The sequence below is a fragment of the Sceloporus occidentalis genome, unplaced genomic scaffold, assembly GCF_023333645.1.
Source record: "Sceloporus occidentalis isolate IW3139 unplaced genomic scaffold, rSceOcc1.0.p SCAF_165, whole genome shotgun sequence".
Lineage (NCBI taxonomy): Eukaryota > Metazoa > Chordata > Lepidosauria > Squamata > Phrynosomatidae > Sceloporus > Sceloporus occidentalis.
Genome location: NW_028317145.1, coordinates 1,026,357 through 1,093,212, shown reverse-complemented (window position 1 = coordinate 1,093,212; position 66,856 = coordinate 1,026,357). Strand labels below are relative to the sequence as shown.

Genomic DNA, 66,856 nt, shown 5'->3' with positions numbered 1-66,856 from the left:
ATCACATCACATAGTGTCGAGTGTCACCCACAGGTCAGGTGTTACCTTTCCTCATGATTCCTTTTGGAATCAAAAACAGGAAGGAAATTTGTGACCTGTGGCCACCGCAGCCCTGGGACCGACCATCCTGTCAACTAGAAGTAACTCAATTACGGAGCTTTCCTTCCTGTCCAGAAATAACCTAGTGTGGCTGGATATTTTACCTTTTCAAAGAACAGCTATTGTATTTGCCGGGTCTAATGTATTTGAAAACACAATACGGAAATGCAAACCAGTAACCTTGAAAAGTTTTTGTCCCTTGACCCCTTAAGGACAGAGGTATTTTTTTGTACCCTTAATGACAAGGATTTGTGTGAAGATAAAGTGCTAATTTTAGGACTTGCACATAAAATTAAAGAGGGACACAGAAATGCAGCAGGGTCATGTTACGTCACGTGACCCCGTGGTAAAACAGTGTATGAGCAGTGGAGGGAAAGTTACAGAAGAGGCTGCGGCGGGAAGGAGGAGATATGTATATTTCTATGTATGAGTGCATTAATGTGTATGTGAGCATGAATGTCTAAGTGTGTGTGAGCACAAATGTCTATGAATAAGTGTATGTGAGCATGAATGGGTATGTATAAGAGTATTGTATAAGTGTATGTGAGCATGAATGTCTATGTATAAGTGTATGTGAGCATGAATGGGTATGTATAAGAGTATTGTATAAGTGTATGTATGTTTGGGGGTTAGGATGGCACTCATAAGCTGTTTAAGGGCAAGGGTGGCACTGTGGGACATATTGCTTGGCAAAGTTGGGGAGCCCCGGGGCAGTTTTTCTAGTTGCGCCCCTGCCCATCATGCAGTTATTAAACTACAATTCCAAACATATTATGCACAATAGAGGTATTCTCTCCATCGGGAGATAAAGCAATCTGTCAGGATACATTCCTAAAGCAACTTGTTTAAATAAAACATCAAGGATGTGTCTTAACAGCTGCTGGGTGCAGGGCCAGTATACAAACAGGACAACTTCTTCTATCCAAAAGTCTCTCTTTGTCAGAGATTACATTTGGTGTTGTGTTGCTTACCCTCAGGGGTCCAGGACAACAGATAAGGGTCCACTAATTAACTCTTTACTTCTTTTGCTAAACAGTGGCTTCTGTCTGCCGGAATGCAACAAGGCTAGAAGTGGGTGCCACTATTATCGGTCAGGGGTGGTTAATACCCAGGCACATTAGTTGTAACCATTACACTTTCCATTACTATGCTTTGGTGAAATGTTACTTTGGTGTTACTTAGATTAACAAAATGCATAAAGCCATATCAGTTCAAGCAAAAGCAAAAAGCCTTTAGTTCAAGTCGATTCAATTTATTGGGCAGACACAGAAAAATATGTAATGTTACATATACTTTTGGAACCTCAGAAATCTCTTAAGATGGAATACAATACCTAAAGTCATTTTTTGTTAGTTTGCGTTTACAATATTCTGTAGGTTGGAAGGTGGCAGAAGGATCTTCATCGCAGAAGGAGGCAACATAGCTTAGGTAACACATATCTCTGGTAAGATATTAGCACTGAGCTTCCTTCAGATGGGCATAGCTGAAAAAAAGTTTGGATTCTGAGCAATTGCCCCCCAATTCTATTAGATAAAGCTGCCCACTTCACACTATGGATGGGGATAGCCTACATCTCCCCTGGGTGGAAGGAAGCAGCATGCAGGTTTTGGAAAGTGGGATACATTCACATTGCAAGCCTATACTTTAGCGATGGGGTAGCACCTCTGCTAGAGTCATTTATACATTGAAACATGTACCCCAGTAATGCCGAGGCTGGCATGTGGCTGGCTGAGAATTATAGGAATTGTATTTTTTTAAAAAAACAACAAAACAGCTGCCCTTCCAAAAATACCTTTTACAGTGGTGCAGCGTGGTACAGAAACATTTTATATTAATATTAATGTGACGGAAAAGTTTTTTTTTCTGGCCGGTGACAGATGAGGGCACATTTGCTGTAAAACCTATAAATATTTCTCCCTTTGTAATCTTTATCTTGTAATAAAATAAACAAAGGGCACTTCACACTTCACTAAGATAACCGACAGCTGTAAGGGATTTCGTCACAGCCAGGGGATGAGTGGGGGATGTCTATAGAGCAGGCACGTTACTGATAGCACTTTGAATAACACACATACTGCCCCCTGAGTTGCCCAGCTGTGGGGTGTACATGTACAAAGCACTCATTACACAGGAATGTGTGATGTAATGTTAATTATTTTTAGTTGAAAGTCTGTGTGGTTTTTTTTTTGTTTTTTTTTTATCGAGTCATTCATCAAAATGCTGGTTACTGTGACTCGGTTAAGCAGGGCCCTCCTTACCTTTTCTCTGTGGGAAAATCATTATGTTATGTCTACCCATTGAACAAAGCTGCGAAATATGATGGTGATTTATTAGTCAATAAATAACAACAATCAAGGTCATAGTGTTTAAAGGAATAGTGATACACTAGGTCAGCATAAAAACGTAATGGGCGGCCATCAGCCAGTTCTGCGTTCAACCCTATTATAATTGTTAACATAATCTCATTCGAAGAATAAAGTAACAAACCTATGACAGAAGAGCCCTCAATTTTTCCAACAGACTTGAACATTTTATTTTTAGTCATTGGACTGGGGGATTTTGAGCTGCGGGTCTTGGGAGTCAGGATTTTTTAATATCCAAGCAAGCCAAGATGGCCAGCATTGGTTTAATCACTTGTTTTCAAGTAGAGATATACAGTTTGTGCCCCTCAAAGTCTAACGACCCTCTGGGGTGACTAGACACGTGACGTATGAAACACCCCTCACAAGAAAACAAACAAACACATATACACACTCACCCTCACTCCAACTTCTGTTGGATAGACTTGCAATGACATCAAGTACTCATATGTTGTATCCAGTGGCAAGACCATACAATATGGATTTGGCAGCATTCATATATAAAAGAACCCTGCTTAAATTTGCAAAACCCATGCCAGTGGCATCTGGATATCTTAACCTGATGCTCTTAATGAAGCATCATTACATTGTACAGCATGTCAGGATATCTTGGGTTTTGGTTTTAATACGGCTAGACCCATTTCCCATTCATCCTGCCTCTACTCCACTGCCATGATCCTGTAGAAAATGATTTAACATATCAGATCTTCAAAGTGCTTTAATAAATGGACCTCTACAACTAAATGTACAAATATGTCATAATTCCCAATTTGTATTGTAAGATATGACTTATATAAATCAGACATAGCTTTGAGAGGCTACTTCTTTCCACAAGAATTCCATAAGTAAATCATAATATATATAAAAAAATTTGCTTGCAAGGCTACAGTTTAACATCAATCTGCTAATGCCCAGATATTGCTTCCATTAGCATTCTGGAGTATGGAGAGAATCCACGGTTATGTCATAAGGGGGGACAGCTGCCTCAATCCTACTGGAATTTAAATTCTTCAGCCAACATTCCAGTGCCGCCCCTCCTTGTTTTATTAGCAAATGTATTGGAAACCTTACAAAAAAAAGTGCCGTGCATTTAACAAATGCCACATTTTATCTGGAACAGCAGAAGCTATTGTTACTGCGCAGGGGCATCATATCAACATGTAGCAGCAGGGTCCAACCGTCTGCTTGGCAATACTAATGCCAAGATCACTCATTCACGTTAATATCAATATTATGGAAACTCAGTCCTTGGCAATTGTTTCCATGTAAGTATACATGACAAGAAGCATATGTTTCACTTATATATTGAAACAAAATGTTCTCACGGTTAAATGAACTAAACTTTGGAAAGTATCAAGTGTCCGTCTGCCTAGAGACGTCCTCATAATATTAGAATTCATCTTTTAATAATAATGAGAATTTATTGATTGTGACATTCTATCTCATACCTTAATAACTTAATATGGCCTTTGAGGGAGAATCTGGGATTTGATTATTTGTGGATGCTCACTAGCCACTAAAATGTATCTGGAATTCCCATTGAACAAACTTTGTTCGGTCTGACTCTGCTCATAGTGAGCTATGGTGCCTTCTCTCTCCTCCACTGTAATTTTAAAACATGCCTGAAGGTGAGTTGTCTTGAAATCCTGAACTCTAATTCTAATCAGTTAGTCAATAAAGTGTCAGCTTGAACTCTTCAGGTTTGACTCAGGGTCTCCGAGTGAGGCGCTGCTTCCCTGAGTCTCTGGGTCACCCTTCACATTCAGCCATGTCCATTCCCCATCCAATTAGCCTTTTGTATGCTATCTGGGGCTTCTGCACATGACCAAGGCTAACCACCCCTTGATGTTGTCTTTAGCTCAGCTCCCTCACAAGGCCCCCTTTGGGAAGAGGGAGAGCTCCATGCAGGCTGTCCTGGGAAGTTCTGTCCTATGTGTCCACCAAAGCAAGAAGTCAGCACGCATCCTGCAAATACATACCACAAATGATATTTAAAAAACACCTATCCCTACACCTTTATAGTGTAAATATTGGGGATTCTGAATATATATATACTTTAAAGTGTAGTGAAACAGCAGCAGGAAGTCTTTTTGGAAAACTATGAGCTTGGTTTCCTTCCAGATGTCAGGAGGAAGAGTCCTTATCTTCTGTGTTCATGTCAATTGTGTATGTGGGATGAGAAAAAGCAGGACATCAAGAGAACAGAAGGCATCTAAAAGACATGATATCTTTTGTTTTAGATGAAATATCAGGTTATATCTTTTCATGCTGGTTGTATTGTTTTGTCTATATTTTCCTAAATATATGTTTTCACCAAATGCCAATTTTCCACTCATACCAGAGCAAAATCACACACTACTAGCTCTTGGATCAAAAGAAGGCTACTCAACTTCTTCCAATACATCTCCCAAATGTTAACAACAAATTTTGTATTACTAATATCAGATTTTAAAAAAAACTTAGTACCCATTTTTGCACAATATAATGTTTTCTGGCATAGTCTGTATACTAGCCATTTTTTATGTTTTATGCTATGCTCAATTTACTAGACAAACACCATGACACCTTATGAAACTGCCTTGTAGTAAACAATAGAATGGCTTAGTCATAATCACCCAGTCAGACACTCTGACTAATGAAAGTGTATGGAAGAATGGACTTTATTAGCATTGCCAAGCTAAGTGTGGTGACAGAGCAGGGAAACTCACCCAAAAATCGCATGCCTGACAACAATGGTGGCCTCCAGGTCTGCCGATAATGGGGTTTATTACTTAAAAATGCAATTTTGGATAGATTTTTTTCAATGCACGCATTTCCTCCAGCTGTATGGGGAATGTCATAGACATTTGCAAATTGTGTATAGGAACTGTTTCTGAATCCACAAAGTGAATAGCATATACTAGTGTAGGATTGTGAGATATCGAAGTACTCTTTCTCACGAATTGGATCACATTGTTTACAATTACCACCCTAGTGTTCTTCTAGTCGAGATGCTTGATTTTAGCAGTATAGAATGGGGGGCAGATAAGGTTGTAACAAGATTTCCCACAACAGCTGTGGACACCGGGAAAAATGTGGTGAAACATCTGGTTTGTACTGTCAGGATCTGGTATAATCAAGTAAGGCTGCTCAGCACTGAAACAACTGATTCCAGATTCAAAATCCACAATAGTCAACCATTCCAGTGATATTTACTACACGGTATTAAGGTCCATTCATGTGTGAAAGCCAAGGGGTTGTTAGGGAAATTAGCAGATATGACTAGTCCATAACCTTCAGAAATATGCAAGTTCAATTAGGAGAAGGGGCCACTTTTTACAGTGAGCTTTATTGTTATTGGAGAAGAAATTCCGATTACGAAGGGCAGACCCTTAGACTATACGTATTCATCTCAAGAATCTATAGAGATCACTACTGATCACTACTAAATAATACAAAAATAACAAATAATGGCTGTCCTAGGTTCCTTTGCTGTGGGATTTCGTGCACTTACTCATTCAAGAAACCCTAATAAAGAATACCAGCTTAAGAAGATATTAGTACTATAGCAGGGGCGTCCAACATGTGGCCCGCGGGCCCTTGAGGTGCGGCCCGCGTGAGATCGGCAGCCAAGATCACAAGCCCTGCTGCTTACTTGTGGGAGGGTCTATTCTCTGCTCCAGTCCTGCCTCCTCTGTGGGGAGAACGAGGGAGGCCGCGCCCCCTGCTGAAGTCTGTGAGCGGCATCGAGAGCTGTAGTGAAGGTAAGGGAGTGGGAGAGGTTGTTTGAATGAGTACGCCTGTGAGGGAATCTGTGAATGAATGAATTTGTGTGTGTGTGATAGCATGGATGTGTAAGTGCTGGAACCTAGGCATGATGGGACTGTGATTGCTGTTAGCAATCACACTTCTATCATGCCAAGTCAGCCAGTACATGGCTGCCAGTAGTATGGGGTCTGCACTTACAGCCACCCTGTACCAGCATGTACTGGCTGACTTGGGATGATAGGAGTGTTATTGCTAACAGCAATCTGCTAGCAGTAATCACAGTCCCATCATGCCTAGGTTCCAGCATTTACTGGTTGCCTGGGTATAAAAAGAGTGTGTTTGCTATTAGCAATCACACTCCTATCATGTCAAGTTATATTGTTGATTTTTTTGTCCAATTGTGGCGTGTTACTTTTAATAAAAGTGTGGTTAACACTAAAATTGGACAAAAAATACCGGTACAATGCCCAGCCAACCAGTACATGCTGGAATCTGGGTATGCCTGAGATTGCTGTTAACAATCATAATATATAATTTTTTTGTACAATTTTGGTGTGTGACTTACTTTTATTAAAAGTGTGTGCGTGTGTGGGGGGGTAATTTTCAGTTTTGGCTAAGTGAACCCTGAATTTTCGATTTTGGTCCAGAATTTTCACTTAGGTGCATCCCTAAAATAAATAAACTATTTCATTTTAACTTATCCAGAATCCTGAATTTGTAGTCACAAAACTTTCTAGGCCCAGAAATCAGTGAGAGGAAAAGTAAAGGTTTTGTGTCATTTACTTTATTTTAATCTGCATATCTTATTAAAGGCCATATTTTCTCACAGTGAGAAAAGAGTGCGGCCCGCGCACGTATACAATTCTGATGAAGTGGCCCACTGCAGAAAAAACTTGGACGCCCCTGTACTATAGGATAGTTATGACTACTGATGCTCATTTAACGCTTTGTGCCCCGTCTGAGAAATCTTTGTTACCCTGGAATCTGAATGATTGTTGTCCAGGTCCCCAGACAATGCTGGTTTTACCGATACCCTCAAAGATGAATCATTACCATACACAGGCTCCTTGTTAAATATAGGTGTAAAGAGACCGTTCTAGTAACAGTATTTGTTTCTTCTGAGTTTTATGCCACTCTCATTTCCTGGTTTTTCCAGACTGCAAACCCTTTTGGTCACCAGATAAACAATAGAACTGTCACGTGTCATCACTTTTATACCTTCCTGATGATATAGATGTATATTCAGAAACAGCCTCACGCATTTTTATTATCAAATTTATACTTTGTTTCAACCTCAGACCTTTTATGTGTGTCTGTGTTACATATGTGTAGACAGAAATACCTGCAGTAACTTCTTAGATTTTATGTATTTCTTTTGAGACCTTTACCTACTTAACCTACTCTTTGCCTACAATCTAGAAGGGATTAAGGCGTTATCCTTGGAAAATGGTTAATGAGGTGCAGTATCTTTGTGGCACAAATTGCAGGGGATAGACACAATGGACAGGACATGTAGGACAGAAATGAACCCGATAAGCTGCTCAGCTTGCTCTTTGTTTCCTTCATTTAACGGTTATGGTATGAGAAATAATCATTCTGGGGAACTCTTAAGGCTTCACCCTGAGTTTTAGAGTTTTTGCCCCGGTCCCAAGGACTTTGCCCCAGTCTCAGAGTGAATGGGCAGATTCTCTGGGCTACACAGTTTTGAGCTGGTACCTTCTTATTCTACAGGGCTGTGATCATATCTAAGACTCCCAATCGGTGATTTTGCGATCAGTTATGGTTGACAGCACTGCTTGAATGCAGGTGACCCAATTAAGTGTATTTTTAAATAATGTCAAGTCAAGCTTTTCATGAGCACGGGCATTAAAGCCATTTGGCTAACACATTGGTTAACACATCTTCTCGATGGGCTATTAAAGGTCACATCAGCGTTCCTGTAGCCAAATGGATTTACTGTATATTTCTTTTAAATGAACTTTTCTCAGATCTCGACAGCATAAGTGTCAGCGAAATCTTAGAGAACAAAATGACTCCAGTAATGAATCCAGTTACAAGATATCCAGACATACTGAAAATGGACATTAATAATTACAAACAGAATCACACGCAGGAGGCAAAAACCGCGAGAGGATCATGTCGGGGGAATTATAGGCTGTGTACATTTAAACAAGCTATAGATTGGTCCCAGCTGGCCTCAGGCTGGGGTGAATGATTTTCCTTTTAACCAAGAATGTAAATGAAAAGTATACATCGCATGGCCGAATTAAACCCATGGCTGCTGTGTAGAATGTAAGGGGCTGTCGGGTTACCCTATTTCAGGGTAGATAGTTATTTGAAGAGAAGCTGGTGGGGGGCGCGGGGTATCGGTGGAGTGATTTATAGAATAAGGTGGACATCCAGTAATGTTTTAAAGTATGTCGGAGCTTATGAGAGAACATTACATGTCACGAGTGAAACACAAGGAAGCCATTAACAAAGACAACAGATACTAAGCTGTATAGCTTAAAAAAATTAGATAATTAAAAAATTAGAAAATGAAATATATTGGCTTATTTTTTCCTTGGCATTATATGGAAGAATTAATATTCAATAGCATGTGATAGATTTATCCCTGGAGCTGAATCCAGCCCCTTTTCACTCTACTTACTCTGTTTGCTCTTTATGAAAATGCAATTAAAACAAAAAAGGGTTCATGTAGTGGCCAAAAGCTTAAACTTAGAGCAGCACACAGGGCAGGCACAGGCACGCAGCTCTATACATGAAAGAAACCTAATTAAAGGGGACACTCCAGCCACATGCGCTTTAATGCATGGAGAAGTGCTTTTAAATTTACATGCTGACCCTGCAGAATCCCCCCATAGGCATTTGCCCCCCAGCCCCAGGTATTTTCCTTGCAGGAGATGTGTTGGCCCTCTGATATATACTTACCGCCAGTCAGTGGAAGGGCTTTTGATGCAGCTTCTACTTCAGGTAATTACCATACTAAAAAAAGGTTGAGATGAACTCTAATTTTAGCTCTTTTGTGCCATTACAGTGGAAAAAATCTCCATTGACATATCAGTCCACTGCCACTGTACAGGGGCGTTACTAGAAACCACAGGGCCCTGATGCTAAAATTGCCCCAGGGCCCCCCCACAGCTGGTCTGTGCCTTCTTTGCCACTTGCCCCCCATGCTCTCACACACAATTACACTTCCATGCTCTCTCTCACACACAGAATTACACATCCATGATGACACACACACAATTACACATCCATGATGACACACACACACACAATTACACATCCATGATGACACACACACACAATTACACATCCATGATGACACACACACACAATTACACATCCATGCTCTCTCTCACACACACAATTACACATCCATGCTCTCTCTCTCTCTCACACACACACAATTACACATCCATGCTCGCTCTCTCTCACACACACAATTACACATCCATGATGACACACACACAATTACACATCCATTCTCTCTCTCACACACACACAATTACACATCCATGCTCTCTCTCTCTCTCTCTCTCTCTCACACACACACACACACACACACAATTACACATCCATGCTCTCTCTCTCACACACTCACACACAATTACACATCCATGCTCGCTCGGTCTCACACACACAATCACACATCCATGCTCTCTCTCACACACACACAAATACACATCCATGCTCTCTCCCACACACACAATTACACATCCATGCTCCCTCTCTCTCTCACACACACACACACACACAATTACACATCCATGCTCTCTCTCTCACACACACACACAATTACACATCCATGCTCTCTCTCTCTCTCACACACACACACACACACTCAATTACACATCCATGCTCTCCCTCACACACACACAATTACACATCCATGCTCTCTCTCTCTCTCACACACACACACACACACACACACACACACACACACACACACACACAGTGCCCCGTAGAGGCACGGACCCCGTCACAGCTGTGACCTTTGCGCTCCCTGTAGTTACGCCAGTGCTGCCACATGCCAAAATGCTGCACAAGGGAACCAACAATCTCAGGTGTATGTTTCGGCCTTCATGGTCCTCGTCAGTGGGGTCTGGTTGGTCTCCTTCTAGGCTCTTACTTTATATAAGTACCTTTTTTCCTATTTGAACAATGCATGCGAAAGTTCCTAAAAAGTACTTTCATATGCATTTTTTTTAGGGGGGCTCGCCGGGACACTAGAGGCTTCCTTTTCATGGTATTGAAAGAGCAAAATAAGAGATGTAATGAATATGCATTAGAAAGCTGTGAAGAGGACGGTTCCCTTTCAATCTGCTTTCCTGGACCTGGTGATAGTAATGAATACAGCGAGCGGTAGGTATTCAGTGACCCGTTAGCCTAAACCATACATTCCAACCCATTTAAATGGCACTTTTAAGGGGTGTGGTTAGGGGTGTGGTTAGATGTGTGTTTATGGGCGGGGCTTTATTGTTTCTTTATATAGTGCCAACAATGTACACATCGCTTCTCTCACTACATATATTCAAGAATAGAAATGACAGACTAAGACGAACCGATATATATTAAGTAAAAATCTTTATATGTGACTTTGTGACCTTTCTGTAGCTATCAATGGATCTTAATACCTTATTTAGAATAATAGTTAATAATGTTTTTAGTTATGCAATTTAGTTTATAAACACACTCTCTCCTGTTTATATGCACATTAATGTAACTTTTAGGGTTGTGGGACATTGTATTACACTCATACCCAACAGCTAGGGAAGAGGGACATCAAAGCGAAGGAAGAAGGATTTATGTTGCAAAGAGGGACTGTTGTTCCTAAAGAGGGGCAATTGGGAGGTATGCTCAGGTTGCACTGAATGCCAGCTCTGTTTCCAGGAGCTCTGAAGCTATTCCCCCCTCTCAGTCCAAGTTACCAGCCATGTTTAGTGACAGTCTTTCCCTGAGCCCTCCCTGGGAACACCCCTGGCCAGCCTGGCACATTTTCGTACCGAGTGGCCACATACCAGGCACCCATCGCCAGCTGCCCCTAAAAGTCATTGCCCGGGGGTGGGTATAAACTATAAAGTGGTCTTCATGGCTTTTAAGACTCTACATCTTCCGCCTAAGGAACCTCACATTCTGTAACGTTTCCTAAAGATGTTCTGCAGCAGCAGCAGCAGCAAATGCACTGCTCTGAGTTGTTTCATTTGATTCCTTAACCCTTTGCGTGTCACATGCAAGGAAGGGGTTAAATATGAGCCGGCTCGGCTTCCGCGATGTCCTCCACACCCACCCTCCAGCCCCGCAGACCCCATGGGCAGGGGGCGATGACCCAGCTGGAAGCTTCCCACCGGGCAGTGAACATCCTCCCGCATTCCCCACTGGCCGGCAGCATCATCTCCTGACCAATCCGTGGTCTGGGAAGCAGCTGGGTTCCGCCCACCCAGCGAACTGCCTGGGGTCGGATGTGGGAGCTCCCGGGTCAGAATTCCACTGGCTGTGTGCGGGGCGCGGTGCTCATCCCCCTGCCCTCACTCCGATCCGGCTGCCACTCACCATGCGGGACGCGGCTGTTCTGCATGCGCTCCTCCACTTGCACTGCCTGCTGCTGGGCTTCGCCGCTGCTCTGTCCCGACAGGAGCTCTTCCCTTACGGGGAGCACAGAGGGGATCGGCTCCTGCCAGAAGGAGACGACGAGACCTCCGATGTGGTGACGCTCAGCCAGCCCCTGCTCTTCTATGAAGCCCAGTTTACCCAGCTCTATGTAAGTGCAGCCCTCCTTCATCACATTGATCTGCGGTGATATACCTTACACTGGCATTTGTACAGACGTGCCACTGCTTAGACAGCTGGGGCCAACTCAGACTGGCATTGATCCACTTACACACTGGCACTGTCCGTATTGCACTGATCTAACCTCTGTGACTGGCACTGATCCCATTCACTCCGCCAACACTGATCCCTCTCAGTCCACTGACACCAGTCACATTCAATCCATTGGTACTGACCCCATTCACTCCCCTAGCACCAATTCCACTCACTGTGCTGGCACTTCTCTCATTCAGTCCACTGGCCCTGATCCCATTCGGTCCATTGGCGCCAAATCCATTCACTGCGTTGGTGCTGATCCCATTCAGTCCACTGGCGCTGATCCCATTCAGTCCACTAGCGCCAAATCCATTCAGTCCACTGGCGCTGCTCTCATTCAGTCCACTGGCGCTGATCCCATTCAGTCCACTAGCGCCAAATCCATTCACTGCATGGGCACTGCTCTCATTCAGTCCACTGGCCTTGATCCCATTCACTCGACTGGTACTGATCCCACACCAAACATTTGCACTGATCCCATTCAGTCCACTGGCGCTGATCCCATTCAGTCCACTAGCGCCAAATCCATTCACTGCACGGGCACTGCTCTCATTCAGTCCACTGGCCCTGATCCCATTCACTCGACTGGTACTGATCCCACACCAAACATTTGCACTGATACCATTCAGTCCACTGGCATCGCTTTCATTCAGTCCACCGGCATTTAAACCATCCAACACATTTGTATTGATCCAACATAAACCATCTGAAGTGATCCTGTTTGACCGATTGCTACTTATCCTATTTGAACAATTCGCTTTATCATGTTAGCTCTCTTTTGTCCCTCTGGTCATTGTATTTTAAGAGCAAAAGACATGTTTATGGAAAAATCAGTACGTGCCCTTTGTGGGGTTAGATATGAATTCATATATTGGAAAAGCAGAGGGAAGACATGAAATAATGAGACATGTACATTTTTCCAGTTATTATTTCCTCCCAACAGACATCTGCACGCACAATGGAACTCTATGTATTACCCTAATCATTCATAAGAATCTTATAGATTTGCAACTGTGTTGAAAATTCCAACACAAAGGAATACTTGATGAACATATGGAAACAAAGGAGTTACTTATAAAGGGCAATTCTGGTGCAAAGTTTTAAAACTGGTGCAATAACTATAGAAATTAGTGAAATTTCTCTTTAACAAAATAAATGCTTTGGGGAATAAAATTGTGTATTAATATTTGAAATTCATTTTTTGAAGAGCAGGCTGGTGATTGGTTTGGTGCTTGCAAAACAATGTACCCCCGTCTGGAGGGTCTACATGAAATCATTGTCAGTACAACGTACATTGGGGCTTCAGCTGCTGTCCATAAATGTTCTTTATGGACGAGGACCAGCTGTCTGCAGCTCAACCAGAGCTCATTGATTGCCCCGCTACAGGGTTAGGGTGGGGTGAAGGCACTTCCTTCATATTCTGTGCATTGGCCAATGACTATTTGTGGTGTATAACCATATTGTACGGTGGGGGGGGGAATGCGGTTGTGCGATATAAGTATTAATGTATTAGTATTTGGCCAGTTATCTGAATAACCCAAGCAGAATCTTCAATTGCAGTAACTATTAGTGTTATAAGAAAGCCGCTGTCACACTAATTGTTGTACACAATGACTCCTACAGTTCTCAGCCAGCCTTATCTTCATCATCTGGAGTGGAAATGGTTGCCTGTCTATCGTTCTTATTAGAATACGGCTGCCACACCACCCTATTACAAGAGTACTAGGCTAGGTCCTACTTACCCATTGTAATGTAATAATGTCAGATGGGGTAAGAAAACCCAAGTACAAATTATGCAGTTTGTTTAAGGTTGTGCGCTATAAGGGGGAGAGGTAGCTTTCGTGGGGCACATCTATATTCATCCTTGTCCTGATTGCTTTTAGAGTTTGGTTCCATTTAGTTAAGTTCTGACACTCATGTTGTCCTCTGGCCTCCTGGGTTCCCTAGACCAAAAAACCCCCACAAGATATTAGAAGATACAGCTCACTGGGCCATATTAATAAAGAACAGGGGATAGGATTTCCCTGCTTTGTCTCATAGATTCTGCCTCTTAACCTTCAATTTTAGATCAATACGGGCTTAAAGACCCAAAAAGTAACCTAAATCCCTAGATGTGCCTCAAAAACCTAGCCTTCAAAGGTTTGAGGGAATACGTTGGAAGTTCTTGTAGAAGTTTCAGATGTTTTATTTTTATGGAAGATACCCGTTAGCCGCACGATGGTCACCCAATGCCTTCTGATGGCATATTGGTTTAAGAGGCAAGAGGTGAGACGTTCCCAAAGACTTTCTTTGCATGAAGAAGCCTAAATAAATAAGTGCTGAGTAGATCTGTCTACTATCCTGTTAGTCTGTTCTATGCAAAAGTCTAGTTAAGATTATATTAGAGAAGATGGGTGACATGGGAAAGTGACCCATATAAGAGTATCTGCCAAGAGGGAAGACTAGTTTCTTGAATACCGACGCTAGGGAACTCGCTACTACCTCACAAGAAACACATGATGTAACATTGATCCTGTATGATATGTGATATAGTCTTCTGTTACTTTGATCTTTAGGTTGGAACCAATGGCATCATCTCAACCCAAGACTTTCCCCGAGAAACCCAATATGTGGATGATGGTTTTCCTACAGATTTTCCACTGATAGCCCCATTCCTGTCTGACATCGATACAAGTAACAGCAGAGGGAAGATCTATTACCGCCAGGATGTTTCTGATGAGATTTTCAACATTGCAGCCCGCCACATCGATAGAGGTTTCCCGGAGGCCGCCTTCACCCCTACTAACGTTTTCCTTGTCACGTGGGAGAATGTTGGCCCTTACGAAGAAGTCACACGCCATTCTGCATCTTCTAATAGGGTAAGAAATGTGGGAGGCAAAAGATGTGAGGAAGATGGTGAAGCAGATTGCATGTTAGATAATAACGGTAAATGAAATTAGGGGTCAATTTGGGTGTCAGAGTATAGAATATCTAGACAGATTGTAGGTTTGATTGTTCTCTTAATATTAACTGTACACTTTACTATACACTGTGAGTAAATCAATATTCGACTCACCTGAGATAGAAGCTGCAGCTGCCCTCCGTGGTCTGATGATTCTTGTCACTGATTGACTGCGCACGGGGGGGGGGACTAAATGGACCCCTACCTGAAGTGTTTGCCAAGCCAGCAACCTGGAGCTGACTGTCGGGTAACAGATCACATGCCAGGCGATTTGCTTGGTTGGACACATCTCCGGAATGTAAAATAGCTGGGGGGGAGGGGCAAATACAGACCCCCATACATCTGCAAAACAAAAATTTAAAGGGACCTTACTATGCATATCATGGCTGGAGTATCCGGTTAATGTTATTTCCAGTTAATGAGCTTTTTTCTTTATTGGCCATGGAACAATTAGTCCCTATTGAGAAAATTAGGACAAATGGTGGCCTTCCCAACACACACACATATACTACATGGGACATCACCATTCGGAAACCTTCATATCTGCTCCAAAATATGCAAAAAAAAAATAGAACGGGAGCTCTCCTTCACTCCTTACTATTTAATGATTGAAGAAAAATAATACTCACGTTTTATGGTCTGAAGGAGAGCTCCCATCCAGTTTTCTACAGAATTAGTCCCTAGCCATCCATTGAGTGCACGTGAAGTGTATCACTTGACATCGGGTCGGACGATTATTTATGTTTCCTCTACCGTAGAGGCTTTAGGTGTAGGTAACACTAAAGACAGCTGCCTAGAAAGCTACTAGACAAAGAGCCAATCTGAAAAGAAAACAGATCTGTTTCCTTTCTATTGTACACGGGACACAACTGTCCTAGCAAAAGGCGTTGACAAATATTTGTAGAGATTGAGAGGCAACCAGATCAATTTACAAGCCAATTGCTGTTTGTTAGAAGCCAGATGAATGGTACCTTTTTAGATCTATACAAATATTTCACCAATTTAATGCAATATTCTATAAAATTAACAAGGAAATTTGGGGGTTTTAGTAAACACAATTTACCGTTTGCTAATGTCGAGCCTTTTTAAATATATTTGTTTTAGATAGACTTAACGCCTATTGATTTATGGAAAAGTAAAAAGAGGAAATATCAAAGTGCCTTCAGCTGCTGGACACACTACTTGTTAGACTTGTGCATTTGGATTTGTACAAATTTTAATGAAATTTGCCAATTTCATGAATTTGAATGAATTTCCAAAAAACGTGGATGGACCCAAATAAACAAAAGAAGATGAAGCAGAGAATTCTGAATTTTCATTTGCATTTTGTTGCCTTCTCATGCTCTCTCTCAATGTCCCAACCTTGCGGAAGTATTCTCAGAGGCCAGAATAATGCAGAAGTGCTTCTCTTTCTCTGTGAATTCATCTGCAAAATTCTGGCTTCTTGAAGTACGTCTAGCGGAGCCACGGTACACGGCGCAGGAACAGCCTCTTCCTCCAATCAGGGAAGAGAGTTTACGCAGAGGCTCCACCTTTTTGCAGAAGAAGCAGACTAAGAAAAAAGACAGAAGAAAGTAGGACAACAAGAGGCAAGAAAAGAAAACAGCTGGGGAAAAAGAAGACGGGGACAAGGAAGCGGTTGGCAGAGAACATAGGGAGACATTGAGAGAGTGAATGAGAGTGTTAGAGAACGTGAATGAGACGTGTGAAAGAGCATTCGTGAGGCTGAGTGATGACTAATTTCTGAATGGAAAAAGCCCCTGAATTTCATCAGAACCGAAAGGGCAGGAAACAAAGTTTGTCGTCCAAAAAGGGGAAAAAAATGTTTTTGGTCCATTTGGACAAGTCTAGTAGATGTTCCACATGGGTTTTATTTGTTATAAGTTATAGCTGTGTTGAATCCATAATACTTCTCTTGTTAGCTGCACGTGGAAGCTGACTTAGATCTGGTTAGATTTTGAGATACAATCCCTGAATGTATTTTTTTCTGATTCTTTTCCTTTAATATCTCTGTTCCTTTTCCTCCTTTACTTTCATACTCCCGGGAATTCAAATCTTATTTTTGTAATGACCCTTAAAGAAATATTTTCCCAACTTGTTGACTCAGCTGTTCGTGGCTCATCTCCAAGCAAAGATCTTGTTTCCCATCTTAAAAGTTTGTGTTTGTATAGTAAACCCCCATCACAATAGAGAGGTACAGCACCCTGATGTTTAACCCTTTCATGTTAAATACTTGGATGAGGCTCCATCCCTAATGAGTTCTCATGATATTCACCAAAACCCATCTCCCAGGAACAGCTTGAAGGATATCTTTGAAAAGTGTATCCCATCACGAGGACGCACATTAGTACATATGTGTCCTTTCTGCATTCACTCACGCTTCTACTTGGATTAAATCCACATCTTGAAGTGGGGGGTAAATGTAGATGATAATGAACAGATTTTGCAATACTTTTTAGAGCAGGCATTTATTTGCTCAAGTTTTGTAAAGCTAAATAAACAAAAAGCAACCCTCATTTATTATTTGGGAAACACACACATTTGTTTCCAGAATATACAATCTGAGAAAATTGAAAAACCAAATTTGAGGCAGCTGCACATATGGAAGATTGTATATATTTTTTTCAATTTGTTTATTTATATTCCAGGGGAAAACTAGCTAATTTTGACCACCTATGTTTTTTTATTTTTTTTTATTTAATGGGGTTTCAGCCAGTTGTAGGCAAACTAACTGAAGGATATCACTGCCTTTTCCCTCCGGCATTAGCTTAGAGATTTGCATGCATTGTGTGCCTATAGAACTGTAAGAAAAGGAGGCACAGAGGCCCTCGTAGCGTCGAGTGATAACCCGGGTGGACTTTCCTTTTGTAAAAATCAGTTTACGATTAAGCATTTTACGTTTTCCAATTTTCTAAGTTACTTATAAGTAGTAAATCTTCTTGCACTAGTCCTTACCTGTCATAGAACTTTCAACCCTGCTGCTGCAGCTGCCCTCCTTCTCCGTTGTCCGACATTTGTTACCACTGATTTTATGTTTGGAGCAGCCGATCAGTAACAGAAGTGGAGTGTCCGTTTAACCCCTTAAGGACAATGGGCGGTCCCTAAACCCATTAAAAACAATGCATTTTTAGCCCGTACATGTACTTTGTCATTAAGGGGTTAATTGTGTCAGGATGTAAGTAAGCAAGTAAACGTTAAATGATCTCTTATTTTATTCTGTCCTCTGAAGGTTTAACCACATAAAACATCATGAGAATACTTTTCTATGGCTGCAACCTATCAATGCTTTTGCTTCTTATAGCAATAAAACATTTCCTGAAAAACTACGAAAGAAGCAAAGTTTTAGTTGCATAAAGAAGTATTTCTGGGAAGAGTCCGGGTATTACAGTAATAGGAAGAATCTTTCTAAGTCTAGATTTACCGGTAGTTATAAAGGTGGTAAATACAGCTGCGTAGGTGGAACAGCACCTTTAAATGGGTAACCAGAACAAGTTTGGTCTCTAAATTGGGACCTTTGCGTTCCACAGCAGCGGATAATTTTTTTTTTTTTATTTTAAGCATAGAACCTGATTTGTTTTCCGCAGTCCTGAGCTCAGGATATTACAGAAAGGATGTTGTTGGCAGACTTGGTTTAAATTTTGTGACTGCAAGCCAGGGAAGTTTCAGTGAAATGCCCCGTCATGAGCAGTTGGCACCGGGTTTTAATGGAATCATTTTTTTCCCCTTTGTAACTGTAGTTTCTACACCAGTGTCATATTTAGAATGAATTATACAGTAAAACAAGGAACTAGACTGTGCGTTCTTAGATATTCTAGCTAATGTATAGATCAATAAAAAAATGGGGAAAATATCACATTTATGAGGGCATCATTCAGGTAAATATGCATGTTTGGGATTCTCTGTTTTAGTGACCATCAGGACCAGTCATAGTGACGGGGCGGGACCTACAGTCATCTGCGAAAATACCCCCAATGTGTAGAAATCAGGAGGATGTGTTTACAATCGAATGGCAACTGTATCAAAAAGACTTACTCATGCCCGTGTGTGGGGCGGTGGTATATTCAGCCTGGTTGCCTCTCTAGATCCGACCCAGGGCAGCATCCCTAGTCGCCTCCTCTGCAGTTGGCATCCTAAATGCATTAAAAGACGCTGCCCACCTATAAGACAAGATGTGTTAGGATATGATGTCATAACCTAACGCCCCATGTCTTAAAGACATGAAGTGCTTTTTTAATGCAGTCTGTGCAGCGCAGCCTCCATAGTGCAAGTAGGCCAGTTGGGAAGATCAAAGGAATCGGCCCATTGTGCAGCGGGAAAACGGGGGGGCTTGGGCGATCTGCTCACCTCGTTTTTAGAGAAGGCCTGCAGCCCAAGGCTTAGTCGGCCAAGACCTGGATACGTCCCTGATGTGGGGCGACCAAGATACTTCTTGCCAGGGGTGCCATTTGATTGAGGCCCTCATGCCCACGGTGGTATAAACTTTTAAGGCTAAGCCCATTATAAGCTACAATGCGCTCCTTGCACTGTTCTGTTTGATATCGTTGGAGAGTCCTAAGAAGAATTTGGCAGAAAATATTCCTGGCACCGGACCACTAAATCCTAAGATTGCCAATTAAAGACATAGTGTTATTGTTCACAACAACCCCAGATAACCTTTCATTCCCTCGCAGCTTCAACTCCTAAGTCTGTCTTCTATTAATAGTGATGGGAGTAGCACAGCAGCAAAATCTTGGATATGAAACTGACCTATAATATCTGTATTAAGTTATTTCAATTATACATAACTAGCATGTATAACAGAGGCTTATAGCCAGGGATAGCAGGACGACACTGCAGCAAAACTCTGCAGTCTAATATAAAGTGATCTTTGGCTCCCTAGGAGGTGGCGCAGTATGGGGAAGGCTGGGAGCAGGGGTGCCCGAAATCCTTCTAAAGTGTCAAGAGTTACTTATTATTAGCTAGAGAGTAATAGAGACAAAAGCCCCGGGACCTCATTCATTGGATTTCCTCTCTATAGACACATTGCAGACTCAGTGTGACATCTCGGAAACAATGAAGTAAGCCCTTGAATGAGTGTTTTTTTTTTTGTTTAGCACCAGAGGATGTGATTTTGTTTTATTAACCTTTCTGGCACTAAAAGGGTTAGTAAGTTTAGATTTTTTCCCCCCCAAAGAATGCTTTATTTTAATGAGAAACAGTGAATTTACCGCCCTGCAAAACTCCAGATTACTCTGAAATCTAATTATCATTCATATTCAAGATATTTTGTCAAATTGCGATGACAGGGTGCGTCACCAGACATTATCGTAGAGAAACTCTTTTGTTTTTGCTACCTGCTCTATATGGACAATCATAAACGGCATTAGTTACAAAAAATGTAGCCTTATTGTTTTGTTTAGAAATTGTTTCATTTGACATCTTGTGTTCATTCTGATAAGATACTTTGGTGTTTAAGGTGTTGTATTAAGCAGCGGCATCCCTGAGGGCCATCCGGTGTAAAGATGGATTGTATAGGCGAGTTCTGTCCCAACAGTTGACTCGTATTAAAATGCTCTGAAGAAAGAATCCCCCCCCCCATTCATTTGCAAGGGGGGCATCACGAATAAAGTGACCACCCGCTCTAGAAGAGGTCATTTAAATAACCTTGTTACGCTGATTACCCATTGATGGTGATATATAAACCAATAAATAATAACAGTGAACTTACTATATATGCTACAAGCAGAAATAACTACAGGAAAGGTAAATGTAATTAGACTTAAAAATATATTCCTGCACACTTCACATATTTCCATGTTTTTTTTTTTGATGATTTTTCCTGGTTTATTTGTAAATATGTTCTTTCTTCTTCCAGTTCAATACATTCCAAGCGGTTCTGGCTTACGATGAGTCGGATGCCTATGCTATATTCCTTTATCCCGAAGATGGGCTTCAGTTTTTCGGGACACGTCCCAAGGAATCATACAACGTGAACCTTGAGCTCCCAGCCCGCGTGGGTTTTAGTCGAGGAGAGTCTGAATTAATGAAAAGGGAGGCTCCTTTTTACAGCGTGACCAGCAACGAACAGTCTGTGAAAAACCTTTATCAGTAAGTGGAGCGTTCCCAATAATCCGAGCTGAGCGCTATAGCGGATGCGCGACGTGTTGCTCTTAAAACGGAGACACTTTTGTCTTGCATTGTCCAGCAATTTCCTGTAGATTTAATATGTCAGCCCGCTTTCCAGGACATTTGTCAGCTCTACAATAGAGTATGTTGGTTTCAGAGCATACTGACAGGCTGTTACAGACCAGGCCATCGGGTATTCTGCATATTAGCTACACTTTGAGACAAGGCAACAAGAAAGCATTGAGCTTGCTTTATGTATTGCCATACAATGTATAGATCAAAAGCATTTACTACATAATGGATGCTGAACCACTAAAATGTTGCTACTCACCAACGGGATATAAGGTTACTTCCCTGTCTGTTTTTATTATTTAGAAACATAGAATTTGTCTACGGATAATAACTATTTTGCCCATTTCGCCTATATTTAGACCTAATCAGTGCTTGATCACATCTAGATATACCTCTCCAATGCATGCTTAATTTCTCTCATTTTGTTAACCTCTACCACTTCTGTTAGGTGGCTGTTCTACTCATCTACGATCCTCTTAGTAAAGTAAAACTTCTTTACGTCATATCAAAGCCTCTGACCCACTAGTTTTAGATGATGGCCTCTTGTTCTAACATTTCTCTTCATTTCTATGTATTTGGTCGTGCTCTCCAACTGTTTAAATGCCTGTAAATGTTTTTTGTTTAAATAGGTCAGGGAACGTTGGAATTCCTGGAGTGTGGATCTTTCACATTGGTAGCATTTCTGAGCTCGATAATGTAATCCCAGCCAAATTTGAGAAGCCTCCCACTAGCGAATGGATGGTACCACCGGACAATTTGCACACCGGCCACACTGAAATTCAGCCAAATGAAAACCTTGACACTGAAGAAGGCATCGACTACCCAGAGTCTTTCTATGATGAGAACGGGGATGACTTGGAGTACCCTACCAGTGAAATCACAGAACTGGAAACACACGATCCATACACGGAACGTGACCATAACACTGGATCTCAAGGCCCCCTAGACATCGAGGACACTGATTCAAAAACATCCAGCTCAGAAGTTGAGTCTGACTTGCATTATTCACCAGTAAACGAGCCCATATCACCTTATTATCCAGAGGCAAACATCCCATACCAACCTACCGAGTCAGACAGAGAGGTAACGGAGCCTCTTGTGGAACCTCAAGTCCATCCGGGAGAGAACTCTGTGACTGATGAGTCCTCTCTTAATAAAAATCTCAGCCTTGATCCAGAAATTGGTGCTACGCCTGCAAATCCTGATGTTCTCACAGGGTACCCAGATGGTGAACTGGATTCATTTGGTCAACCACTTCCTGAAACCAGTTTCGGGAGGAGTCGCATTCATGGGGATGTTGGATTGGACGCGGACGGTAATAGAAGCGTCATAATTATTATATATAACCTTTAGCTCTGCCTTGGATTACTTGTGGCGTGGAGTGTGTTGGATCTATCTACAATATTTATATTGATAATTTTGTGGTATGAATGAGAAAATATTAGATACAGTAGTGTTAATAAATCTGTATTGATAGTCTAGTTATTATATATATATAATTATATATTTTTGTCTTATATGTATAGGACCATATTAATCAAGCGTAAATGGTATCAGTAGACAAATTCTATTTCCTCATTAATCCGGTTTTGCTGTGATTAAATTCAATCCACGCCATATAAAATTAACATGTATTTACAAATTTAGATATTTAGTTTTAGATAATTTGGGTTTTGGCTTCCAGTATCTAATGAGTACCATGGAACATACCTCTCGTGTGCTCGGAGTTCAGTAATTCCCATCATCCATTCACGCCATTCTGATTGGCTGCTCCTTTTGTATCTTTTTATATCAGTGAAATAACCCGTACAGGCAGCCTATGTGCCTTTTTACTTTCCCCCCCCCCAATAGCAATAGCTACCTACTGAGAAAAAGTTCCAATTTGTCATATGTCCAGTACATAGACGTACTACATCTTTAAAAAAAATAGATATATTATTGTTTTAAAGAGCGCCGTCAAATTCCGTAGCGCTGTACAATGGGTAGAGAAGACATAACAAGTAGTATGTAACATAACAAATTGACTTACAGAGAGAACAGGTGAGGAGGGCCCTGCTCAGACGAGCTTACAGTCGAGATATATGTGTAAAATATGCATGCAGTAATAAGCTAAAGCTGTGTATTTTCACATGTGGCATGTCTAACACCATATGGAACATGTACATCACAAATAACAATCTGTCATATTTCCAAATTCCTACGTTTTACAATCCAATCATACGCATTATTTTATTAAAATAGGTAAAGCATATGTATTAGAAACCCACGTTATCTCTATACGATGGTGGCAGCCATCTTTAATCCTCCCTGTTAAGGTATAGCTTTTCTGACTCTTCCCTTTTGGAGACCTTTTATAAAGGTGGAGGACGGAGAGACGGGGAACTATTATTGGACATTAAATTGTTGTTGTAGTTCTGCCACATTTTGCCACATATTACTTCCCTGGGGTAAAATTGTCCTTTTCTTCCAACCCAATATATTAAGAACAATTACACTGATTCAAAAGCATATACGCTATATGTATCTTTAAATGGATTAATCTGAGTATGTGACATTCTATGTTGATGACAATTCCCCTTTAAACCACCATATGATTTTAATTTACTGTATATTCTGTTTTTTTTACCCAGTTTTAACTTACAATCCTGTGAACAAAGAAACTTGTGATCGCAAACACGGACACTGTTCCCAACACGCCTTCTGTGCTGATTATTCCAAAGGATACTGTTGTCATTGTCATGACACATACTATGGAAATGGGATACATTGTTTACCAAAAGGTACTTCATCATTTTAAGATAAACATACATATACTCTACATTTCTCTTTTAATCTCTGTCAATCCAAATCTTTATCTCAATTCTCCTCATCTCACCCCAGGCCTTCTCTTACTTTGGTCACAAACTCATAATGAAGCCCTGCAGGCTAGTTCTTAATGCCACATCTTAATTTTAAAGTTAAAAAGATTGTAACCTTTAACCTTAGTCTTCCAAAGTTATGACGTGGATATCCCACATAGAACCATGGTGTTTGCTTTGATGTATTTAAACCGTTAATATCTAAACAAGTCTTGTCCCTTATCAGGTGCTCCACACCGTGTTAATGGAAAAGTGAGTGGACGCATCCTCGTGGGGCAAACGCCGGTTACTTTTGAAGGTGCAGACTTGCATGCGTATGTCGTGGTAAATGATGGAAGAGCTTATACAGCCATTAGCCAAGTTCCCGAGCCAGCATCTTGGTCTTTAGCACCATTAACACCCATCGGAGGCCTCTTTGGTTGGCTTTTTGCCCTGGAAAGACCCGGCCACCTGAATGGCTTCAGTGTTACGGGTAAGTAAATAATATATCTATAGATGGAGATACTAATGGTCAAGGATGGTCTCTCCATCTGTTGTTAGTTTTTAATGGATGTCGCACAGCAGATGTTTATGTTTGTGATATTATTGTCATGGCCAAAAATAACAATATTGTGATATCTCAGTGGTAGATTTCATGAAATGATTAAGCAATGAGTGTCTAGGGTCCTGAGAATAGAGGATGATGGCCAGAGTTCCATTTAGGAATGTTGAAATCTAGCATTGCAAAATGTCACAATGATCCTGCAGGGACAGTTGCATCATATGGTTCTGGCAATATTTAAATTATTTTTTATTTTAAAGAGAATATAATTATTTTATAAATGTTTAGAAACAAAAGAGATCATACCTTCAAAATCTATGTAACTGACATGTCCCAGGTATGTGTCAAAGAATGAGTCTATCTGTAGTTGTTTTAGGTATCACACTATTTTGTTTGTTTTTTTTGAAGGTGCTAAATTTGTTCACAATATTGAAGTTACATTTTACCCCGGTGAAGAGGTTGTTCATGTCGTACAGACTGCCGATGGCTTTGATTCAGAGAATTATATCAATCTGAAAACTAAAATTCAGGGAAAAATCCCATATATTTCACAGACCTCAACCATCCAGATCCACCCTTACAGTGAACTGTACCATTACTCGGGGTCAGGTAAGTGTGGGCAGACATGCTGAGAATGTGATGCAGAGGCTTAAAGCTTTCCAATGGAGGGTGATACGGTGGACTCTTCTAATGTACACAACTGATATTATTTGCTAGAACTGGGTTAGATCAGGTTCATCTCTTTAAATGCCAATTTCAAAATAATTTGTAATACACACTAACCAATAAACAAACACACAGGTAGACCAAGACCATCCAGGGCCCCATGCCATGGTCCTCTTACTTGCCTCCCATCTCCATACGCAATGCATTTATAAACATATATGATTCACGAAGGATACTTATGCATGAGCAGGAAACCATCTTCCACACACTTGGTTAATTTTACATTGTGTGGACAGCTGTATATCGAAAAACTATCACCAAGAGTTTCTGATGACCAAACCTGGGAACTTTATTGTCCAGAAAAGCCCAGGTCCCTCTCCAGCTCTAGACCCAGTGACCGACCTCTTGGTCCACCCCTGTTTGCACTATGGCTAACTCAACTGATTTCTGATTAAACAGGATAATTATTATTAATTCATTTATACAGCACCATCTTATTCCACGGTGCTGTGATGGTTCCTCTTTTGAGACTAATCAAAATACAACAGTGCACTATAGAATAAATTAAAGTATTAAAGACTACTTACAAAGATTACCGCCACATTGAATTCTAGACTTGCCTTACCTGGAAAAAAGATATTTATGTATTTTGCTATATAAAATTTCACGAGGTGTCTGCTTCTAATAAATATCTCTCTTTATATTTAGTGGTGACTTCCACTGCAACGAGAGAATACTCAGTGACTCTGGAATCTAATGAAGTTCAAAGATACTCTTATCGAATTCGCCAAAATATTACATACTATGACTGCAGCCACTCACAAAGATTTCCTCCTAACGCACAGAAGCTGAGTGTGGATCGAGTGTTTGCTCTCTACAACAAGGATGAGAAAGTTGTGCGCTTTGCGATCACAAACCACATTGGATCGGTTCATGGTAAGCTGTGATACATTGTTTATTATGTGTGGAGCGATAAGCCTGTGGACCAGTGTTGTTCAAATTTTTATGACAGAGCTTCTCATTTATGAGCAGAGACTTTAGTTAATTTTGATTTGACCCCGACTGGTTGACATTAATCTGTCCCATTACAAGTCAGGAAAGTAGGAGACCCATCATCTATAAAGTGAGGAGGAACTCACTAATTTTAGAGTCTTTTATATATGGAAACTCATACATGGACAATTGGAACATCTCCTGCATCTCCAGGCTTCCAGAAGTTGTCCAGAGACTTACTGATTTATTTGGAGCTCAGCTTGGGGAAAGCCAAAGCATCTTAGAAACATAGAATTTGATGGCAGATAAGACTCAACCCATCTAGTCTGCCCATTTTCTTTCTGTTGTAAAAGATGCAAACATATTTTGATCCTTGATTGTGATTTATATTCAGGATAGCCGGGTGCCTATCGTATGCATATTTGAATGCTACCATTTATCTAGCACCTCTCAGTGATGTAAAAATTCCTAAAATTACATCTAGGCCCCAACCTAAGCCTCAGACTTTCACTAAGTGAAATTAAATAGTACATCTTATTTAAAAAACGAAGACTTCTGGCAGTAAGGGCTGTCATCATGGAATCATAAAGTGTCCACTGCTTTGTTTTACATTCTTTGCCTAGGTTGTTCAATTCATACTCAACGCCATGACATAGATACTAGATAAAGATATTAAATGATGGCAGCCGTGGCCTATAATTCCTGTTGTAGATGATAGCCCAATTGTGGGACACAGGATACCTCTGTCTTGTGGAACATATTGGGAGTTGCGGTACACTCAGTAGGGTGTCTACTTCATCATTTAACAATAAAGTAGGATTTCCCCGTTTCTTTTCTCTTTTAATTTTTTCAGCTGGTTTTATTATGTGTGTTCATATGCTGGCTGAGGGCAGGGAGGGTCTACTTGTCTGATTTCTCGTGTAACAATGTCCCTCTTCTGTTCTTTAATAGCCTGAGTAATTTGGCTCAGCCTTTTGGGTCAGGAAGTCAAGGAATATAATGTCTACCATAAAATATCCCGAAGAAGGGAAATACTATTCATTAGCCAGACACAAAGAGCAGGAGATAAAGATCCCTATGAGAATGTCAGAGGAACAAAGCGAGCTGGATGTGTGAGGGCAGATTACATGCTTGTGAAAAGCAAATGGTGCCTTTAGTTGTCTGGATTAACAAAAAGGGGAATCTCGCTGAGCCGTAAATTGTCCAAGAACTTAAAGAATGGGCACTCATCAGGAGCCCCCGAATGGGGTGTGAAAAACCTAATGAGCCGTCCTTTCATCCAGAATTGCATTGGGAAGATGTGTGCCGTTTTCTTTACATTGCAGGATTTTTTTTGCCTGAATTCAGAGTTTCTTAAACTTTTAATGCATGTTTTTCAGCTGCTTTCTCTCCATCCCCTCATGTCTTTTTACCACCGAATCAACACTAGTAAGAATTACCAGCATATAATTAGTAAATATCTCATGTAAAATTTGATGAACCTTGTAGAAAACTACAATGAATCCTGCAGGTATTTGTGGCCCGGGGGGCCTGGTCCAGCACTTTTTCCCTAAGGTCAAATAGGTACTTAGAGCAAGGCCCGTAAAGAGATAACAGACACTTACAGTTCTACTCATACCCACAGGCCTTCCCCTTCATAAACTGTGAAGACATAATAAAAAAACAGATCCAGCCCCCAAAAAATGGAGGATCACAGTTCCCAGGCGATTCCCATCCCCCACACACAGTGTGCACAGTGAAATGTAAAGAATTTTTTACAATGTTGGACAGTTTTGCCCCCCCCCCGGTTTCTACCCCACAGTGAGGAGGACTGATTCCCGGTCAGATATACACGCGTGTGTGTGTGCATTCGGTGTCTCCTTTCCCAAATAAGAATTTATTTGGGGGTTACAATCCCCTGAAAGGGCCTGGATGATCTCTGAAATAAAAAATGCATATTTGTTTTGCTTTCTGTCCACCCTCCATCCCAAATTTACCAGGTGGGGGTAACGTCCATCGATCCTTCAGCATGTAACAGTTTGGCCAAGGGGTGGGCATGGTCCGCCTTACCATCAAAATCTACTATCATTTTCAATCATTTGTTATGTACTAATTTGCAGCAACAAGTCAAATTAACACTGACTTTTTGTATGACTTAACTGAAATATTTTACTCAAATTTAGCCCATAGCAATTATTTTTTTAATATAAAGCAAAATAATTTACAATATGGCTGCCCTCAGTTGACCCGTATAGTTTACTGGTGAATTTTGGGTTATTCGAGAACTATTCTATAGTGAGATGTTTTCATTTTGATTTGGATTAACAGTGCCAATTACAAACGTATTTATTTTTTATTTTAGAAATGAGTGGTCAGGATTCTACAGAGGTTAACCCTTGCTATGATGGCACCCATTTATGTGACACAAAAGCCCGCTGCCAGCCTGCCTCAGGACTCAACTACTCCTGTGTGTGCGCATCCGGGTTCCAGGGAGATGGCCGCGAGTGTGCCGGTAAGCGGATCCGTGCCATAAATACTTCCCTTCTAATGGTCTGATTGTTGGATGTTGGTATTCAAAGAAATTGCTCAGTTAAAAGGAACTACCAACGTTTTTTTAAACCTGTTACTGCTTTCGGTTATAAAACAATATTAATTTTCACATAATATAACACTGTAAACTAGCCCATGTGTGTCACAAATATGTGTTTTCTTTCTGCTAACTTAGCACACCCTGACTCCTTATCGTCTGTGGAGAAAAGGACTTCATTAGCATTGCCATAAAGCACCAGCTCAGCATGGTGTTTGACCACAATGTCAGCCTCCAGGTCTTTAAATAAGCGTTTATTGGAAGAAATGTTACTATTTTCTTCAGTGCTAAACGACTGTACTGTATACAGCACTGCATTTAAATGGAAGGCTGCTGACTCAAAAAATCTCACCAAACATAAGACCATTGTGATACTTATTTTTTAGACATTTTAATCTATTTGCTTATTCTTATTGTCCTGTTCATTCACATCTTTTGGTCTCCTTGATTTCAAGAATGAACAGGTGATGTGATATAGAATGAGCCTTTGTCCAATTCCGCAATGCATCTAATAATACTCTAATGGAAGAAAGAAAATTAACTGTGTTCATAATCATTACCATGTTATTTCAGAATTCAAAGCTAAAATGAATGACTGTAGACCATGCCTTTTTTTTATTCTACATCCTGTTGTGTGTTATTTTTGTCAGATGTTGACGAGTGTGAAGTTGGAATACCCCGATGTGGACAGAATACTATGTGCATCAACCTTCCTGGAAGCTACAAGTGTGAATGTCTGAATGAGTACTCATTTTCTGAAGACGGCCACAACTGTGTGTGTAAGTGCCTTCACTGGCTTCCAGGACTGCCCCAAGGCTCTCGGCCTCAGGCGAAAAATAGGAGGGGTATTCACTAAAAAATGACACTTCTGACTTAATTAGAGTGAATTTCTCCTACAGGAAGACCTGAGATAGCTCTGTATAATGTATAGTTAAACTGGTGGTCTTCACTGTGCATTATGCAATAGCAACCCGGCTCTTGCAGGAGAAGCTCACAAAGGATTACAATTGATGAAACATATTTAAATTGGCAAAAAAAGTATTTAATCTCACCAAATGAATCCCTATGACTTTGGTGTCTTCTCCTACTTTACATGGTGTCATTATTGTATTCTAATATGAGGACAATATTTCTTCTTTTGTCCTCCCACATTCCTGAATGTTCTCAATTATCCAGTTAAAGATGTTCTTTCCTTGATGTCAACAGACAGTTCTCCTAACAATCTGATTTCCCATAGCACTCTACGGCCATACAGACACTTCTTTGTATTCACAACAGTTACTATAGTATAACTTCCATAAAACATGTTTCTTACATATACAAAAGAGATGACCATCCGGTAGGTAATGTCCTCTGTAAGGTTTGTGACACATTTCAGACCATCAGTGGTCAATCTATGCTCTTATTCGGGAGCTGTCGCCAACACAACCTTTGGCATGACTGAATTCATATAACTTTCTTTTTTACCTCGCCCGGTATAAAGGTAGCTTGAACCAATCAACAAAACAAAGCAGATTAACAAAATGAGAGAGAAAACATAAGGTGAAGGAACAATCATGGAGCTCTCTAGAACATAGTGGGTGTTTAGAGTACAGAACTGTGTCTTTAGTGAGTGTCTGTCCAGCTATGAGAATTACACCCGGTGGAGAATGGACTCTATTACCTGGAAAGAGTTAATACTTTAAATGCCATTGAACTTCACAGTGAGTTAGCTCACCATCTCTAGTAATGATGAGCTGCTTTATCCCTGAACTTTGAAATGGCCTTTTGGAGCTCAGTTACTTTAACCATTGTTTGAAATCAGTAGTAAAATTTGGACGTCTCAAGCTACGTCTTTATAGTCGAGGGATTCTCATATAACTAGATTGCATAATTACCTAAGCCAATTTCCCTTTAAAACGGATGCTATGTTTAACACTTTCATTAAATTCTGTTTTAGTGACGAGACCGCCAGCCAACCCTTGTGAAGATGGCAGCCACACGTGTAACAGAGCTTCTTCTCGCTGTGTTCCTCGTGGAGATGGGGTTTTCACATGTGAATGTTTTCCTGGCTTTATCAAAAGTGGAGAGAACTGCATTGGTAAAATCCCTAGATTTTTCTTCATTTCATTGTTCTATTAGCGAGCATAATTCTTAACCCCTTCAGTTGATACGTTTGATTATGATACTTCTAGACTAAATCTTTGTATATAAAAATCTTGTCATTATGAGAATTGTCACTGGCTTAAGAATGTAAGACCTAAAACAAACATGTTCCTGTTCCCCCGCTGCTGAGCACACTCATCGAAACGTTTTTGTGTTAATGACCGGCACATATGCTTGTACATGTTATATATGTCTGTCAAGGTGTGATACTTTGTATGATCACTTTACAAGCCCATTACATGACTCACTGACCTGTAGACTTCAAAGGCTTTTTGATTCTTGTGTTGATTTGTCCATCTGATAAGATGCTCACTCATAAATCATATAAAGTCCTATGCCATTGTTAAATCCCTAACATGCATGACATTGTGGATGATAGAAGAGAGGACTTCTACATTCAATGAGTGCTTATTCTGTTCATATACGAGGACACATTATGGGGACTCGAGGCAGCCAAGGTTGTGCTCACCAAGCATTTCCAAGCTCAATCTGTTGTGTTGTGAGGTTTGAGTTCCTAGTGCTTGTGTCAATATGATGACTAGCGGAGGGCTTGTGGTTTTACAAGGAAGCTACAAGAGGAGAAAGAGAGAGAGATGAAAAAGAGAGAGGAGATTTTTAAGGATGGCCGGGGGGGCGATCAGCAGGAAAGCAATGGGCATTTGAAAACGTAAACAGAATTTGGCCAAAAAGAAACAATGTCCCCAAAATATAAATTTGGTAAATATACAGGAAAACAACAAAAAAAGTAGAGGTTTCTAAATTAATTTAGCTATACTAAAAGTAGGGTATTCTGCTTAATTTTAGACTTTTGTAACGGGGGGACACTTGCTTGAGAAAACAACAAAAAACCTTATTGTATTTGTGATTATAAAATAAAATATCAGATCTGCTAAGGTTTATTGTAACGGAGAATGCAATTAATGTTTTGTCTACACGGAGCAGCACTTCTAAGGCGATCCTTCCCTTTTAACCACATGTTATAGTACTTTGTTATCACCTTTGGTGGAATACGATGCCTGGGGGTTAGGTCTAAAAACAAAGAGACAAAGAGCTCAGGGCATCAAGGTAATTATTTATGGAGGTTCCAGCTGAATTCAGCTTATAAAGGTAAATAGTCTCTAGCCTTTAAACCGAATATTCTAAAAGAAATAATCATAATTTAATTTTAACAAATATTGCTAAAAGTTTAAGTCCACCATTTCCCCCAGGATACAATATTTGTTTGTCAGAGGCAGAGTAAAATGACAAAAATGAGATAAAACCCCTTTTTAAAATGCCAGATCAGATAATACAATCTCACAGATCATCAAAGTTTGGACATCAAACAGAACCATGCTTTCTGTCTGTGGTTTCTTCTTATTAAAGGGGGTTTTTCACATGTCCGGTTTGTAACTCAGAAAAAAGTGTGTCTGTAAGCGTAAAATTGTCACTTTAAAGTAACGACTATGACCATTTTGACTTTGTAGCCGTAAAGTGCTATTTATCTCAATTTGCAGCTTGAACAGACGCAAAGAAGAGCGTTTTGCTAGAATGATTTGCTTTGGTGTCCTTTTTGTGTTATCTGCAGGTATTTGTGTAATGCCGTATGCGATGTTATACCTTGTCTAAGAATATAAAGCTGGAAAAGCCTGGACTAAGTATACTGGAGTCTGGCTTTGCATTTTGGGTGACGCATAAGCTGGAATTAAAGGTGCTGTTCCACTTACTCACCGAAATGTAACAAATCTCTAACTAAATACAGCATCAGTGTCATCATTCCTAGTGTTGAATGTACAAACCTTTCCCAGAAATTATTTAGCTGTGCAAAACTTGTGTGATTAAACCTTCACCGGAAAGCATCTTAATAGCTAAGAAAATAATGACATCATTTATAACTGCGGGGTTAACCTCCCCTGCTCAGGGAGTAAAAAGGCTGCTTGTAATAACTATTTAGACATACACACTGTCAGATGGCAGGACATACACATCAAACAGGACAGCAGGAAAAGCTGCAGTTTTTTCTCATATAAAAAAGATCTGAACCGAATTTTAGGGAGTGATTTCACTTTAAAGTCAAATACTAATGATACCAGCATGCAGCTAGTTGTAAATCCCGCTTTGTATCTTCCTTGAACAGATGTTGGCGACTGTAGGATGAGCAGATGTGGTCCAGATGCGTTATTTTTATACTAATGTATCTCCTGTAATAATTATATGAAAGGGATGCCTGTGGGGCTGGCCCAACACACTGTGCTGCCTTAAGTCCAAGGGTAAAATGCTGCCTTCGCCACCAACTAAAATCATGCCCACATCCATTATGTTATGGTTAACAAATTCACTCTCTTATGCTCGCACACACGCTCTCGCACTGTCATTCACAAGCTCTCGCAATGTCTTGCCGACCGCTTCCATGTCCCTGTCTCCTTCTGCATTCTTTTCTTGGTCTTCTTTCTTCGTCTGCTTCTCCGTGAACCTGTCCTCTGTAGAAAAGGGCAGAGCTTCTCGGCACAGCCTTTCCCTGATTGGAGGAAGAAAGTCTGTTCCCATGGCTCCAACTTTTTGTGGAAGTGCATAGAGAGGTCAGGATATTGCATATAGACTCACAGAGAAAGACAGGTACAAAATGGTACTCTTTCTCCATGAATCCATCCTGAAAGAATATGCCTTGGGGCGGCAAAGTGCCACCCTGTCAAAGTGCCACCTGCGTCCCATGGACCCACCTGCGTCCCATGTATGGGCCGGCTCCGGATGCCTGACATGGAGCCTGAACACAAAGTACAGGGGAACAGCAATGTGGGCTATAACTATAGCTGATACTACGAGTATCATGTCGACACGGGTAGCCAAACAATTCCAGAGGGATCCATGACATGCGCTCGGGCGTGCAGATTGTATTTTATTGTACTTTGTTCAGCTTTTGACAATTGATGCTTGTAGAAAAATAGAAAGAAGAGTAAAAATATGCATTTACCACCTTTAGCCACAGAACTTGGCTTCCCTTCAGGAAAATAGTCCCTTACTGTTAAACAAAATATCTCCAAAAAAACTCAAAGTATACTAATTTAACATTTCATTTTGCTGTTTTAGCCAATTCTGACATCTCCTGCTCAGAGAAGCGACGCCTGTTGCTAAACGAACAAGGACTCCATGGTGCCCGTCCTTTGGTTGGCAGTTTTGTACCTCAGTGTGATGATGAAGGAAACTACAGCCCGTTGCAGTGCCATGGAAGCACGGGTTACTGCTGGTGCGTTAACAAAAAGGGCGAAGAAATCGAAGGCACGAGATCGCCCCCTGGTGGATTAGCCCCACAATGCAGCACTCCGGGTAAGTCTGTATATACTGAGCTTAGTGCTCACAAAACCCCATGTTTAGCCTATAACAGGGGTGTCCAAGTTTTTTCTGCAGTGGGCCACTTCATCAGAATTGTATACGTGCGCGGGCCGCACTCATTTTTCACTGTGACAAAAAATATGGCCTTTAATAAAATATGCAGATTAAAATAAAGTAAATGACACAAAAGCTTTACTCTTCCTCTCACTGATTTCTGGGCCTTGAAAGTTTTGCGACTACAAATTCAGGATTCCCTAGATTTATTCTAGGGATGAACTAAAATGAAAATTCTGGACCAAAACATTCAGGGTTCACTTAGCCAAAACCGAAAATGACCCCCACCTTTAAAAATACTAATAAAAACTCACATGTTTAATAAAAGTAGGTAACACGCAATTGGACAAAATTAGCAATATGACTTGGCATGATAGGAGTGTGATTGCTGTTAGCCTAGGCAACCAGTAAATGCTGGTACCTAGGCATGATGGGACTGTGCTCGCTGTGATTGCTGTTAGCAATCACACTCCTATCATGCCAAGTCAGCCAGTACATGCTGGTACAGGGTGGCTGTAAGTGATGTGCAGACCCCATACTGCTGGCAGCATCACTACACAAGGGGGGCAGCTAGCTAGGTTTCAGCATGTACTGGCTGACTTGGCATGATAGGAGTGTGATTGCTAACAGTAGTCACAGTCCCATCATGCCTAGGTTCCAGCACTTACACATCCATCCAGTAAATGCTGGAACCTAGGCATGATGGGACTCTGATTGCTGTTAGCAATCACACTCCTATCATGCCAAGTCAGTCAATACACGCTGGTACAGGATGGCTGTAAGTGATGTGCAGACCCCATACTGCTGGCAGCATCAATACACAAGGGGGCAGCTAGCCAGGTTTCAGCATGTACTGGCTGACTTGGCATGATAGGAGTGTGATTGCTAACAGCAATCACAGTCCCATCATGCCTAGGTTCCAGCACTTACACATCCATCCAGTAAATGCTGGAACCTAGGCATTATGGGACTGTGATTGCTGTTAGCAATCACACTCCTATCATGCCAAGTCAGCCAGTACATGCTGGTACAGGGTGGCTGTAAGTGCAGACCCCATACTGCTGGCATTATCACTACACAAGGGGGGCAGCTGGCCAGGTTTCAGCATGTACTGGCTGACTTGGCATGATAGGAGTGTGATTGCTAACAGCAATCACAGTCCCATCATGCCTAGGTTCCAGCACTTACACATCCATGCTAACACACACACACACACACACACACACACACACACACACACACACATTTATTCATATAATCATTAATTCACAGATTCATTCCCTCAATCACACACACTCATTCAAACACCCTCCCCACCCCCTTACCTGTACTGCAGCTCCCTCGATGCCGCTCACAGACTTCAGCAGGGGGCGCGGCCTCCCTCTGCCTTCTCTGCTAAAGCACAGAGGAAGTAGGAAGTCACGTGAACTCCGCTTCCTCTGTGCTGTCCAGAAGACCCTCCCACAAGTAAGTAGCAGGGCTTGAGGTGCGGCTCGTGTAAGATCGGTTGCCCTGGCTGCCGATCTTACGCGGGCCGCACCTCGAGGTCTCGCGGGCCGCATTTGGCCCGCGGGCCGCATGTTGGACGCCCCTGGCCTATAAGCTTAGCCTGGAAGGGACAGAGCGCTTGATATATTCTATATTTTAGTTTTGACGTGACTCAGAACCAGGTGAAATTGCTGAAATTTTGTCATGTTTCCTCTCCCTCTTCCCTTTTACCAGGTGTCACTAACACTAAAAACACACACACGTAAACAGCATACACTCACACACACATGCTAACACCATACACGCTAACACACTCACACTAACACCATACACTTACAAGAAAGATTAGAAATAATATTGCAAAAACTTTAACCTGCATTATAACCCCAAACTATGAAACAGGAAATGTTGCTATATTTTTGAGTAAATCTGGGTAGAAAATAATCCCACGCCTGCATTTTAAGGTTAGTTAATGTCCTATTTTTCTTGTAGCCGAGATAAAGAACACACCTTGCTTAGCAGATCGTCGGCGTCTGCTTGAAGAGCTGAGACCCAGAGGCGCCCGTCCACTGGTGGGTAGTTTTGCACCCGAGTGTGATGAGGAGGGTAACTACGTCCCACTACAGTGCCATGGAAGCACGGGCTACTGTTGGTGTGTTAATAGTCATGGTGAAGAAATAACTGGAACAAGAACCCCCCCTGGCAGAGCACCTCCTCAGTGTGGCATTCCAGGTATATCCTTCTACTTTTAGATTGACAAAAGCCATTTGAAAAAGGTTCTCTAAGATGAACAAATCAACTCTATCTAGCCTCTACTGTGTATTTTCCACTAGAATTAAACCCTTAGCTATCTCAGAATAGTCACTGTTGGATTATTGCAGACCTCGTTACCACCCATGATAGGAGAGGGCACCTCGTATGACTGAATATTGATTTATTTTATACAGAGCCCACCCAGAGACCGCAGACTGTATGCGAACGTTGGAAGCAGAGCCTTTTGGAGCACTATGGAGGGAACCCCACCGAGCAGCAGTATGTTCCTCAGTGCGACCCGTATGGGGACTTCAGCCCTCTGCAGTGTCATGGCACCAGCGGCTACTGCTGGTGTGTGGATAAAGATGGTAGAGAAATTCCTGGATCTAGAACAGAGCCTGGAATGACCCCTGCATGTAAGTATAATTATTATCCCTTGGATGTCATTAGGTCAGATCCTGTGCCTGCAGGCAATAAATCATTGTAGTACTTCACCATAGGACTACCAAGGGGCATGCGATATCCTGACATTCTGCAGAACTGGAAATTACATCGGGCTTTATGACCTTTACACGTTGGGCACATCAGAAACCATCAGTGACAGAATTATAGACCTCGTGCTGACCCTAAAACGATAATTTATCACATAACTAACCCACAATACATACTAGAAAGTGAAAGTGAACTATTGTCCTTAATAGGTTAATCTATTTTATTAACCGGATACCGGATATTATACCGGATAAACTGGATCACCTACAGCTCGGTTTCACCAAAGCAGAGCTCTGAGCTCATGTTGTCTTTGCTTTCGTGTCTTGTATGTTTAAACAGGTATCCCCACTGTTGCCCCACCGACTGTGCGGCCAACACCTCGCCCTGATGTAACTGTTCCTGCGACCGGCACTTACCTCCTGTATGCACAGGGCCAACAGATCGGATACTTACCTCTTAATGGCACAAGAATGAACAAACAGAAAGCCAGGACTCTGCTGTCACTTCATGTAATGTATCTGCATCTCTAGGGGGGGGACTGGACATACAGCTGGTTCTGGAGCAGGACTTATTGTGTATTTTATGGCCAATACTAATGTGTAACAAACATTTGGGGTCTTGTGTGCTGCGTTGTGCTGTAGTACATTTCGAATGTTTTCTTTTAACTGTTTTGCTGAAAATCATTAGCTCAGGGCATCGCATATTACGGATAATTACAGAAACAGCACTGAAGTGTTAATGCTCTCAGAAGTCCGTCCATTCCTGCAGGAAGTCAATTAAAGTTTTATACACATGGAAGAAAATAACCCGTGGCTGGACAGCTGTTTTTAACTAAAGCTCTCATCATTTCCAAGTCATGACTTTGAAAAAGCATCCATTCCCACCAAATCATTTCAAATCTGTTGCTAATTTAGCCTGGCATCTGTGAACTGTAACTCCCATCATGCATAACCATCCTTTGGGTCTATAGGCTAAAGCATGAGCCAAGGCTTTTGGATTCGGGTTTTTTTTTTTTTTTTTAAGTATATAATTTTCGCTAAATATTTGCAATGATAAGGCGACCACAATGTTTAGATTATAGCAAAGCAGGATTCTCAAGAACAACAAGAATTGTTTTTTTCTTTTTTTAAAAGGCCCATAAGCTCTATAAGTGAACGTGTATTAAGCCGAGCTCAAAGGAAATTACATTATTATGTCTAACGCTAATTACGTTCCTGTAACTGGACGTCCGTATCCTCTTAGTTTTAGGATTGACGGTATAGATTCTCTTTCAGGCCGGACTCTTTCATCCAGATAGAATATCCTTTTACTTAAAGCAGATGTCACTGTTCCCGAATATCACACTTTGCTTCCTAAATAAACCAATATAGGGGCATTTACAGTAAACAATATATGTACTAGAAACCCAACTTATGCCTATGCAGTGGAAGCAGTCGTCTTAACCTCATCATTTTTGGTAAATAAATGTAATCATGGAAAAAGCTTTGTCAGCTGTGCCCTATTAAAAAATGCTCAGCATAACATCATGACGGAGTCACAACCTTCTCTCTCGTTCTCTTTGCTGCAGGGTTCCATAGTTGTGGGAATTGATTATGACTGTCAGGAGAAGATGGTGTATTGGACAGATGTGGCCGGACGCACAATCAACCGCGCAAGTTTGGAGCTAGGAGCCGAACCAGAGACTATCATTAGCACAGGTAACTAACTGTTCTTTCCTGAGAAATGAAAGAGGAGACACAGACCATACTATACTAATTCGCAGAGCCCTGTTATCTCAGGACGGCTGAATTCCAAAGTCCTTCCTTTTATCGCTTTATTCATATGAAGTCGTTAGAACCTTGTTGCCTAAAAGTTTTGCCAAATTAAACAGAGAGTGACCAGGAATCTGCGAAAAGGAGTTTATTTAAGGCATGCTATAATGTATTTGTGATTAAAAAGTATTGTATCATCCACTCTGCTGAATTTAACACTTTTGTTCCTCAATGCCCAAACCTTTCCCAGAAATATATTCCTTATTCATATCAAACTTAGCTTCTTTCATACAATTGCCATGTGACACAAAGGGAGGCACTGATGGGTTATTGCCATAGAACGTGTAAAATGCCAATGTCTTAAAACGTTTCTTCTTTCATGCAATTGAACACGCATAGAAAATAATGAGATGTCAGATCTGATAAAGTTTGACACACCAGAGAGTGCAATCCATGGTGGAACAGCACCTTAATAAATTAATTGCACAAATTGAACAAAGTTACCCTTTTTTTTAAAAAAACAATATACATATATATGATTATTTTTTTTGCCACATTGTAATATATATTTTGTTGGTGGTAATTACACATAATGCTATAATGATGTTCTCTCTCTCTCTCTTTTCCCTTAAGGTTTGATGAGCACCGAGGGTCTTGCTATTGACTACCTTAGAAGAACGATGTTTTGGACAGACAGTGGCCTTGATAAAATTGAGAGTTCTCGGCTGGACGGGTCTGAGAGGAAGGTCCTGTTTGACACACAGCTGGTTAATCCTCGCGCTATCACCGTGGATCCCATAAGAGGGTCAGTGAAACTAATCATTCTCATTTGCAGCTCTAACAAACAAAATTCTAAAACATTGGTTTTTACTAATCCGTTATATGGATAGGATATATATATAAATCATTGTGACATGAGACGGAACTAAAATTTTCTTCTGTAAGAAGACCAGGGGGCGGACAGAATAGCATCATTGTCATTGTACAGCGTAGAATCAGGACCGGTCCTTATCTGCAGGCTGGGTGACTCCTATGGAGCTGAGCTGGTAGAGTGCGCCACCTAGAGGTTCTTTCTAGGAAAGCAAGTCAAAGTTGGACTTCACTGCATTAAATACCTTACCCATCGTACTCTAGCTCTTTTTATTGGCTGCAGTGTAATGAATAAGCGTTATCTGGTCAAGCCCAAGTGTCCCGTTTTGTGCAGGACACTCGTGATTCTTGGGCGCTGGTCAGCCCAGCCTCTTGTGAAGCTGAATGAGATTGTGCTTTTGCGGCACTGACCTCAATTGCAGCTCCCATGTGGCAAACTTAAAATCATGACATATCCTGGGATTCTTCTTCAATACGTAGCGAGGTGGATGGTCCCTTGTCTCTAACCATATCCCATAAATAAGGTGTCGTGTTTTGGACACCTGAAATGTTGGGGCTATGGATTAGTGTCAGTTCCTACAAATATGTAAATAGGGAACAGCTAATTGCTTAATTATTTCTGCTATTGTTTAAATGCTTCTAATGCTGCAAGCTTTCCTTTCAACTCACTTCGAAAGAGATAATTTTTTCCTGATAATGAGCGTCATGAAACCCTCTAAATCTTGGTTACATGAAATCGATTGCACTTTTTTTACATCAAAGGAATCTTTATTGGACGGACTGGAACCGAGAGGCCCCTAAGATTGAAACATCTTTTGTAGATGGTTCAAACAGAAGGATTCTGGTGAATGACGACATTGGGCTACCCAACGGTCTGACGTTTGATCCATTCACCAAACAGATTTGCTGGTCAGATGCAGGTATTTCATTCTGTTACAGGATATTTATTAAAAGCATTGGAAACTCTGAATTGCAAAGTGACCAGAGAGTGCTCATTTAAATGGTATTTGTGGTTTCAACAGAATTATATAGCAACTCTTCCTATGCCAATGATTAAGATGCTCCTTCCAGCTACTGAATCTCCCATGATTTTATCTTCCGGCTTAGGGAGCCACAAACCTTTTATTTCTGTAATGATTTAGCGCATCGGAATACACGGCACGTTAATTTATCATGTGCAAAAACACAATAAACCAATTTTAATGGATTGGTTTTCTGGACCTGGAGGTAATACTAACACTACACCAACCCCACAGTATTCCTCAGATGGAAGAGACTTCTATGGTATAGAAAGCTTTAGCGACATCTTTTTCTATATAGACCCAGTAAGAGGTATAGGCATTGATTTAGGCCTTCTAATTAAAATTGGTATAGGAAGTGAATATTTTCTACTGTTTTAAGGTATGGTATACAAAAATGTACTGTAACAAACATTAGGATAAATAATTAATACACTCCTGTAAGGGCTTTTAGCTAAGGTTGTCATCTATATATATATATATATATATATATATATATATATATATATATATATATATATATATATAAAAAAATATCTGTGAACTTGTTTATTTTCCATATGATTAAAGGAACCAAGAAGTTAGAATGCATCTTATCGAACGGAACCGGAAGACGAGTCATACAGAATAATCTCAATTACCCATTCAGTGTCGTCGCGTATGCAAATCACTTCTACCATACAGACTGGCGAAGGTGAGATCATCACTTTGGGGTAGTAAGGATTTTTTTTTCTTGTTAAGGATTGTGTTTAGGTTGACTTAATATTTCTTTTGAATTACTTTCTAACCAATGCCCCATTATCTGTTGGCAGGGATGGAGTGATATCTGTAAACCGAGAGAGCGGACAGATAACAGATGAGTATCTGCCTGACCAGAGGTCACATCTTTATGGAATAACGGCCGTGTACCCTTACTGTCCTTCAGGTGGGTAAAGCAAATAGAAGCCCCAACTCCTGCAATACATATTTGTACAGTTCGCTGTAATGAAAATGCCCCCTACCGAGAAATATTTGTTATCTATTGATCCTTGATATCCTGCTTAAGTGTGTGATACACAAAGCTGGAAGATCTATTCACAACAGCATATACTATCTGCTAATACAGAATGAGGAAGACTGCCCTCTCCAGCCACGCTCTGTAGTAATCAGTCTTTATTAAACTTGACTTTCTTTAACTTTCTTTTATCTCACTTTTTAACCTGTGCATTTTAGGGAGGAAATAAACACAAGAAAAAAAGATAAAATAAAGAACAAAAAGTCCTATAAGAAAACAGTATCTCTCAGTGCCTCTAGATCTGTTAAAAGGCTGCAAAGATAAGACACCAAGTGGAGAGAAACAGAGGGAGAAAAACCAAAACCGATATCATTTGTAAAGCTTTTTTTACCTCAATTTTTTACTACTGTATTTTTTGTTTTTAAAGTGTTTTACCTGTAAAAATGAATAAGTAGGATAGAGTATTATTGTGGCATCAAAGATAGGAGGTTTAATGAGTGGTCACAGAGAATGCCGTGTGGGACCCTCCAGCACTAAAGTGGTTAATTTTTATTTGTAACAGTTTACTTTTTTAACTTTATTTTAAAGGATTTTATACCCTTTTTGTACCCAAAGTATGTAGTTTTTTTCACATTTATAGAAAATCAAGCCATGTCTACTGTTAAACAGTTAAGTGTATATTGCCCTGCCCTTATTTGTACCAAAAATGCAAGATTTTCAAATAAATCACGTAAAATACCCCAGTGACATGACTCTCTACTCCAGTAATTCAATAAATGTGCGTGTGTGTGTGTGTGTGTGTGTGTATATATATGTCTTCCTTGCCCTACAAACAGCATCCCCTACAATTAAACAAATCAAGACTGTTGAGGAGACAATCCTAGAGTCAGTGTCTCATCGGTACAATATTTCTTTGGCAAACTAGCTTTTACATTGAACACTTACACATACATACTTTCTCCTCCTCCTCCTCCAGGTATCCCCAACCCTTGGCTAACCTCGGACATTCCAACTCATCCAATGGCACCATATAGTAACAGTATCACACACGCATTCTAACACATGCCGACACACCAACCCATACTAACACTATACAATAACATCATACGCTCACGCACTACCCCACAGCCCCTCTCCCATCATCCACACAGTACACACTACTATACCTCCCTCCCTCTTACCTCACGTAAACAGGCGCCTGGGTGCCATGCATTTGGGGCACCTGCCTTGCCCCTCGGACTAGCCTTCGTTACCACATACCTATTAAGTGTTTAAAATGGGCAACACATAGATGACAAAAGTCCACTGCAGGTAAGCATGACACTTTATATATACACACACTATGTATGCAAAGTTCCCAGCACATGTACACACTAAGAACCTTAACTCCCACGCAGCGACCGGAGAACATGCATCGCTAGACTTTGCTGTTCTTTCACAGAAAGAAACGCATGCTCTCACCAGAATCACCATCACAGCTGTTATCACAACCAAACTACCTCTGGCTCGTGTTTATCGATAAGCGCAATTGTTTTAGAGATACAGAAAAATTTACCTAGTGGAAATGGAGATCTGTGACTCAGAGCACAATTGCGCAATAAATTTCAATTATGTGAAACACAGAATTAGACTACTTTTTGGAAATGCTCATTAATCAGTGTTATCCACAATATATCTCCACATATCGAAATTAAAAAAAAAAAACAACACGTTTTCTCCACATTCTTCCATTGGCAGTCTTCTCCAACGTGATCAATGTATGTAAACCTATCCATCCCTTTAAGTGCAAACATTTAACAGAATAGTTTGTATTCCACTTCCAAAATATCCAAGTCTAAGAATTAAACGTGTACGCAAATCGCCCAAATAAAAGAAACCGGCTTGGAACGTGGCCCTGGCAAATCAGGTTAAGTAGTTTTATTTTACAATACGCAAACTACGTAAGAAAAAAACCAAAAAACAAAAAGGTCTATTCACCCAATCATGGTTTTGACAACTTCTCGCTCAAAGCATAGCCGCCTGCTGGCAGAGGTTGTCTCATATTACCAGATGATTCGAAGCAGTTGGGGGTTTTCATCTACCAACTTTTCCCAGTCTGTGGTCGGTCTTTGGATCAGCAATTATTGCCTGCACAGCTACGATGGCTTCATTAATCTTTGTCTGCAATGCCCGTAGCTCTTCGATGTGCAGTAATCTCAGTATCCTGGCTGCATCATTTAAAACGGCATCTGATAAGACAGAAAATAGACAGAATTAGAGCATCCCAAACCTGCAGGAGATTTATCAATTTTATAAAAAAACAAAAAAAAAAAATAAAAAAAAATTACTTTTGGTATTTGGTTAATAGTAATAAAAACATTACTCTGTTTTTCTTCTTTGAACATAAACCCGTGTATGTTCTCGGATACACCATGCTCCAGAGGTTGGAAGACTAGGACTAGTTAAGGTCTCTTTCCACTGATATATCCGAAACTCGAGTTATTCTCAGCAGGAACCGAGTGACCGAATCAGAGAAAATCACACAGATTTTGCTTTCTCAAAAATTGTAAAGAAACTTTGGCACATGATTTCTTTGACAAATTGTCCAGTGATTATCAAAACAACTATATTTATAGTGAGACTGGTAACCTCTGTTAAACACATTAACGCCACTATTATCTTTTTACTAACTTATTTTATAACCCAATGCCTTTTGGAAAGCATGATAAAAACAATAAAAAAACGTAAAAACCAAACTAAACCCATTCTAGATTGTAAGTTCGCTTGTAAGTGGAATTGTTTGTTATGCATTACTTGTTATACCCATTATGCAGCGCTGTAGAATATGATGACACCATCTAAAACAATTAAAATGGGACACTCCAGACAGCATATGCAAATGTATATATATTTTTTTCTTTCAAATCTGTTCTTTCACGCACGTGATTTCTTGTGTTTGGCTGATTTAAACATAGACGGGGTATTAGAATGCCACTCTAGAACTAGTGTATAAAGGTTTTTATTCTTTACAGGTAAAGAATGCATATTAAGGTACTAGAACAGAACATAGCACAGCAGAATCTTACCTCCCGTGTCAAAGCCAAGGATATGTTTATCGAGTGCCACAGGCAGACCCTTGAAAGGAAAGCAGAAAGTTTTCATTAACTAAACATTAAGACGCATACGTTCACATCAACTAACATGTTGCGTTAATTGGTAATACGGTCCATCACTTTTAGGATATGAAGTAGTTTCAGAAATCACATAACATACTGGGTGTGGAAACATGGTTCCGAACGTTCTGTTTATTGGTCAAGATAAACCGGCACGTTGGCCAATTCGAATCGACCTTTGCAGAGTGGGGGGCGCAGCTTTCAAGCAAAATACCCAAATCTATGGGATTTAATTGCCAACTGTTGCAGTTGCTGCAACAAAAAAATATAAATACCGTATTTGCTTGATTATAAGACGACCCTGATTATAAGACGACCCCCCAAAATCTGAATATTAAATTTCTGAAAAAAAAAGAAAAAGCCTGAATATAAGATGACCCTATAGGAAAAGTTTTACCAGTAAATGTTAATTCATGTAAACTACGTGAACTACTTTTTTTTTTTTTAATAAAAGCTATGATTGAGAAAAAGATTGTTTTTATTTCCTTTTTTTTTCTTCAACTTGCCCCCCCTAGTAATGCACATCTGCCCCCTGGCTTGCCACTCTGCCCCAGAAATGCCTTATAACCCCTATATGCCACTGTGCCCCATGATATGCCTTTTGACCCCCTATGTGCCACTCTGCCTCCAGAATTGCCACTCAGGCATTTAGGGGGGGTTAAAAGCAGTATTTTTTTTGTTCAATTTTGGTGTGTTAACCAAACCTTTATTAAAAGTAAGCAACACACCAAAATTGGACAGAAAAATTTGATAGCAATCATATATATATATATATATATATATATATATATATATATATATATATTAATATTGCTAACAGCAATCCCACTCCTATCATGTCCAAGCAACCAGTACATGCTAGAACATGGGCATGATAGGAGTGTGATTGCTGTTAATCATATATATTGTTGATTTTTTTTGTCTAATATTGGTGTGTTACTTTTAATAAGTGTTTTTTTTGTTTTTCAAGGTGTGTGGGGGGGGTTCATTTTCGGTTTAAGTCAAGTCAGGTCCAGAATTTTCATTTCGGTGCATATATATATATATATATATAGTTACTAGGCCAGACACTAAAGTGGTAGGCCTACACCACATCAATGTTTGGCTTAGTATATAGTGATTGGGGTTATGCTGCATTATTGTCAACGTCTGGCTCAATGTATAGTGATAGGTGTTATGTTGTACCACGGTCAATGTGTGCCTCTGTATATACGGATAGGTGTTATGCTGTACCACCGTCAGTGCGTGCCTCAGTATATAGTGATAGATGTTCTGCTGTACCACTGTCAGTGTTTGCCTCAGTATATAATGTTAGCAGTTATGCTGTACCACCGTCAATGTTTGCATCAGTATATAATAACAGTTATGCTGTACCCCTGTCAATGTTTGCCTAATGATAGAAGTTATGCAGTTTTAAAGTGTGTGTGTGGGGGTCCCACGTACAGGATCCGCCCCAGGTGCCAAATACTCTAGGTACGCCCTTGCGGACAAGTTTTTCCCGATTTTTTTTTATCCTTTATGCGGCCTGGAGCCTCCGCTTTTGATTCGCTCATAATTTACTTATGCAGTGAGAATTTCACCTTGCTGTTGTGTAACTAATACTACATTATCACACTATAATGTAGTGTTATTAACCATGAGCGAGCTGTACCAAAAATATAGAACAACAATTAAAATTTAACATTTGCAGAAGCATATTGTGCGCACAAAATTTTGGCTCTGGGAAATTTTTTTGCACAAGAGAAATTTTCTGCGCACACCACCGAAGAAAAATTAGAGGGATCATTGGTTAAAAGGCATATTATGGGGCAGAGTGGCATATAGGAAGGTATAAGGCATTTCAGGAGGCAGAGTGGCGTATAGAGGGTTAAAAGGCATTTCACAGAGCACTCTGTCTCCAGAAATGCCTTATGCCCCCCATTTAACACTCCCTCCCCCTCCCTCCTCCAAACTTACCGGTGCTTCCGAGTCCCCAGCGCGTATTCCGGGGCAGCGTGTAGAGCTCTATGCGATTCGCATAGACAACTTCCGCTGCAGCCGGGAGCATCGCGCAGACCTTCCCCGGCTGTTGGGGGGGGGGGGGGGCAGGAGGATCCAGGTCCCCTGCATCGCTTCGAGGGATCTGGATCTTAGTCTCATAGTCAGACCTAGTTGAGGTCTGATTATGAGACGACCCCGATTATAAGACGAGGGGTATTTTTCAGAGGTTTTTTCTGGAAAAAACTCGTCTTATAATCGAGCAAATACGGTAGTGTAAAGTAGACCTGCTCCTTAAAGAGTTAAGGGACATATCTTGGCTCCCAGAATGTGCGTGTCTGGCACCTAAATTCCTCAAATTAATCTGAAACATGCAGAAAACAAGAGTACAGGAGCATTTAACCCCTTCAATCCCCTACGGACATACCGGTGCGTCTAAAAAACGACTCCCAAGAATCCCCTATGAACGTAACGGTACGTCCAGCCCTTCTTGGTGTACGTACATCCCTGCTGCTGCACGGGAGATCAGGCTGTCGTTTGACAGCCTGGACTCCCCACTGACAGCAGAAGCCGGCATCGCAGGAAAGCTGTTACATTTTAAACTGCCCGATCTCGCATTCCCTTCCAGGTTGCGTCACTGCTGACGTAACCCGGAAGTTCATTGGAGGACAGGATATCCCCTGCAGGGGATTCCCTGGGATTGAAGGGGTTAAAGGTGGACAAGTTTACACAAAACGTACCTCTTTAGAGCTGTTGGATCTGGCTATAGCTTCCGAAGACAAACGTTCCTGCACCAGGATCCGAATAGCCTAGAATTTAAGTGCACAATTACTTCATTATTGCTGTATATAGTTTTTATAGATAAAGATGCACAACTAAAGGGATTGAGGAACTCGTCACACATTTTATTTTAATTCAACACAGTTTTTAGATATTTTGTATCTAATATCAAAACAGCCAACTAAGAGAATGATTTTTTATTTTTTTTTAAAAACTTTACTTCTATATATCATATGACCACCTTCTTCATACTTCTTCAATCCAAATTCTTTTTTGTAACACCTTAATGCATGCCGAGATGTACTGATCAAAGGGAGCAACCCATTGGTACCCCCTCTCTCCTTTACACATCAGCACACAGATGATTGCCCATGAACAGTGTGAATGAAATAGAGAAGGCTTACTCTTAGCATCACAAGGTAGTCATCATGTCTCTGTATCTGCAGAATATTTGCCAAAGCCATTACCCCAGCCTTAAAGTCTGGATTGGTCACTAGCAAAAACAACGAGAGAGAGACATTTAGAAAGTTATATACACAGGAAAGTTTCTGACTGATAAGAGATTCACATACTTAGTCAAAGCTTATAAAAAGGAAAGTTCTAGGAATGTAGGTGTGATTATGGTCCCTTCAGTGCAGATGTGAATCTGATTGTATGTTTCAAATGGCACTAAAAAGGACCATACTGCATGCAATAAGGAATGTTTATATTATGCAACATATTCAGTATGTCACACATACTGAATAGCATAACAATTAATTTAGTAGTAAAACCTAATGCTTGTGCTTTGTAACATTTTGGTTTATCGGTAAAGGTGTCACAACTAGCATTATCTCAAACTACAGTCCTAAAAGTCATATTCATGCTACCCATCCCAACCTTACGAAGGTTTGAACCAAATTTATAATAGCATATAGATAATGGGGATAAAAAAGAAAAAAAAAAACCCAAAAATATCATTAAATATGTTTATTTTATTAAACTTTAAAAGCGTAAGCTTTGGGAAAAGGATGCTCTACATAATGGACTATGATGCCACCTACTGGTAGCTATACAGCATAAAACATTGGACAGATACATACAGCAGGTGTGGATAACAACACTTGCAGATTCTTACAGAATCTGGAGAAAATAATTCACAGCATGTGAGACAGATGGCTACACTAAAGGTCTCAGCAATACTTATAGCTACAAGTGATTCATGATACTACTCAAGATGGATTACTTTGTGCAGAGTAATAGATAAAATATTGATTTGAAGATCTTACCATCCAAATTTATTAGTGGTTCAGACGCCTTTGAAATGTCTGCATTGAGTGGCTTTGCATTCTGATACTTAGCAGCTGCATATAAACAGAAATAAAGCAAACAGTTTACACAAGTGTCTTACACCCAAAATTACAAATATTTTATTTAATCGATAATTCTTTAGATTTGTAATACTTTTTTTTCTCGGTTATAAGACGACCCCCCAAAATCTGAACAATAATTGAGGAAAAAGAGAAAAAGCCTGAATATAAGACTAAGTTTTACTAGTAAAATGTTAATTCATGTAAACTATTTTTTTCCTATTTAATAAAAACTACGATTTGAGAAAATATTTTTTGGTTTTTATTTCCTTTTATTTGCCAGCCTGTCCCCCAGTTATGCAGAAATGCCTTATACCCCCTATATGCCACTGTGCCCCATGATATGCCTTTTGACCCCCTATATGCCACTCTGCCTCCAGAAATGCCTTATACCCCTATATGCCACTCTGCCTCCAGAAATGACTTATATCAGAGTGGCATATAGGGGGTTAAAAGGCATATAATGGGATGGAGCGGCATATAGGGGGTATAAGGCATTTCTGGAGGCAGAGTGGCATATAGGGGGGTATAAGACATTTCTGGAGGCAGAGTGGCATATGGGGGGTTAAAAGGCATATCATGGTGCACTCTGCCTCCAGAAAAGCCTTATGCACCCCATATAACACTCCCCCCGACTCATCAGTGCTTCTGACTCCCTGGTGTCTGGTGGGGGAGGCCGACGTTAGTTCTGCCGGGGCTTCTATGCCAGAGCACCGGAAGGTCACGTGAAGCCGGTGTGCCGTCATAGAAGCCCTGGCATAAGTGCCAGCAGCAGCGGGAGTTGCCCCAGCTGCTGGGAATTCTCCTCTCTGGCAGCTGGGGAAGGTCTGCGTGATGCGCGTGGACAAACTCGGCTGCTGCCCGGCAATAGAGGCCCCGGTGGAAGTGCCAGCAGCAGCGTAGGTTACTAGACAGGAGGACCGGGTCCCCTGCTGCCCTGCCCGGGACTGCTTTTTTTAATCCCACCCGCTCCCGCAATGTGAGTGTTCCACTCCCGCCCAATTTGTGGTGAACCCCGCCCGCTCCCGCCAAATTTGAGGCCAATCATGCCCACCTCCTTACCTGAACTGCATATTTCCTGCGCAGTCCCACAAGGCTGCCCTTGAGTTGCTCCCTCACAGTGTCTCTTCTCTTGCTCCGCCCAGGAACAAGGTGGAGTCACGGGAAGTGACGTCACATCACGTGACTTGGCTTTGTTCCTGGGCGGAGCGAGAGAGGAGACACTGTAAGGGAGCAGTGCGAAGGCAGCCTTGCGGGATTACCGGGACCTGCAGGTGCAGTGCCTGACCGCCCGCAGCCCCAGCAAAACCGCCCGGAAGCGCCTCCCAATGCAGTCCTCTAATCTGGATCTTAGTCAGACCTCTAGTTGAGGTCTGATTATAAGACGACATCTATTATAAGACGAGGGGTATTTTTCAGAGCATTTGCTCCGAAAAAAAAAGTCTTATAAATCGAGGAAAAACGGTAGTTTTCTTAGGTTGCAATACATTTTAAAACATGTGGCCATAGTCAATAAAGAAAAAAAATGAATCATTGAGACCGATAAAAGTGAGATTATGAACATCGTTACGTAATGTATCTAAAACCATACATACCATTGTCTCCGTACTCCAGACGCACGGCCAGACCCAAAAGCCAGTCGATCGATTCCTGGCGTTCCTCTGCTTTGAAAGGACAACTGACGTCCTTCAAATACTGAAAACATAGAAACAGAATTTAACGCCCATCTAGTCTGCCCATTTCTCCGAATTTAAAACCTTGGTCTTGTCTTAGATTCAGGATAGACATTTGCCTATCCTATGCGCGTTTAAATTCCCTTCCTGTAACAGCCTCTTCCTATACCGGGAGGCTTTTCTACTAATCTACTACCCTCACAATAAATGCGGAACCGACAAGCCGCACACAGGAACGATCACATTCACCTCGATATAGTTCTGTTCACGTTTACATGTGGTACGGACAGCACTATATACTGTTATGGGCAGACGTAAGAGATTAATTTGTTTTGTTCGGTCACTTTAACCCCTTAATGACAATTGCCGGTCCTGGCACGGCACGGAAAAGCATGTGCTTTACGACAATTGACGTGCCAGGACCGGCACGTCTTTAAACGGGTGCAGAAAGCGATCTACTATCGCTTTCTGCACCCAAAAAGCGTTGCTGAATGCCTCGACCTCGAGGCATTCAGCAATGCCGCGATCGGCACGAAGGGGCCATCTCTGGCCCCTCCACGGGGCGTCAACATCCGCCATACTTTGTATGGCGGCTGACGCCCGTTTTAAAAGCGTTTAGGAGGCGATCGACGATCGCCTCCTAAACTTAAATGGTGTCGCTGGAATGCCTCGATCAGGAGGCATCCAGCGACACCAAACACTAACCTTTTGATGGGCTGTGACCGCTCCGGAGAGCGGTCACAGCCGCAGCTGCCGGCAATCTTCGCCATCAAGGAAGATGGCCGCCGTCCTGTAACAGGAACCACAAATTTTAAAAGTTCGCTAGATGGTCCAGACCATCTAGAGAACTTTGGCTCCACTTGCAGGTTGAATACAGGTACTGCATTCACCATGCAAGTCAATGGAGCCCAGCTTTCTAATCACAGTGTGATTAGTAAAAATAAATTAAAAAATAAAATAAAATTAATAATAATTAGAAAAAAATAGTAAAAAACAGTAAAATGTAAAAATCATTTCCCACTGATGTCACTATCAGGGGAACCTCCAAGTTGAAAAAAAATGTTACATTTTTTTTAAAAAAAAATAAAAAAAAAATATATATATATATATAAAAAATATATTTTTGTGAGCAAGTCCTAAAATTAGCATATTAGCTTAAAACAATTCTCGCATGGAAAGAGTTAAAATACTGGCATATTAAATGCCCGTGGGGTGTCTACTTTTAAAAAATGTATGATTTGATGGGGTAAATTGAATGGGCCAGGTTCAACAACGTCCCAATTAACACGGGGGGAAGGATGGCCACACATCTAATTTCCAATTAGAAAAATGCACACGTACCAAATGTGGCCTTTTAGTTCCCCCAAAAAATGACACACCCATGCATGTGGGGTATCACTGCACTCAGGAGATGTTGCTGAACACATTATGGGGTGTCGTGTGACAGCGGCATATACCAGGAGCTGTAAATTCATACATAAAGTAGGTGTGTGTGGGAAAAATACACACACAAAAATATTACTGCAAACTTTGAAAAAATGCTGGTGGTAAAATATGTGCATGCAAAGAGTTAAAATACCAGCATTTAAAATACCCTGTGGTGTCTAGTTTTGAAAAATATATGGTTTTGTTGGGCACACTGAAATGGCCTGGCTCAAAGATGTACCAAATAGGGCATGGGCAGTGGATCCCAAATGCCAAAGTTCAACATTGAAAAAAGCGCATGCCCCAAATGTGGCATTTTTGCCCCAAAACAGCCAGGCAAAATCATTCATGTGAGGTATCGCTGTACTCAGGAGATGTTGCTGAACACATATTGGGGTGTTTTGTGATAGTGACATATACGAGAACATTTTAATTCATACCTGAATTAAAATGTGTGTGGAAAACCAAATGCAAAAAAATGACTACCACAAAGTTTGACAAAGACTGGTGGTAGATATGGTGCATGGAAAGAGTTAAAATACTAGCATTTGGAATACCCTGGCCTGTCTAGTTTTCAAAAATATATGACTTGATGGGGTAAATTGCATTGGCCGGGTTCAAAGATACCCGAAATGGCACATGGGGGGAAGAATTACCAGATTTGGAAAAAATGGCTTTGAAATAGCAAAACGCTACCTGTACTTATTGCCCCATAATGGGTAGAAAAAAGCAAAAAAACATAAAAACATTGGGTATTTCTAAACTCAGGACAAATAGTAGAATCTATTTAGCAGGTTTTTTCATTACCTTTTATAGATGAGTAAAAGATTTTTCAACTAAAAGTTAGAAACAGTCATTTTTTTCTAAATTTTTCACCATATTTTATAATTTTTTTAATAGTAAATAATATGATACAATCAAAACAATGTCATCTAAAGAAAGCCCTTCTTGTCCTGAAAAAAACAATATCTAATGTGTGTGGGTTCAGTAAACGGGAAAGAAGAAAATTACAGCTAAACACAAGCAGCGCAGAAATGTTAAAAAGGCCATTGTCACAAAGGGTACAAAAAGTAAAATCAGCCTTTGTCTCGAAGGGGTTAATCTATTCTGCATAAAGTACAGCATATACCTGTTCATACTGGGCAGGCCATTCACTGTTATGTATATTTCTTAAATTTCCTCTGTCTTCAATTTTGTAATGTCTGATTTTTTGATCTTCTAACCAGACAATGAAGTTTCGAAACTCTGTTTCATCTGCAAAAGAAAGGGTTTAAACCGTTTGCCTTTATACAAAAACAATCCTACATTCTGAAGCCAGTAGAACACACACACACGTATATATATATATATATATATATATATATATATATATATATATATACATACATACATACATACACACACACACAGATAGATATGGATCAGGACACTAAACCCAGCCGATTTTATCACTTTGTGCTATATGAATGGCCAGATGTTATTGTATTCTACTACACCATTGTACAGCACTACAGAATATGATGTCACTATATAAAGCAATTATAATAATGACTAAAGGTTCTTTACCACAAATTGAATGTATTGTATAGTAGTGAGAAGGGAATAAGCACTGCTTTAGAATGTGTTAATATCTTAAAGCCAACATATGCTGTAGTGTTGTACAGTGATTATATAGAGTATAGTTTGCACACACCCGGTTACTATTTAAATAACAATGAAGCGAATCAAATTGCTACAATGTATTAAAAGACTACTTATTTGTACATAACATGTAGTTACAGGATTCGCACTGAAGGCCACATGACACATGCCATCATACAGCAGGTCCATTGGCGACACAACGGGAGCCGCGCACAGCACTCTGGGTACTCAGGGTAACACGTTAGCACGGACTGTGAGGCACACACCAGGAACTGGAGGCCCCATTCGCACCTCACCTTTGCAGTTAAAGCCGCTAGGGTTGTGGTAATCCAAGGCCTGCAGTTTCCTACGGAACATGCTGATGCTGCCGCTGCCCCCGGTAACAGGTACGAACAGCTGGGAGACGGTTCCCGTAGAGCTGTCACTACGCAGCCGTAGAAATAATCCAGACCCAGACCGCAAACTATTGGCCAAATGTTCAGCCAATCACAGACTGAGGGTGTGACCTGAAATAGTGACGGCTGCGGAAAACGAAGCGCCATGTTAGTTTTGGGCGAACGTTTGGAAGATGCTGTAAACGGGTTCAACAATGATTTTATGGTGGCATTAAAACGGCCGCTGCCACCTTGTGAATTAACTTAAAGCTGGTAATAAAACGTGTATAAAATAAGTAACGAGGCCCGCGTACATTCCACATACTACACCTTAAGCCTGGGCCTTAGTACAGGCTCATGCTCCACCCCACCTTGTTTGATACATAGCTGGCAACTGTCCTGTTCTCGGAACACATTTTCTGCGGTAGATGAAGCAGCCAGCTGGCAGGGCTTTAGAACATTTTTATAACGGAAGATCTTTTTGCATTTTATTTACATTCCTAGTTATAAAGTCATAAACGTGACATTTAAACTCAGCCTATCAGGCATATTTCTGATCATGTTTATATATATATATACCGTATATAGGGCAATTAGATTCTGCAGTGATGTCCAATAAGGATATGGATATATGTAAATATGTACCATGCATTATTCGGCATACCAAAGGTTATATGCAGTATGCATGTAATTGTATGATATTCATGCAATTAATTAATTAATTACACCACCGCTTTTTAAATATTTTTAGCGTAATGTGTGGCTGAGAATGGTGTTTGTGGCTGAATGGGATCTGTGCAGCTGAGAAGGGGGTCTATGCTTGAGAGTATTTTCTGTGTGGTTCAGTGTGATCTTCATGGCTAGGAGTGCGGTGTGCTGTAGAGTGTGATCTGTGTGGCCGAGAGTGATGCTTTCTGTCTGGGGTAACACTTGAAATGGTTAAAGAGGGGCACTTTTGTTTTAGGGGTGTTGTTAGAGGAGAGGCTGGGGCAAGGCTTGGTAATGATGGCAAGCAGATCAGGGGTATCTCTGTTTGGTGTGAATGCAGTCTCTGTACACCAGCAGAGGGCGCTATGCTAAAATACAAAACATTCTGTAACTTCCCGTTTACTTCTAGCTTGTGACTGTAGCATCTGGTATTCTTTTCAGAATTAAAACCAACCAATCCCGTTCCCGGGATAAAAAATACCCTTATTATTACCCCACCCTAAAACATCACTTTTATTAACGTGTTTGTTAAAAGGTATAGGTATCTGGATCGACTACTATTAAAAGAGGAAGCCAAGTGGATCTATAGACTCAAAAGTCTGAGTCCTCTAGGCTTAAATGAGGGTTTCTCCTTCTCAGCCTATTTGTAGATTCTAAATAATAGGACTCTCTTTGATTTGTAATATTGATTATTTGATAATGATTTACTTACTTTATAGGGAGGTATGACTATATTATGGAGACTTATATTGTGATAGGGATATTTGGGAAGGGAATTATTAAATTGTGATGCGTATAATTGTGTATGGCGAATATGCTAAAATGATGTAAATTTGCACTGGTGTTTTTAGATATGGTGCCTTGATGGATTTTGGTATCCTTGGTGGGATTTGAACACTGGGCCCCTGTGCTGCAGGGCAACGGCGTAAGCCACTGTGCTGCCCAGCAACTTGCGTTGGTGAACCGGGTGTAATGTGAGAAATAAGAATTACAACGGGTAGGAGATCCAGTAATAGGAGTGGTTCTGAGCGGCAAGAAACATCAATGATTGGTTAGAATAACTGTCAGTCAATTTCTTTGATTGTTCACCTTTGGGAATTGGAGAGAACCGCTGCCCATCATGTGTATGGAATTTTATTGGACTATGTGGGTGATGTCATGCTTAGTTACCGTTAAAGCAATTGGCCGGGTTTGGCAACACATCTAATATATCGGTAACCATTGGATATGATTGTTCCCGCCCCTAATCCGTGATGTCATTAACAAAGGACATATAAGGCCAAACAGTCTCCATTTTGGAAGCCATTAGCCCAGACCTTTGATGATGCTCTGAGGAGTGAAACATGTCAGGGGGGCTGTTTGTCTGAGTTTTTAATAAGCCTGTGTCACTGGTCATAATTCTATTATTCTTGTTGTTAGGACTGCAGCCATCAACAGTATATATGATGTGATACTATTAGTGTTATATGACTGTGGGCATATGCCCTCATGTATACCTCATGTATACCTTTTACGGTAGGACTGGTGACACTGGTGTTGTTATCTTTTTTGGTTATACCTTTTAACAAACACGCTAATTAATGTGGTGTTTTAGGGTGGGGTAATAATAAGGGTATTTTTGATCCCGGGAACGGGATTGGTTGGTTTTAGTTGTAATTTACCCTTGACCCCGCTGGGGCATTATTTTGGAATTGTCTTTTCAGAATTACAAAGACAAATGTTTGTAATAAATCATAAGAAATTAATGTTAGCAAAATGAACTCCATTAATAGTGTGATTATGCCTTAAAAGGTTTACACCTGGAGTTGTTTCCAGTAATTTTTCCATGTCTAGAAACATAGAATTTAATGGCAGACAAGAACCATTCGGCCTATATAGTCTCCCCGTTTTTCTTGACGGACTAAGACTTTACTCAGTCCTTGGTCTCAGCTTAGATTCAGGATAGCTAAATGCTTCCCCCATGGGAATTTAACCCTCTAACGTCCCTACAGATGTACAGGTACATCCATGAAAAAAGATGAATGGATGCCCTTTAGGACATTCCTATACATCATGACTGTTTCGGAGGTTGGGTTTGGTGCTGACGGATCGGGTGTAACAGCGCTGACAATGGGACACCCGCCTGAAGGTCTCTGGAGGACAAGAGATGCCCGATTATGCCCCTGCTGCTGATCACACACATTTTGATCAGCAATTCAGGGCATTGAAGCCATGATTAGGGGCATGTGAATTTAGTCAGGGGAGGGGGGGCACAAAACCTAAATACACCACTAGTAACAAGGCATATAAACCTTGTAACACTGCAGTGATCAAATCTTCTTTTACAGAATCTCCCCAACCAATCCATGATCCCCACTATGGGGCCATTACCCGAGACTGTGCCCACAAATCAGGGCTATTGGAAGGTATGCTAATCTACATCAGTTGTATTATAAAAGAGAGTCAACGAGAACTTTGGTTGATAAGGTTTTAAAGAAAAAGGCTTTACCTTCTCTATCCAAAAGATGAGATTTGTTGAATAGCTGTATGAACATTTCAAATTAACAAATGATATTTCAGAATGCTGCCTTATCTTAATGCTATGATTCATTCCTAAAATTCAAATGTAATTTTTCCTGAAAAAATCGAGCTGTGAAAGGTCTTCTGATTAATGACGTATCAACAATATTGCCGCTGTAGTCAAACACTCATTAGTGCGTCAGGTAATCAGTCCCTGCTTAGTTATTTATAGAAGGCATGTTTGAAGAGAAGAAAAAGCCCAGTCTATTTACACATTTGAAACACCAATAAAGTGCTTTTAGCGAGAGGAATTATTTGATGATTGACTTAACACTGGAATCCACAGCTGACTTGGGAAACGTGGGCTGTCCCACTTCTAATTTATACAACAAGAAAGAATTTAGATGCCCACGCAGGAGGCTGTAGAAGGACTAGACATCACATAGGGGGTTCACCCATTACTATGCTGTTAATTAACAAGCCTTTGTCTTCAAACCACCAGCAACCATTATAGCTGCTTGCGAATATGGAAGGCATCAGAGAACATGTTTGAGATCCCCGCTTTCTCGGACAGTTCCACTTTGCTTTGGTTACATAGGACAGTGAAGCTCGATGTCACATACTGGGTACTGGGACCATTGGACAGGGTAGTTGGATCACCTCCAATCCTCAGTGCTTAATCTGCTGCAGGCAATGATTGCTTACCTATATTTAAGAACACCAGTGGGACCAGATATTTTGTAAGGAGCCATTCAGCAGATACTTACATCAAAGGGCAAATGCTTGCAGATACATTCGCCATACAACTATTATGCCCATACCTGCCAGGTGTCGGGGCAGCTTTGGATCTCCAGGTGTGGTGTGCGTGTGTTTAGCTTCAGTATGCCCTTTTCAGTTCTGCTGCCTATTGCTCATGCATAGAAAGCCATGCTCATTCAGTGCAATCAGCTTTTTTTTCCAGCCTGGCCCCATAGCTTTACCATGGGCACAGCTCCGATAAAGACTGCCTGTCTTCAGGTGAGGATACACCATTCTTGTTCTGTTTGCAGCCCTGAGCATTGGAGTTCTCCAGCTCTGTCTTATATGGAGCGGGAAGGAGAAGCTTCTTGGGGAGCAAACCTCAAAAGTTTCCGTATATGATTGACAATTAATATTAAACTTTTTGGGTATTATTTCAGTACCCTGAAAGCTACAATGTGGTGTATACTGAAGTCTTATTACTGGATTGGCCAACAACCAATATCAGAAACCAGTTAGTAAAGTTGCAGATACAGTGCTGTAATAGAAGATAACTGCAGACTTTACTAGATTACTGTAAGGAGAGATGTTACAAAAATACCCTGAGCAAAAAAGATAACTTCAGCTTTAAAAGCTGTTGTTATACATTTACACACGAAGGAGGCTGTATTGGATGGAACAGTTTTTTCATTTCTATATATATATATATATATATATATATATATATATATATATATATATATATATATATATATATATAAAAACCTATTGCTAGATTGAACCCAGTTATCGTTAAGACTTTGTGAGGATGATGTGCATCTTTACGTAGTCTGGAGACAGGGCAAGCGGCTGGTGGCTACATCTCCGGGGAACCTTGCATCCAAGATTGGGTCGAACAGGCATGTTTCACAGGATTGAGTTTGGTCACATTAAATGGCACGGACTACGTTGCGGAAGCGGTGGTAGAAGAGGTAGGTTTAAAAAATCTCAGCACCAAGAAAAAAACGAGGGCCCTTCTGTGAAAGCCAAGTGAGTAACTTTTCAATGACCCATGGAATGTTTGGCTGTAGTGTATTCTGTTCTATAGCCAGTCTCACTGATTCAGGTGTAAAAACTCCTTAACCGTGTATTACCTTGGAAGTATTGTGTAATAATGGTTTTCAACAGAAAAGTATAGAAGATCAAACACTCAAATTATGGGACATCATATCTATGATGGATAAAAAGGAAAATTAACAGTCACTGTTCATACAAATGGAAATAAAACATTATGACTTACAGTATGTTAAATATGTACTTACTTTTGAGATATGCAATTATATGAATACCTACAGTAAACAACATCCCAAACCTAAGCAGTATGGCAAACAATCCTAAGGTCATACCCAAGAGAACAGGGATAGGTTTATGTACGTTTGCTCTAGAATATACATTTTGGATGAAAACGTTATAAAGACTAATCGTTATGCACGCGCACACGCTGAACATTTTACAAAAAATATATTCCAATTAAGCACAAACACCACTTGTCAGAACCATTTAAGAAAGGCCAGAAATGTGTCATATTTTTTTTTATTACATGATGTACCCAAAACATGCTCTAGCCAGCAGAAACAGAACGCAGGTTTCCCCAATAAATTGTGTTACGTATTAGCAGTGATATAAAGGGCAACTAGAAACTTTGAAAAAAATATACTTTATCGTAAAAGATACATTAGTGGATGATGACAAAAAAAAACCTTGCAAACTATTATTGGCCAATGTGTATCTGGATTAAAGTAGAGTGTGTACCCTGGAGAGCCCTGCGATGAATTGGCTGGCAGGTAGGTCAGGCAGTTGAGAAAGGCTTGGCTGTGGCAGCAAGTGGGGTAACCTTTTGAGTGCAAGGATGGGTGCGCAAGTTTCCAACACACCACATTTAACTACAAATTAATTTCCAGTTTTAGAAATGGATGTGAGGTTAAACGGAAACTTTAACAAGCCCCCCTGTGCCATTCTCTTCAAGCTCCACTTGATTTGATCTCAGCCACACCGATTATTTCTTGGCTTGTGTGTGATAAATGCCTATAGTATTAAACCCCAGGGTTTCTTAAATTTAATTCTAGTCCAGATTAAGCAGGACTGCATCTTTCTATCCAGCGGTAAAACCAGGTGATCAGTTGCCTCCAACGCATGGAAACATATGGGTCCACTGCCAGTAAGGTCCCTGACACCATTGTACAAGTCGAAGGCTTTGGGCTGACCTCTCACTGGAAGCAGGTCTTTGCCATGGTTCACAGGCTTATTAATCGGCTCTACTCTAGCAACAATTAAGGATGCTATGATGTGACCCATATACACCATACAGCCACTCTCAGCCGGCATGGGAAGAGGTATTAGTCTACGCAGATCTTCTACTAGACCATCATAACTTGGGTTTATCAGAGTTATTAATCAGCTTTCCTCTCTAGGGACTCTGGGGTCTGTCACTGCTACACCCCATAAGATTACTCCTAGCACTCAAAAGGTCATTAATCTTAATTTCATTTAAGTATTAGCCTATAGCATCTTGCTCTAGGATGTAGAAATTGGTTGAACTGCCTCTCCATGCAGAATAATTTTTTTTTTTAAATAGTCACAAAAATAGATATAAAAATTACATCACTAGACTATTTTTCCTGTGCAGGATCAAAAGATACATTAAAAATGTTCAAAAGTGTTTTAACATTTGTCTAGAACACAGAACAGCCATATCATAGTCAAAAAGTGTAAGAATGCTGGCTAAACTCCTTTAATACACCCTGTGAAAGTTTCGTTCTAAAGAATTCTGAAGGTCCCCATTTTGGATACCATCATTGTGCTACCCTAAACACAAAAATTCACAATACCTAAATATTTATATAAAAACACCATTGCAAATGTATCCTGCGGCTATGATGATTTAATTTAAATTAAAGAATAATTGTAAAACAACCCCTTCCCCCCCAAAAAAAAATCCAACACAATATTCACATTTTCTTTTTTAAACACCTCTTTTTCGAAAAAGTATTATCTCCAACTTCAAAATAATAATTACAAAAAATAAAATAAAGATTATGAAAAACAGGTTCTAAACTGAAAAGTGACACAGAGCTTTTTTTTTTTCTTTTTATGTTTACACATTCTCTCTCTACTCAGCTGGGAAAGACTAGAAGTCTTTATTTTTCATTTTTGAGAATCTTCTTAACTTTTTCAAGTGACCGTTTTCTTCAAACATGCACAACACTGCTGCTCCCAAGTTTAGGTTGAATTTTGTTGTTGTTGTTGTTACTGTAATTCTGCAGACTGGTAGAGTCCGGGATGTTATAAATTCTACATCAGTGTTCAGGGAGCCTGATCGCACAGCAGGCCGTTTGCGGTTTTACAGGATGGCACAGAAAAACTTCTTCTCTCTAAATGGATTTTCTGATGCAGGCACTGGGGTCAGTAGAGGGTCTTCCTTGGCATGGGCTTCACAATACGCCATCAAATCAGCAGCTGCTTTTGATACCTACAAGAAAAGAACATCTTAAATGGCCGCCCATTACATGCGAGCAAAGAGGTGTCATGAAGGATAAACATTAAGCAATGGCGTCCTATTATACTGTTAAATCTTACAGAGGGTGAGCTGGCCATGATGGGCCACAAGATCTCAAGTCATGTACAAAATGAGCCAGACTTGCTCTGTTTATATCGGCGTCTGGATGTCCTTTGAAAGATGGTGAGAAGGCACTTTTTGGAGAATTTGTTCTCCTACCTTTTATCGCAGGCAGGATAAAGCTGGGTGTTGGGCTTCAGGCCATTCCGGTTCATCCAGCTTGACCAATGCCCAGAACCAGGAAATATTAGGCCAATAACATACACCGTGTGGGTACACGAGAGAATCTTAAGACATTTCTTTAATCATTCTGGTGAAATAGTTTCGATGTGCAATAACATTAGTAGGAAGCATCTGATAAGCATGAAGAGTGACAAAAGTCTACTCTCTGCTCCTGTAGCCCTTATAAGTAGCAGAAATTATAAACCATGATGGGTCACCTACCCTATAGTCCTTCACTATTTCTTTGCCTCTGAAAGCACATTATATTAATCACACTTATCCCTTTAACTTATTTCCTTTATCCATATTAAGCGAAAGTAAATCTGTAAGCTGGGCATAAACAGTGGGCTTTTGGCTGCTACAAAATGCTTTACATACCAATGATACGGTAAAAACATCACAAAGCTCTTCCAAGAGATGCGTTTGCTTTAAGATGATTTATAAAAGTATGGGGTATGCTTTGTTCAGCAATTCAAGGGAGCTTAAAACATAAGACTGCTGTGCATCATTCAACTTTAAACACTGTGAAATCTGGTGCTAAAAATCATTTACTATGTTGAAGCGAAACCAAAATATATTCTTCCTAGAATAATCACGTCAATTTGTGTCCCATTTATATTTATTACAGGAACTACCAAATTTTAGCCTGCAGTCATGTGACTAGCAGAAATCACGGATAACGTTAAAATGCTTTGTTGCCACTGCAGCAGATAGAAGCTTTGTTTTCATACATTTAAAACCATTTGGCAAAGTTAAAATCATCATCTGAATTTTCTTTCCTTAACATAGTAGGATACAAAACGGAATGTCCTACGAAAAACAATTTTTTCGTAATAAAATATTTAGGCTTTCGTAACGTTGCTAAGCATAGTGTTTTGTGCCTATCTCTCACACCGGTTCAGAAAGGAACCCAAATGTAAGTAAAGACAACACCCGGAATGTATGTGTGTGTGGGGACGTGTGTGTGTGTGTGTGGATGTGGATGTGTGTGTGTGGGGATGTGGATGTGTGTGTGTGGGGATGTGGGTGTGTGTGTGGGGATGTGGATGTGTGTGTGTGGGGATGTGGATGTGTGTGTGTGTGGGGATGTACCAGCCAGTGACAGCAGTGCCATCCTTCTACAGCTAGAATGAGCAAACTGCAGACGCAGTGGACCATGACTCCCATGATGCTAAAGAAACCGTTTTTGTGGTGATAACATAAAAATTTAAATATGCCTCAAATTTTAGTTTTTTACGAAAACAGGTTTTCATGCAAACCAGAGATGGCTTGCTTTTTTATGAAAAAATGAAACACACCATTCCGTTTCAAAGAATTTTTCATGTAAACACAGTATATTAGATTTGTTTATACGGTAGAGATGGTAAAGAACCTAACCTAGATTCTCTGTATTCCATTTGCTCCCAGGTATTGCATTTAACACATATATAATTTACACATAATTTCTGCTTTCTTAACCTACATAATGTAACAAGTATAACGGAAAACATCTTCCTGGTTGTGGCATTAGTACCACTGGTACAGCACTAAGTGGACTTGTAGGGAATGATTAGTTCTAACAAGGCAACTCAAGGTAGTTTATGTTGTAAGGTAGTTTCGTTTCCTTTTCTTTAGTTGTGATCATCAAATACGCATCAATTGCATCCGCAGGATATTGGCTAAGAATGTGACTCTGATGCCAGCAGTAACAGGATAGGACATGATCTCCACTACTCTATGTTCCTATGGTGGGGTCTATGCGCTAAATGGAGGGTTGACTGGAAAGATGTGGTTTCCATTGCCTGACATCACTATACATTATAAAGAGCCAACTCAAGTGAGCTCTTTCTTCGAGAAACGCTTGGCCAACCCTGTATAATATATAGTTAAAAGAGGCTGAAGAAATCTCACTGGTTTAACACATGGAAATTTCCCATTATGCAGGGGCAGCTCAGCTCTTCTTGCCAGTGTTGGTCGTTCACAGCAGTGAAGTGTGGGAGTTGAAAACACAAAAGGTCTCCCCATAGCGGGTCTGTGATCTGACCTATACGCCCTAGCGCTGGTATTGGGCACATCTCAAGACTTCTCCCACTTCTCTTTGAGCTTCTAGTACCCAACACCATATGATACGGCACGGAGCAGCTTCCAGAGATTTTACGTAGGAATTTAACGGTCCCGAGTGTTTTGAGTTTCCAGTCCTCCTGGTATGGAAAGGATTAAAATCAAAGCTCGGGCTTTTAGCAGATACGTAATGACATTTATAGCTCTCAACATGATGGCAGCAGGGGGCTTTGCGCGGCACCGACTGTAACCGGGCTAATGACAATACGTCCGTTTGTTCGGTTTTAAATTATCCCAAGACATCTGCATTTTCCGTGCAGTTCAGTGTTTGATGTTAGGAGTTCCATTATTTATAAAGCCGTGGGTGGAAGCTTTCATACGCAGGGAATTAATTCATTCCATAAAACGACATAGAGACTTGTTTTGATTAAGGAAAGGTCAACAGGAAGCCAAGTCACAACCCCACATCGAGGTCACTACATGTATTTTTTATTACTAATTATCTCTACGACGTTGTTCCAAACAAGTAGTTACCTTTATTCTGTCGATATTGGCTTCCATTTTCAGCTGTTCTACAAGCTTCCTGGCTTGGGCTATACTGGCTGTGTTATTGCTGGCCATTAGCGTGCCTCCTGGGCTTTCTAGGTGTACTGCACAAAAAGAGAATAGGTTGATTAGTTTAGAGAATACTTATTTAGCATACAATGCATGTTAAGACCAACAAAAATAGGATCAGCCCCTTGCTCGACATGGCTGGAGGTATACGTGGTACATCCGCTTACTAAAACAAACCTCCTCAGCCCTCGACTTTGTCTTATATCCAGGACAGCTATATGCATATATATGTCCAGCTAGGATACATGGCAAGCATAACACAATACTTTTGCCTGGGCCCGGACTGGTCCCCTGGGTCACTTTTATATTAGGAATAAAAGTGCCAGGGACAAGTTTATTCCCAAGTCTGACTCTAGTAAATAGTATAAGTAAATATTTCACAGCCGCATGTTTAAAAACACCCGTGCTAAATTAACCATATATTAAGACACATAATGGGTCATGCTTCTGCCTAACCACTAACTACTAACTACTCTTTATAGGGAAACCCGTCACATAGCGAGGCTTGTAGGGTCTGATCGCAAGGTCTAAGGAGACATTTGAAGATGACCTGGTTTTCTGAGCAAAGCATGGCATTCTGTTTTAGTTAAAGTAAAATGTTAACCCGATAGACACATTGTGTGTATTTTAAACCCAACTTCTTCCCCTTACATACACATAAAATCTTTTCATGCTTCTTGATGCGTTAAAGCATATAATTAGATCTTAACCTTGCGCTATTTATTCCAACATACGATCTTGAACTCGAAGAGTCTATTTTTGGTATACATAATGTCATAATGCTTCTAGAATCAGGAAATGCAATGATCATCAGCCAAATGCTTTGCAAAAGAATCCTAATTATAACAAGGGTACATTTGTCAGCCTCAAAGTAAGGTGTGCAACCATTTTCAAACCTCTTCAATTTTCTATTTTCCAGCTGTCACGCTAAAATAACATAAATCCATGTAATTTGTTCTGAACGATAGGGAATATAAGTCCCATGATCCTTAAGCTATGAGTAAATAGACATAGAGTTCATATAACTCAGCCTATGCAGTTAAATGTTACTATCCATTTAATTACCGGTATTAATATATACAGGTTTCTTGGGTAAAAGCCTCTACTGGACTGTAAACTCCCTAATAGGAGTAATCATGTAATAAATAGTTAAAAGTAACGAAAGTCATCTCAACATTTTCACTATCCATTATACCAGGCCAGTTAAGCCCATCTTGCAGGAGAAGCTTACCATGGTTGGTTAACTAATCATATCTAGGAACTCTCTGGCTTTGGCCTGGAGTCCCCAGGAGAAGAACAGCTTCCATGGAACTCATGGATTTCATCCACATCAGAACTAGAGAGAGGGATCCTTTCTGATTCCAGTAGGTTCTGCCCAATTTACCTTCCAATACACACCAGTCACAGTAAAAACTTTTATACAGGAGAAAATCTCTTACCAAAACAAAGTATCGATTTTCTTTGAATTTTCTTTTTTTTTTTTCTTGCTGGTGGACTTTTAACCAATCTGTTTAAATAATTTTCTACAAAAACAAAAAAAATAAAATGATTAGCCAACTATATAAAAATGTATAAAGCATTTTTTCAAAAAAATGCAAAAACAAAACAATGTTAATAAAACCCATACCTCACCCGGGGAGAAGGGGGGCAGAAATGCCTCATTACTACCCCCACAATGTAACTTATGGAATTATCAGCCATTTTACAAAATCATTTTTCTTGCTCTATGATCTGAAGTTTCTTGTAGCTGATTGGCTGCTTAAGCTGCCAATTAAGTCACACCTTGTAGAGATTCCCTTTTCTAAGAAATTTGTTTCACAAGCCTTAAACCCAGTATTGTTGGTTCTACGTATATTATTTATCATCTTCCACAATGTTGTACAATTAGTAAACAGGACATAAGTAATATATAACGTGACTTGACTCGAGCTTACATTACATTTAACTATATTTGACTGAACCGAGTAATACTTCAACAAAATACGGGTTATCAGGGTGTAATTGGCTTGTAGAATTACACTTTATCACTTAAACAGGAACATCTCAAGTTGCCAGGTACGGCAACATGGTATGGGTCGCGAGCAATTGCACTCATACAACCTATGTTTCCAGGAGCTGAAGAGACTTTATCTTAAAAATAAATATGTTAATGGCCGTATTTGTTTGATACCATCTGCATATCGTATTTCTCTCTAGATTAATGTGTGTATCATAGATCTGTAACACTCTGGTGGACAAAGACCTACACAAGCTGATTACAAATTGTGGCTATTACTTGGCTTTATCAACGACAACCTTTTCATTGTCAGTCTAATTAAAAAGCAATTCAAAATCCTATTTTTATGAAATAATGGTGTAATGGATACTCGATACATAT

The 66,856-nt window shown here is 40.5% G+C and overlaps 3 protein-coding genes across 3 annotated transcripts; 1 reads left to right on the top strand and 2 right to left on the bottom strand.

The window, feature by feature from the left end:
* Positions 1-11,460: 11,460 nt before the first annotated feature.
* LOC149279462 (nidogen-2-like) lies at positions 11,461-41,630 on the top strand. The gene is made up of 20 exons (XM_089501168.1): positions 11,461-11,970; positions 14,630-14,932; positions 20,870-21,102; positions 21,822-22,507; positions 23,823-23,972; positions 24,277-24,522; positions 25,000-25,200; positions 25,966-26,193; positions 28,592-28,741; positions 29,467-29,599; positions 30,763-30,896; positions 34,028-34,264; positions 36,305-36,544; positions 36,760-36,981; positions 37,397-37,566; positions 38,625-38,754; positions 39,442-39,613; positions 40,441-40,598; positions 41,268-41,391; positions 41,510-41,630. The coding sequence occupies exons 1-20, from the start codon at positions 11,461-11,463 to the stop codon at positions 41,628-41,630; spliced, it is 4,548 nt and encodes a 1,515-aa protein (XP_089357294.1).
* A 2,134-nt stretch (positions 41,631-43,764) lies between these two features.
* Positions 43,765-54,045, bottom strand: LOC149279461 (tRNA-splicing ligase complex subunit RTRAF). Its single transcript, XM_089501161.1, has 8 exons — positions 53,985-54,045; positions 53,177-53,301; positions 50,545-50,644; positions 48,869-48,943; positions 48,005-48,093; positions 47,561-47,629; positions 44,757-44,805; positions 43,765-43,919 (listed from the first exon to the last, which is right to left on the bottom strand). Exons 1-8 carry the CDS (start codon positions 54,043-54,045, stop codon positions 43,765-43,767), a joined length of 723 nt encoding a protein of 240 aa, XP_089357287.1.
* A 7,341-nt stretch (positions 54,046-61,386) lies between these two features.
* Positions 61,387-64,485, bottom strand: LOC149279460 (guanine nucleotide-binding protein G(I)/G(S)/G(O) subunit gamma-2). Its single transcript, XM_089501145.1, has 2 exons — positions 64,399-64,485; positions 61,387-61,515 (listed from the first exon to the last, which is right to left on the bottom strand). The coding sequence occupies exons 1-2, from the start codon at positions 64,483-64,485 to the stop codon at positions 61,387-61,389; spliced, it is 216 nt and encodes a 71-aa protein (XP_089357271.1).
* Between the last annotated feature and the right edge of the window lie 2,371 nt (positions 64,486-66,856).

Excerpts from the sequence above, each read along its gene's own strand:
- LOC149279461 (XM_089501161.1), bottom strand. The coding sequence starts at position 54,045 with ATGTTCCGTAGGAAACTGCAGGCCTTGGATTACCACAACCCTAGCGGC. Across the intron at positions 53,302-53,984 it reads TAGCGGCTTTAACTGCAAAG|ATGAAACAGAGTTTCGAAAC; the intron begins GTGAGGTGCGAA and ends TTTCTTTTGCAG. Across the intron at positions 43,920-44,756 it reads CCTTGGCTTTGACACGGGAG|ATGCCGTTTTAAATGATGCA; the intron begins GTAAGATTCTGC and ends CTGTCTTATCAG.
- LOC149279462 (XM_089501168.1), top strand. The coding sequence starts at position 11,461 with ATGAGCCGGCTCGGCTTCCGCGATGTCCTCCACACCCACCCTCCAGCC. Across the intron at positions 36,545-36,759 it reads TCCTCAGTGTGGCATTCCAG|AGCCCACCCAGAGACCGCAG; the intron begins GTATATCCTTCT and ends TATTTTATACAG. Across the intron at positions 39,614-40,440 it reads ACCGTGGATCCCATAAGAGG|GAATCTTTATTGGACGGACT; the intron begins GTCAGTGAAACT and ends TTTACATCAAAG.
- LOC149279460 (XM_089501145.1), bottom strand. The coding sequence starts at position 64,485 with ATGGCCAGCAATAACACAGCCAGTATAGCCCAAGCCAGGAAGCTTGTA. Across the intron at positions 61,516-64,398 it reads CCAATATCGACAGAATAAAG|GTATCAAAAGCAGCTGCTGA; the intron begins GTAACTACTTGT and ends CTTTTCTTGTAG.